The following is a 72,089-nucleotide window of genomic DNA, read 5'->3' as shown; positions in this document are numbered from 1 at the left end:
GCCTTCAGCACGCCCTGTGCATCATCTAAATTGGAACACATCTGACTGTGTCAAGCTGTATTGCCTTTAATGGTGGGAGGAAATAATGTGTGCACCATTTCTCGCCCTTTTGCATGCTCTGCTCTGTGAGAATTTCATTATAGCTAGTTCTTCTTTTAGGCACCCAGTGCTACAGAGCAGCACTGCTTGATTTTAGGCGTTAATTACAGACCTAAATGTAGACTGGGCTTTTTGCTAATCATCATCTTTGAGACTCACAGGATTTTGCACTGTGAGCCCATAGTTACTTGTTCATAAGAAATACCTGTCTTGGACAAAAAAATGTGTTTAATTCTGAATGGCGAGAAAATGGGCACAGAAAATTTGAATGATTTTGTAGAGAATGGTTGTAGTGCTACTATTGTTGCTATGTGCACAGATGTAGACAAAAATTTTGTGCAGCGTTCTGGCAACTTAGAAGCAGAGATTTGATTTCCTGTGTCTGGCATTATGTCGGCATGGTTTGTTTTTATTTTGAAATTCGTTTGCTTCTACCCAATCACCTGTCCTGCCTCTTGCATTGTAGCCATGGACTGTGCAAATCAACTCTCCTAACAAGCTGTCTTGCCTTATGCGCAGTTCTAAACAAGACAATTTATGAAAGAAAAAGAATGCCGAAGTGCTAAAATTGCTGGTGCATTGTGACAGTTTTCAAGAAAAAGCAGTGACGATGGAAAAAACCCTTTTTAAAGTACAGGAACAAGATGAATTATCGTAGTAAGGTTAAAACTAACCTGATCTAGCCTGGCTAACTTTGCACGGCCTGCTATTTAACCTGAATAAGTTCAGCTCATGTCGACAATAGCTGTTTCGCCCCACTAAACTTTTGCCCATGTGTATGCAGAAAAGTGGTACGCCAGCCTTCTTCACAGCAGTCTGCAGCCAAGGCACTGTTATTAAGAACAGAAGGAATCCGTGATGATAAATATAACGCTTGTACCATTTTCTACATATCCAACTGGAAAAAGGTTTCAATTCTCCTATCACCCAATTTAACGCTATCAAAATTTTGTTATGCTGGTTTTTTTGTAGGCACTATTAAAAGCGGAGCAGGCAAGACTAAAACATCAGCTTCATGAGCTGAATAATGGTTTCAAAAGAAGCGGAAATGCCCTGGGAAGGCCAGCATCGTGAAACACAGCGACCCAGAGAAGAGAGATTGCATGAAAAGTGGGACAGGTGGAGTGTACTCATGGTTCTAGGAAACTAACGCACAACTTAAAAATCTGGATACCACTTCTCTGCTGCTTCACGGATATGTACACCAACGTAACACATGTTGACTACGATAACACCAAAGTAAATCCGGCCGGTCCCGTCCGTGACCGAATATTACAACCATTCAAGACATTTTAGTGGTTATTGCAGGGGCAGATTCATGGGTGCAACTGGAAGGGGGGGGGCAGATTTGAAGGAGGGGGGTGGGGCACATTAGAACCATGTATTCCTTGGACATTTTTCATCTAAGAAACGAGGTTCAACATGGCTGTTATTTAATATTTTCTAGTGGGAATCCTTTACTTTTAATCAATTTCTCCTAATTTCTCCTAGGTGAGCATTACCATATATCCTAAACAAGGTTTCTCAAAGACACCTCAAAAACAACAGTCTTCAGTGGACGCTGGATATTTAACATATTAAGACAGAGTATTTTGTTTCTGCTGCAAGCTCTTTGACAGGGATTCCATGTAATCACCAGCGGCAACTGGATAAAATGACTGGAGGCACATGGCACAGATTCTTAGAAGCCTCGAATATTTGATAAATCACTTCGCACCATATCATGCTTGCACAGAGGCAAGTCTAAGAATGAAGCATAGCAAATGCATTGACAAGGAGCATGAACTCATCATGGCACAAGCGAAGAAACTCTTCAAGAATGTCTTAGAGCACCTGATCAAGATAAAAAGCATATATGGTATTTCATGGCTGTTCAGACTGGCTTTTTGCAATCTGTGAGGAACCAGGGCAAAAAAAATGACAACAGACTACACAGAAGGAGGACCACATGGACTGAAGCACTGAATGATCAACTTTTGTGCAGTTTCCTGTCAGCACACATGGCAAAAAAAGATGAAACCATATCAGGAGATACCCCGAAACAATGTGACAAGTGGTTTTTTAGTCTGAAAAAACAGGGAATAAGCCAGTAAGGATCTGCACAGCTGTTTCTAGGACACAGCAGAAAAGCAAAGTTAGTGAAGAATGGCCAACAAGGAACATGGAAGAAACCAGGGTGGAAACAAGTGCACAAGACATGGTCTTGAAAGCTAAAACCAATAAAAGAGATAAAAACGTCACAGGCCAATGAATAAAAGGGCAAAAGGCTAAAAAAGATTAAAGTCGCAAAAGTGACAATGAGGTCAAAGACCAAATGTAAAGCCAGAAGCAAGTGGTGAAGGGAAAAAATAAAAAATACGACTGAAGGCCGAGGGTGCACATGATGAGACAAGTGTCGCATATCTAAAATCTGGTAGTGCATGACAAATAGGCTGGTACTTTTTCAAATAATGAAACTGAAGGTTTCCTTATGCACTGGTCCTTCATTGCCAGTATCTTGCCTGCTTTTATGATTTCACAAGCCAGTGAGTTCTTGTTCTTCGCTATCAATTCCATTCTTTGAAATTCGGATAAACGTCCTGTTTCCAAAATTTTACAGTTCCGACAGTGAATGCCAAGATAGCAGCATTACTCATTATCAGAAAAAGAACTAGCCTACCTGCCATGCAATGCATGGTTGCAGCTACACAACACTTGTCTCATCATGTGTATCCTGGGCCTTCAGCAGTATTTTTTTATTTTTTGCCTTCACCACTTGCTTCTGGTTTTACACTTCGTCTTTTCCCTCATTGTCAACTTTTATCACTTTTATCACTTTTAACTTTTTGGCTTGTTACTTGCTGCCCTCTGAGCTCTATCTCTTCTATCACTTGTAAACTTCAAGAGCATGCCTTATTTTTTCACTTGTTTTCATCGTGGTTTTTGGCATGTTTCTTGTTGGCCATTCTTCACAACCTTTGGTTTTTTGCTGCTTCATAGATACAGCTGCGCAAATTCTTGCTGGCCCATTCCCTGTCTCTTCCGCCTAAAAAAAAAATCTGCTTGTCGAATGTTTTTGTCTTATTTTGGTGTTCCGTGATACAAGCTTTCATATCAAATGGACTTTTCCTAGCTTTTTTCGTCGTGTATCTGACAGCTGACAGCTAAGAAGGTGTACAAATATCTGTCCCCGTTTCTTCTGATATAAAAGTTGACAGTTCAGCATCCACGTTGCCGCCTTCTGTGCAGCTCTTTGCCCAACAGAAAGTGTTGCTCTAGCTTTTCACTGTAAACAACGAAAACATTCTGCGATTACATGAGCTTCTTGGTTAATAGGACAAAGTCATAAAAGAGCATTTAGGTGTTTGCCAGATGTGGTAGATCACTACCGCAGCAAAACAAATTAGAATAAAATATTTCATGTGATGGTGAAGAATGTGATCAAGCATTTCACAGAAAATGAAATGACTGAAGTGAGTGCTTTTTTGCCTCTGATGCCTCCCTTCTGGATAGCAATTTCATGAGTACTGGAAAAGGAATGTGTACTATGGTGGCAAAAATGCCTTGGTGAAAAGTGCATCATACTGCGCCATCTAATAAGTATTGTTTGTTTTTTTCCCCGTAACGCAAGTGCAAGTGCTTCTGGGGCACTGAAACAGCAACAACTGGCTCTCTTGGATAAGTCGGTAGCTCACTTTATGCGACTGTTTATTGCCAAATAAGCACTTTATCGGTCCCTTCATTACTGGGACCTTGTTGCTGCCACTTCTCTTTGAATAACTATACTACTTGTGTCACTTTGATGCCCATTCTATTTATGTCCCTTGGACTGGTTGATTTATTAAAGAAATTTTAATCAGACATATAATATCTATGCTTTGCTTATGCATGCACTTTTAGAAGAGGAGCTGAAGGTGTCAGCATTTTCAGTTCATGTAACTAAACTCAAATTTCAGTGGCAAGCCGCTTTGCTTTTCTATATTTTAAACCATACTATCTGCTTGCAAAGTCGGTGGTCCGTGACCTTCGGTGGCATTGTGGTGGCGACTTCCGGGTGCCGCTATTGGTTTGCAGTATCCCTTCAGGCTGCAGCCATTCAAGGGCACAGCTTGCGGTAATGTACTCTAAAGCACAATTTTGTTTTACAATTAGGCTTCCCTCTGAAAAATACCGAAAAAATTGCAATGTAAAAAGGTAATATAAACAAAAGGAAATAATGGGAGGCTTTGCAAGTATGGGCCTCAGCAAGGGCTCACACAAGGTGCGGTAAGGTCGTCCCTGAGGCAACGTGATACTGCCAAAATTACCTGGCAATGTTGCAATGTTGCAGGGGTTACACTTACTGAAAGGAGAAAATTAAGAAAGTACGGAGGCTGGGACACATCTTAAGGTGGTACTTGTGAATCACTGTGTATTTTGAGGGACTGTTCTGCTACCATATACGCCTGTGCACACAGACAGGAAAGCTACTGGCAAAGCGTTGTTTGGTAACTGTCATCACTGATTACTTAGTTAAATATGGGGTCCTTCACTCCATGCAAGGACACTGGCATGAAAGCTACACACTGCTGGAAATGAAAAGTTGCATGTCATTCAGAGATCTGTCCTCGGCCAATGTTTATGAAACATTGGACGCATACCTAGCACACTTCCCTCTTTTCCGCATCTCTGGAGGCATCTGTATATATCATATAGTGTAAAATAATTTTTCCCATCTTTTTCTTCTTTCGTCCTTCCCACAGCACAATGTATCCAACACAAGCCTAGCTAAACTCTCCGCTTTTCTAATTTCCGCTTTTCTTTCGCTGCAGTGTCTAAAGATACACCTCACAGACTGTTCATTCTCACTGAGCGTATGGAGGATGTAGCTGCCGGCCCATGGCTAAATCTCATCCAACATGATAGTGGATGCTGCCAGCCAGTGCACTACTGCTGCGTGCAACACTCTTCTCTGCGAAGCATTTGCAAGTTGCATGCCACATATTGTGACTTGTGAGGAGTTTCAAATGGAAGTTTTCCCCTTCTTATATCGCCGGCTGTCACTCAAATGAAGTAAAACAAGCCCAGCTCTCCCAAAAAATCCCCGATATATGTCTTCACGCCCGGTTGCACGTGCATATAGCACTACCATCGCTCGCACCAGTTCACATATATAAGCAGCAAGCTACACGGCGTGCACCAGCAGCTTGGTGCTTTCGCACTGGTCTTGTAATCTGTCACCTCCGCTCATAATTTAAGCAAGTTATCACCAGCACTGAAGCGCAGCAGAATGCTTGCTAGATCGAGCGCCTATCCGTATTACACCTATCCGTATTACATAAGAAACATAATTCTAGCTCTTTTTTATCACCAGATATAAAATTCATCTTTAAAATATTTATATTATGCCTCACAGCCATGCAACAGCAATAGTATGGGGAATTTATTTGCAGCGTTGCCCTACGTGACTCGAAGAGATACTCCACCACAATACTCAAGAACATTGTGGAGGAGCAACCACAAAGAAGGAAGCATGTACAGACCACTTCCGCGCCAACATTGACATTTCAAAGGGGAATACAAGGAAAGTGCCTAGCTCGCTGCTTGGTCTTTCAGGCGGAAATTTGCACATATTTAGTGGTTCGAGCTTAGCATGAGCCAATGGGCCCTTCTCAGCCAATGCCACACACCACACGTGTATTTGGAGCATTGGTCCTGCACACGCACCCAGCTTCGACTGAGGGACAGCAGATCGTCGCAAGTAAACAAACCTTCTAGTTCACATACTGGACTTCAGCGCACAACAGAAAAGCACACATGTGCACCATGCTGCATGGAAATAGCCAGGAATAATTTTGCAGTTCACACGCCCTAACCAAACGACATGTGGTGAACGGTGCAACTGGAGAACATTGTGTTTGTCATGCGATCAAGCAGTTCATTGCATGGAGCTCTCAGATTATGTGCGCCAAACATGAATTGGCCCATTCCGGGCAGTGAGTAAACATTCTTGAGCCCAAGGTATGACTAATCCAGATAGAATCCAAAGGAGCACTATGAGAGGAAATCGAACAGACTGCCAGGCAAGAATCAAATGGCCGGACTTTGAAAAACACTGTCAGATTTGTCCGATGCATTTGAAAAAAAAAATGCTGCGGGTCTACCCAACGTACTAAGGGGAGGAAATGCACCGGGTCCATTCGGCGTACCTTTAGCCACAGCCTCCTCTCCCAGTCAGTAGTGAGAGCAAACCATACAAAAATTTCACTGTTCTATTTAATAACCCCATTCTAAGTTATATAGAAAAAAGACTTAGCAGATGAATTGAATTTCAAAAAATACTGGAGCTAAAGAAGATTATTTTTGACAGAACTCACAAAATGACTGCTAACGTGAACAAAGAAGCCTCATTGACTTAGTGTGCTCAAAACATTGGCTGCAAAAATGAAGCACTGAGGTTGCAAAGGCTTGTACACTTACACCATGATTCCAGTCATGTTGACTGACATGATAAGTACAAACACCATGCATGACCCGCCACTAAACCAGGGTGTCAAGCAAACTACTTTCTTCCAGTTCCCTGACTTTTCCATGGTTTCCCCGACTATTTAAGTCAAAATCCTCTGAATACTGAAGAGGCGGGAAAACAGAGCGGCCAATGGTAATGCACAGTATACATGATCATCTATTCACAGCAAAAAACTATATACTGAAACTCCAAACGCTGTAATCACAATAGATTTGCTCTTATTTGAGGCAGCTGATTTCTTCTTGAAGAAAGACCAGCTTCAATGCGACTTATGAAGCTATCTTTGCTTTTTCTGATCCATTTCTCTAACACAAATGGTTAACATAACCTTTATTCTTCTGAGCATACGTTGTCTCCACTAAGTGTGTTCATATTTCAAATTTTTATTTTAAAGTGCAGAGTAATAAAAACTGGCTTAGATTACAAGACAAATGTGTTTGCACATAATACAGCAATGAAAAGCACCAGACATTGGACAAATATTTAAATCCTCATCAATTATCCTATCCGAACACCGATTAAGCACCACAAAATACAAAAACAAAATACAAAATATAGCATACCCTCCAAATAACGCCAGAACCACATCAGCTGCCAGAGCTCAAGATCAAAGAAGCTCCAGCAGCCGTAGTGTAAATGCGATGAAACCATCACAAAGTTCATCGCACAGTTACATGAACACAAGTCCTCGTACTTACTAATAGCGAAAGAATGCTGACAATTTCTGCGAAGTACCATCTACGACGTCAAATCCATCAAATCTGCATGGCGACACATTCAAATCTATCCATAAACAATGCATGGTTACATGGCCACAAAAGGGCTACTGGCATTGCATGCACATATGCACTCTTCAGTAATCCCTCTCCCCCAGGTGCTGTGCTCCTCTGGGCAAGTATCTATGACCCCTATGAGCAAGCAACGTGTATGACTTCCACCAAAATAGCCATACACTGCTACATAATCTCAGAAGCAATAGAGTGCCATGTACCCCTTCCAACCCTTTCATATAGTGACTGGGCACCATGCAATGCTGGTAGTATAGCCATAATCTGTGAAGAAGTGGTTGAAGATCAACTCCACAAAAAATAGTTTTATCTGTCTTTCCTTTCCAGATTTTTTCAGAGCGCTATTTTACCAGCTGCATTAACCAAGCAGCAGCAGCAGCAGCAAAATTTCATTCCATAGCTGATTCGTTGCCTGGGTTCAGCAAACATTTTACTTTTTTAAAAATTGCTTTTGCACTTTGTTAGCATTTTCATAAAAAGGTCTTATGATAAAGTGGTATATACCTATAACTTTTATCATCACTGCTTATTTGAGAAGTGGCAAAACCAGAACAAGAAAGGTTATCACAACTCAGTTAACAAGCGAGATAGGTACTTACTGCTGTGTGAACTCCAGGCAGAGGCTTGTTTCCTTGGGGTACACAACATCGAAAGCAAAGTGCACCAAAAACATGAGCTTGAAAGCCTGGCATGGGTTGGATGCGTGCATCACTGGCAGGGTGTCGATGTATATGGTGAAGCTCCTCGCAGTAAGGAAACTGCCTCCTGCACAAACAAGTTTTAAATCAGCAATGCTCGCCCGAGTGCGGTACCACAGAGTTATACCTTTTGCAATGATGAAAGGAGAACATGGCATGTCCCCGATGTCGTCATCACTGGCAGATCCCTGGCATAAGAGGGAGTTAAATGCGTATAACAATTGTCTACTAAAGTAGCACCATGTGAAAGCTGCAACTTTAAACCAGTTACAAATAAGCATGCAGCAGAGTACAAGCATAAATAAGTCATTTCTGCGCTTGCTCAGGCTCTTAGTTTCCCCGACAATGCGTGGTGAAATGCTTTGGAGTGATACAAATAAGCGTCAACCACATATAAAGGCCCTAAAAATCAGCATAGGCATTTACAAGTGCTGGATTATCTACAATACATAAACATTGCACCGTCTTAGTCAAATGCAGCCCAAGAACACAGTGTAAATGCCTCTCAAGAGCCCTCCATAGAGTGGTGTCAAGAGACTGTCCTAGCACTGCAGTTAATCCGGCTAACCGGTAGTGAATAACCTTGCACCTGCCAGCCCCCTCAAATGTCACTACTAGGTCACAGGGGAATTATTTAACATACGTAGAGCGCAGCTTGCGTTTTATCTCAAGCAACCGAGCAAACTGTTTGTAAATGACTATGTTTTAAGTAGCATAGTACCAGGTACTAAGGTGCGCAGTCGTCGTGATCAGCACAGCGGTGCGGAAAGTTCGAGCTCCCGTAGTGAATGCTGAATGGTGTACTGTTGTCTCGAAGCGCCCATTTAGCGAGTACACGAACTATTTACTAAAGAAGCAGCAGAAAAACGCAAGCAGCAGATATCGTTTTCAACAGCCACAGAGCCCAAGCAGACACGCGCGGCACGGTTGTGGGCGGGCGGATGTATTGATGGTAGTGGCTTAACCCTTCGTATCGGGCGGTGGCTCGCGCCTCCAGCCTAAGATTCCACCCCCCCCCCCTTTTAATTTGTATTTTAATATGTATAATTTGGCCATCTTTCATAAAGTTACTCCTCCCTTGACCTGTTCCCCGGGCTGGCCGAAGCGATGGCGATTGACATTGGAGGATACGGACTGAGCTCGCGTGTCGAAGGCGCTCAAAAATCTCGAATGTCGGCTCCAATGACATCAGTGCCATTGAAAAACTTCCCTGTGGTAGCGCAAGTACGGCATTTGAAACGCCTGTGTAGAAACTTTTCAGCCTGCGTTGACCCGTGCAACGCTATTTCGGCCCAAAGATAAGATCAGTTAAAGCTTACAAAATAACCACAGTTACTACATTACTTGTACCGGCATGAATAAACGTCAATAAAAATAAAAAGACACAACGTACACTTATATCCTTTCTTAGACAAGAATCGAATTTGAAAATTCCGCGCTCTTTGACGTCCTCCTCCGCTAACCAATCGCGTACTTCCCTGGCCTAAAATTTCCCGCGCTTACTCCTCGGTTCTGTTAGGTGCGCATATCTTCAGACAAAGCAAAATTTGTGCATTTTCCCGCAAACTATCGCACTCTTCCGTGTTTCTCGCTTGTGTTCCTCTCTCTTCCGCGCGCTGTGCACCTTTTGTGAGAGACAGTAAAGCAGCAGTGACGCATCGGCGGTAAAGCGGCTGTGGTGGGCACGCTCAATGTCCGCCGGCGATTTATCTTCACTGCCCTGTTCAACAGCAGTACAAGCCCGACACAATACTCCCAAAGACGACAAAAAGCGTATCATTCATTCCGGTAAAAATGTGCACCACTCACCTTGTGTGCGAACGGTCTGATCGGTGAAAATCACGGCCACAGCACGCCGGTATTGTCCTAGCTCCCCGCTCATCACGTCCATGCCGTCCTCCATGATGCCGTCAATCGATGAATGCAGGATCGCAGCAAAAAGTACTGCTTCTCATTAGGCGCGCTAATATTGCGCGGAGAAACTTTTTGACGCTTAAAATATGTAACGTGATTGATGAAAAGTAGCAAAGGTTTTTCGGATCACTTTTTTGTGTAACGGCGGTGCTCACGTCACCAACTTTCGGTGAAATGGGCGTGTTGCGGCTCCAAAAACAGAAAATTACTTCCTTTTTCGTGAACGTGTTTCTGTTAAGGGCGCAAAACAGATATTCTCTGTATGACAACAGAAAATTTCCATAAAAATGCTTGTCATTTCACACACATTTCTTACAGTGTAGGATGGCCCTGCCAGTAGTGGTCCCGGCTAAACGTTCTATTTGGGACGTCCTCACTGCTTCCGTAATTTCTCTAAGGGTATTATGCATGCCTAGCTCTAGGAGGTGCTGAGTGGATGTAGCGATGGGTAATCCTAGAGCTTGTTTCGTGCACCACCTGATAACTCCATTTATCTTTTCTTTTTCTGATAAGACAAAGGAAGGGGGCAGCGTACGTGATACGGCTAACTGCGAATGCTTGTACCAGCCCTAGGAGATTCTGCTCTTTCATGCGTGTGTCTCCTGTTGGCAATCCGCTGCATGAGTCGCATTGTTTGTTGAGCTCAGTTTTCCATCTTAGTTATTGCATCACCGTTATACCCGTTGCTTTGTATAATCATGCCTAAAATTCTAATTTTTCAACATGAGGAATCTCCGCCCCTTGCGTTTTTAATTTGAAGTTAGGGATGGTTCTAGTTTTGTTTTGATGCAGAGGTCGATAAAAAAAAGTTCAGACTTCTGCGGCGATCATTGCAAGCCCCTACGGCTGACATAGTTTTCGACCTCATTTACGGCCTTCTGTAGCGTACGTTCCACGTGCGCGTCGTGTCCACGGGTCATCCACATGGTGATGTCGTACGCATACATGCAGAAGTTCAAGCCATCTATCCCCTCCAGCCTCTTCGGAAGCCGTATCATGGCCACGTTGAAGAGAAGAGGGGAAAGTACCGAACCCTGCCGGGTGCCTATGCTGCACAATTGAATGTCTTGAGACTGACTTTGAGCAAAGTGGATGCGCGCTATCCTGCCCGAAAGGAAAATGGCAATGTAGTTGTATGTGCGCTCCCCGAGGTTTAAAAGAGCCAGGTTTTCTAGTATCGTCTCGTGTTTTACATTGTCGAAACCTTTAGTGAGGTCAAGTCCCACTATTACTTTCTCATCGAGCGATTTAGTGTCTAATATGTCATGTTTGATCTGTATCATGACATCTTGCGTGGACAAATGCGATCTAAAACCTATCATCGAATGGGGTATAAGTCGTTGTTTTCCATGAAATTGCTAAGCCGCGTTTCTATCACATGTTCTATCAGTTTTCCCACGCAAGATGTCAGGGATATAGGCCTTAGATTTTCTAGATTGAGCGGTTTCCCTCGCTTAGGTATTAAAATAACCTTAACGGTTTTCCACTGTTTGGGAATCTCACCCTTCTCCCATTGCATGAAACTGGTCAGCGCTGTTATAGATTTGTCATCTAGGTTTCTAAGCATTTTGTTCGTTACACCATCGGGTCCGGGGGTTGATTTGGTTTTCAGCTTTAGTATTTCTGCTCAAACCTTGAATTCGTGAATAGGGGTGTCTAGTTTGCTATTGGATTTACCCTCATAACACGGTAAGGAAGTTTTCGGGGCGTAGCCTATATATCGACAACGAATTGCATCGAGGAGTTCCTGCTCCGAACCTTCAAATGTATAACGTAATTTCTGTAAACTTTGTAGCTGTGCTAATTTACTACCTTCTGGATCGAGGAGGTGCCGATGGAGGTTCCATGTTTTGGCGAGGCGGATATTGCCCTCAAGCTGGTCAGACATTGTCTCCCAGTTCTGATCGCAAAGTCTAAGTGCATATTCGTCAATCTCTTTGTTGTGGCGCGCTAGGTGTCTTCTGAGATTGCCATTCCACTTTTGTATCTCTAATCGCTTTTCCATAGTAGCTTTCGCCTCCCACATCTGAAGAAGGCGGCTGTCTAGTACTTCAAGTTGCGCATTGTCATCGAGCGTTTTATTTAGTCGCATTCTTAGCATCCCTGCGGAGTTCCTCCGCCCATTGTTCTATGTTTGTGATTTCTGCCTTTCTCCCGTCCTGGTTACGAGCGTCGCGGAAAAAGTCCCATTCGATAATATGCGGGGAGCGCATTTGGCGCTTGGCAGGGCCAACGTCAGTTTCCATGACAAGTATGTAATGGTCACTGCCTAGGTTTAGCAAGGAGTTGGACCAATTAGCTGTACTCGCATTCTTCACCAGGGTGAGGTCTGGGGACGTGTCAGCGCACACGCTGTTACCCATTCTCGTGGGGGTGAGAGGATCCGTGAGCAGGGTGAAGCCCATTTGCTGTATGTCTAGCCATAGCTCTCTCCCCATCGTACAGGGCCGCGGGTAGCCCCACGCAGGGTGGTGGGCATTGAAGTCACCTAGAATAACCAGTGCGTGCTTGTTGCCGATACGCATCACTTTTCTGAAGAGCGAGTCAAGTTTAACTTTCTTTTGACTTGGAGTACTATAGATATTCAGAATGAAAAGACTGCGTTGGCTCTTTTTGGCCGGAATAAGTTCGACGAGGACGTACTCTGTGTGGCGGACGCCCGTGTCATGCTTAATGGCCGTTATTTTCCTTCTAACGAATATGGTAACATTAGGTGTGTCGACTGCGGCGTTAAAAGCTTGATAACCAATTAATTCTGACGTGCCTCTAGTTTCCTGGAGGGCGATAACCTCTGGGTGGACCTTCAGAGATGCAAGGAGCTGCTGGAGGATCACCCTTTCCCGCCGAAACCCCCGACAGTTCCATTACCACAGCAAGTCGTTGTTATTTTTTGTGTATACGGCCATGCTGATTTTGCTGAATGGTATTTTCCACAGTTTGCTGCCGTATATTGACGGCTAAGAGCTCATTCCAGTGTCCTTTTGTTACGTCTGTGAGTCCCTGTATTGCAGAGAGAATGGACTGAATTTGGCTTTGCATGTTGCTTTCCAATGTCTGAAATTGCGATTGCATTTTGGCATCCAGGGCCTGAATCGGAGTCTGAATGTTGGTCTCCAGTTTATGGCAGACTTCCTCTAGCATAAGTTCGGGTAGAGACGGACGCAGGCGTCGAGCAGAGTGGACGCATCCCATGCGCTCCGCAAATTTTCGATGTTTTCGTCGGTTTTCTCGTTTGTGCTCGCAAACTACTGCGCTATTTCAACGCCGGAAGTCTTCGCGACCACCGGGATACCACTTTTTTGGCAAGTGAAGCCCTCTTTTCTAATTTCTAGAGACTTTTGGGCTCACGCCACCCGGCCAGGCTGCGAAGCCTAATCGAACCGCCCGCCGAGCGGACGCACAGGCTGGCTTGTCGCGGTCTAACTCAGCTGCGCCTTGACTCGCATGGAAGTAACTGTGGAAAGAGAGTATCCAGCCTGAAGAGCTCTACTCTCCAGTAGGTTGGTTTCAGGTTAAAAATTAAGGGCGGGGTTGGGGCACTTTGTTGACCTAAAGTGCGGTGAGGCGAAAGCCTTGAGCGCTGTCTTGCTGCTTTTGTCACTGACGTGTGGTTAAGATGTTAAGCTTCGCCTCTAAGAGTGGAACGCAACAGCGGCTTGCAACGCTGCCAGGGCGTCCCCAGAACGCCATCGCCGATTCAGCTCCACGCCTTTGCTCGACGGTAAATTGTTTTTTGAGGAAAGGAAATGTATCTCGCTCGCATATCTCTGTGGACACCTGAACCGCGCCGTAAGGGAAGGAAGGAATAGAGTGAACGAAGACGCTGTATTAGGTGGTGGTGGTTGAAACATTTATTGCCAAGCAATGCAGAGCGGGCAAGCCCTGCCTCCCCTTGCGTGGCACGAGGCAACCTTTAGGGGGTTGTCCTTAAATTGCAAAGGACAGTCCTTGGAGGGCTATCCGCTTCAAGGCGTCGGTAATTATCGGGCGCTGGTCAGCAGCAGCGGAGCTGGCCAGGAGAGTCTCCCAGTATAACTCCGACGTGGTTGGGGATGGAGGGTGTGGGAAGGTGGGGCATGTGAGAAGGGTATGAATAGTCTCCCGGTTTCCCGCAGAACTTACAGGAGGAAATGAACTGATTGGAGTAGCGGGTATGAAGAAGAATAGGGTAAGGAGCAGTACGGGTCTGGAGTCGGCGCCAGTGGGAGGCCTGGGTTTAGGGTTAGAGAGGGAGCTGGTGGTGCGTAAACGCGCCGGGTATCTCGGTAGTGGGTAACGATATCTCTGAAGGTAAGCAGACGCTCCTGGGATGACGGATGGGGTCCAACTCCAGCCCGGAAAGTGAGAACTCGGGCGAGGGAGTGGACCTCCTCGTTACCCGGGAGGCCTGCGTGTGCAGGGGCCCAGATAAGGGTTACAGGGTGGGTGGGGTGCCAGAAGCGTAGAAGCCGAGCCGCCGTGCGGGATATCAAGCCTTTACCGAAATTGGACAGGGCGGATTTTGAGTCGAAGAGAATTTTGATGGCAGAGGTGGAGATGAGAGCGAGCGCAATGGCTGCTTCCTCTGCAATTTCTGATGAGTCTGTGGTGATGGAGCCTGATGCGAGTAATCGGGCATGATTGTTAGCGACGGCGAGGACCATGCGAGAGCCCGACGGGTACGTTGCCACGTCCACACAGGCTACCCCGGAACTGTCACCGTAAACCTTGTGCAGGGCTTTGGCGCGAGTTGCCCTGCGTTCTCATTCGTGCTCCGGGTGCACGTTCTTAGCGATGGGATGGATGATGAGATGGAAGCGTAGGTCTGGAGGAAGGGGGGCCTCCTCGGTAGGATGGGTGATCGGGGCGACGCCTAGCTGATAGAGCAGAGTGCGGTCTGCCGCGGTACCCGAAAGGCGAGTCAGCTGTGCTGTTACAGTGGCTTCTGCCAGCTCCTCAAACGTGTTGTGGGTACCGAGGTCGAGGAGCCGGGCTGTAGAGGTGCTGGGGGCTAGGCGGAGGGCGACCTTCGTGCAGCTCCTGAGGAGTGCGTTGATGCGGTCCCGCTCCTTCTGCTTTAGGGGGAGGTAGGGGAATGAGTACGCCGTGCGGCTTGTGATTTAGTCTTGGATGAGGCGAAGAGTGTTTCGCTGTCGCAGACCTGCGCGCTGGTTCGCCACGCGTCGGATTAGACGGGTGGCTGGCTGAGTTTGGGTCTGGAGAGCTTGGATGGTGGCACCGTGCGCGTCGTGGGAGTGAAGGACAAGGCCCAGGATGCGAATCTTTGAGACGAGGGGAATGTGATGATTCCCTAGTTTAAGTGATACGGGAGGGTTGGCGGGGTCGTGCGTCCTGGGGCGGTAAAGGAAGAGTTCTGATTTGGAAGGGGAGCAGGCTAGGCCGCGCGCGCTAATGTACGAGTCGATGATGTTGAGGGCCAATTGTAGGTTGTTCTCCATGTCGCCATCACTGCCTCGATTGGCCCAGACAGTGATGTCATCAGCATAGAAGCTGAAATGTATGTCGGGAACTGGGCGAGTTGGTGAGGGAGTTGGAGAAAGGCTATGTTGAAGAGAATAGGAGTCAGCACAGGACGCTGAGGCGTTCCCCGTGCTCCCAGTGAGACACCGGGCAGCTGGTGATTGCCCAAGGTGAGTGTGGCTGTGCGTTTGGAGAGCAAGTCGTGGATGTAATTGTACATCCACGGACCTACGCCTAGGGCGTGTAGGCCTTCTAGGACGGCTGCGTGCGTAACGCTGTCGAAAGCTTTTGTCAGGTCGACACCGAGGATAGCCTTGGTATCGCCCGCGGGGGACTCAACGATGTGGTGTTTGAGTTGTAGATGTAGAAAGACGTCCTGGATGGATAAGCCTGGGCGGAAACCAAATATGCACGAAGGCATGAGGTTGTTATTCTCCAGATATCGGCTGAGCCGGGTGTGGAGAACATGCTCCATGAGCTTGCCCACACACGAAGTAAGGGAGATGGGACGAAGCTTAACGGAGAAGGGGTTTGCCGGATTTGGGAATGAAGACTACATTGGCGTCTTTCTACTGAGGTGGGAGGGCGCCGCGCATCCAGCATTCATTGAAATAGTCCGTTAGAGCTTTGATGGAGGGGGAATCGAGGTTGAGGAGTTCCTTGTTGTGCACTCCGTCGGAGCCAGGAGCTGGGGACGTGTTGACGCTCTGAAGTTCTACCCTGACTTCCGCCTCGGTGATCGGTCGGTCGAGGAGGTAGTTGGGTGACCCTTTGTAGTCAGGGTGGTCTGCGGAGGGATATGCGGGGAAGTAGAGATCACGAAGCTTCTCGAGGAATTCCTGCGGGGAGGCCTCGGATGTGTGCATGAGCTTCATGAGGTTGTGTTGCTGGTGTGCTTTGGACTGAGTCGAATCAATGAGATGGTGAAATAGATTCCAGGTCTGAGGCAGGGTCATGTTGCCATCCAACCTGCTGCAGAGGGATTCCCAGTTTTGGCGAGATAGGGTTGCGGCATGTGTCTCAATCTCCTTGTTGAGCCGGGCCAGCTGGCGTTTGAGTGTTCGATTCCAGCGCTGACGCCGCCACCTCGGCTCAAGACCCGGATTGGCCTCCCATAGGTGCATGAGATGGGAATCCGTTGCGTCTGCAGGGCAGTCCTCTGAGAGGGGGCGAGTCACGGCGCGGACGTCACGCTGGAGTTGGTCGGTCCAAGTAGCTATGTCTGATATGGTGTTTAGAGTACGAGCTGCTCGGGAGGTGCGGAATTAGTCCCATTTCGTGATGGTAGCACCACGAGGGGGTCTGCGTGTTTGGCCTGATTGTAAGAGAATCTCGATATGTAGTGATCGCTACACAGATTCTCCTGGGTGTTACACCACGCAGCGTGGGGGAGGCGGTGGGTGAAGGTGCGGTCGGGAGTAGTGTCTGCGCAGACGCTGTTAAAGATGCCAGTAGGGGTGGTGGGGTCTGTGATAAGGGAGATGCCGGCTTGTTGAGCTGCCAGCCATACCCTCCATCCCTTTGGGGTGTCGTTTGAGTAGCCCCAGGCCGTATGTGAGGTATGTGAGGTATTGAAGTCCCCTACAATTAGGGGCGGGCCTTTGTGTGGGCGCGCTTGGCAAGCGTGAATAGTCGGTCGAAGTCGTGCCGCAGACGCTTCGGGTGGCTGCATATGTTGAGGATGAAGAGACTGCTATCCCGAGTGTGCTGCGGCACCGGTTCGATGAGGATATGATCTATTTCAGGGACGTCTAAGGTGTGGGAGATAGTTGTGAGTGCACGGCATACAGGTAATGCAACCCGAGGGGGTGTAGGAGAAATGGGGGCGATGGGAAGGTAGCTGGGTAGGGTAAGGGGATTGGAGGGCTCTTGCAGCGCGAGCACGTCGGGGCCGTCTGCCCGAGCTAGAAACTGGTGAACCAGTCCCCCCTTGGAACCAAAGCCGCGACAGTTCCACTGCCAGATGGTGAGGCTACTGCGTGGCCTCGCCATCACTGATGGTATCATTTGCCGTGGAGGAGTTAGAGAGGGTGTGGAGCTGGGCCTCCTTTTTAGGCTGCGCGGCGGCACAAGCTGTCGCGTAGCGAGCCTCTTGCTCCATAAATCTTTCGTCAATTTGGCGAGCGAATTCGTCTAGACGAGTAGTGAGCCTGGAGAATTCATTGGCGAAGGCCTGGATGGCCGTCTGCACCACAGCCTGAATTCTAGCTTCCATGAGTTCTTCGAATTTGGAGGTAAGACTGGGGTTATCTCGGCCGGGGTTGCTGTGGTCAAGGAGGTGGGGGAGTTGCAGCCCCCTTCTTCGCTGGTGGTTCGCGAGCAGGGAAGGGTGGCGGTGGAAGAGTTGGGGTAGGTGCGGCCGGGACCGGTGTGCCCTGGGTAGCGGTTTGGGCCTGCTGATGAGCACGCAGCTGGGCCTGGAAGTGGAGTTTGGTGGTTCGGAGGGAGGGGAGCTGCGCGCGGACACGCAACAGCTCTTAAAGAGGGGATTGGCGGAGTTCTGGGAGACTTCGCGTGCCCAGCTCACCTGATTCGTGGTGCAGCGACCGAGTGCTTGGGCAGACGGGGCTCGGGAGGACTGGAGGTGGTGGTGGCCTGGTTCCGGTCCAGGAGCGGGACCGGGCCTTATGCTTGCTAGTGCTAGGCAGCTATTTCGGTGCGGCAGGCTGCAGCACCGGGAAGGACTCCGGATTGATCCGCGGGGCCTGGGGCTTGCGGGTTCGTAGAACGGCTGCGGTGTTGGGATGGAGCCTTACTGGTGGAAGCATGGCTGGCGATGGCCTCGGCAGCTCGCTTGGCACCCCAATACCTCTTTTTGACGAGGTATTGAGTGCGGAAGCGCGCCTTGCACGTTCTTTCCGCCGTCAGGTGTTCTTTGCCGCATATCTTTCAATGCGGCGTGCAGGAGTGGTCCTCGGGGGGTTATATTTGGTCGCAGCCGGTGTAGCGGCGTTGCTTGGGAGCCGGGTACACATCCGTGCGGTGGCCGTGTGCGCCGCAGTTAAGACAGTCAATCTTCTTTTTAAACAGGTACCATCTGTAGAGGACAGAAGAGTAAGATAATAATGATGGACTCTCTCGAGCCCATCCGTCTAAAGTGAGGATTGGAGGGTTCCGCTCGTGACTGGGACGTTCCTTGATATCTTCGTATGAATGATCGCGAGAGACCCCATGGACCACACCGCGGGCGCAGTCCTCCGGAGCTGCTTGGTAAGAGTATATGTCGTAGAGCGTTCCTTTGATGAGCACGGACTTGATGGCGAGGTAGCGGAGTCGGAGCTGCGGGTCGGGAGTGTTGATGAGGATTCAGTTCAATTCAATTCAATTCTGTTTATTATTATTCCTTCAGCACAGTACATAACATCACTGTCTGGATCCTTAGCCAAAGGCTAGTTATGGATCCATGCAATAAAAGCAAAGAGATTAGTGAGGACAAATGCTTTCAACTGCATGCCAAAATAATACACATAATAATGGTGGAAAAAATGCAAAGCGTACAAGCAAGATGATTCAAATTACGGAAATACAAGAGGGCTCATGACAAAAAAAAATAGAAGAGTGTGCAGAAAAACAAACCTATGAGGGCAGGAACAGCATTCTTTATACAAAATAAACGCAGTAGCCTTAGAAGTGTATATTCAATGACATATGAATGGGAAACCCAACATAGACACTACAGAGAATAATAAGAGACAATCACTAAGCGATTTGCATTGTAAATCAGGTAATTATTTGTGACAGAAAAAAGGTATTCAGTGAAATATAAGGATTAGACGTTGCAAAGACTGCACAGGGGATTTTATTCCAAGTTTTTACCCCTTGATACTCGCAGCGGCGCTGGCCACAGTCATTGCGAGATATAGGAACCAGAAATCTTCCGCTCCTGCAGAGGCTCGAATACCGCGAGCAGATGCGAGAAATGTCGAGGACGGCAACGATCCCCGACGAGCTTCGCAAAACCCTCAATGTAGCTCCAATGCCAAAAAACATGGATCCCAACCTCCATCGAGGCAGAAGAGAAGCGAGGGCCGAATTCATCGAGAAAACATACGCTACTCAAGCCACGACCGTGTATGCAGACGCGTCTTGGAGAGGAGGAGATACCAAAAAGAGCGGTAGCGGCGGTGGTCGATTCGTCTTTACGCGAAATGACCAGCGCGTCTCTCCGAGGCTGCACAGTTGCAGAGTCCGAGGAAGTAGCCGTTGCTCTAGCGGTGGCGGAGGGCTATAGAACCGGGCGGTCACTAACAATACTCACGGACTCTCAAACAGCCTGCCGAAATTACATGAATGGCAGGATAGGTCGTCACGCGCTCCGTATACTCCTCGCAGCGAGCGACAGAATTAAAAACCAGGAAGAACAAAACGACAAGATCCGACACAAAATTGTGTGGGTACCGGGGTACACGGGGGTGGCAGGGAACCGAGAGACCGACAGGATAGCTCGAGGATGCATTACTTTCCGAGCATCCGACGAGACCGCGGAACTCGCGCCAGCACCCAGAGAATACTCGGCCATACAACAAAACTATAGATGAAGAAGAATGCGATATCCCCCACCGCACAAATCTCTCAGCAGAGGGGAAGCTGTCACTTGGAGACAATTACAAACAGGCTCTTTCCCAAACCTACATATACTAAACAAAATGCACCCTACGATATACACGAACAAATGTCCCTGGTGCGACGAAAAACCCACTCTATACCACATCAGATGGGCCTGCCAAAACATAGACGTGGTCCCCAAAATACAAAACCCGAGTGCGGAGCAGTGGGAGACTCTGCTGTCCAGCGACCGCTGTGAAGACCAACAAGGTCTGGTACAGCGAGCTCAACGGGCGGCAGTGGCTAGCGGAGCCCTGGACTGAGGGCAACCGACCACTGATTAGAGGCGGACGATTTCGACAGAGAAGGCTCCTGGGGGTAGAACCAAGACGTCTCTGAAGATGCCCCCAAACCGCAGAAAAAACCATTAGTGTAAATAAAGTTTTCCTTCCTGTGCTGCTGAACGGCTGTTAGTTGGGGCTCTATGGAATGTGTTCAAAGGAAAGGGGGAGGTGCCGGAGAGGACTCTTAGTACGAGTAGTGCAACGCGAAAATCTCGAAGCTGCAATGCCGGCATTATTTGGAGTCTAGAAAACAAAGGGCGAGAAGGCGTATACGGTGTTGTGCAAGTCATTATTCTCAGTGCCCGCTTCTGCAGGCGTAAAACAGGTTCAATGTAAGTGATGTAAGTGAACCCCCATGATTCTATGCAGTAAGTTAATTGGGACTGGAAGAAGCTAAAGTGTATTGTTTTTAGTGTGTGTATTTCGAAATGTCGCCGAGCTTTGGCCAGAACGAAACATGCATAAGATAATCTGCTGCGCAATTTTTCGATATGCGGTTTCCAGTTTAATGCAGCGTCTAAGGTTACACCCAAGTACTGAATAGTTTTAACTTCTTCAATTTCTTTATCTCCTATCGATATTGCGGAGCAGGTATTCTGGTATTTTTTATAAGGGGATGCAAATATAACATATTTAGTCTTGCCTATGTTCAAAGTGAGTCTATTTGTTAAAAACCATTTATTGACTCTCTGAAGTTCTGAGTTTAAATTATGCTTGACTGTTTCAACGGAATTAGCGGTCACCAATAATGAGGTATCGTTGGCGTACATAATGGCACGGGTATTTATTAGGCAATCGGCTAAGTTGTTTATGTAGAGTGTAAAAAGTATAGGCCCCAGTACTGAGCCCTGCGGAACACCTACGGAAATAGAACGCGAACTTGACGCGTGTTCCTCAATAATAACACACTGTCGTCGCCCAGTTAAATAGCTTCTAAAGAAGTCGAGTTATACACCTCTGAACCCATATTGTTCTAGTTTCTTGCATAAAATATCGAGATCCACAGTGTCAAATGCCTTCTTAATATCCAGAAATACACCAATAGAAATATTGTTATTATTGAGTGCTTCATTGATTGAGTCAGTTATAGAAAGCACAGCCGTGGTGGTCGATCTAAATTTCGGAAAACCATTTTGGGACGTTGACAGAATTGCATTTTTAGTCAGGAATTGCGTAATTCTTTTAGCCAATAGTTTTTCGAAGAGAGTGTTGATACAGCTAAGAATTGAGATCGGCCTATAGTTTCCGAGTTCATTAGGATTCCCACTTTTGTAGATAGGGACTACCTTGGCGAGCTTCAAAATATCAGGATAGATGCCGGACAGAAATGCTTTATTAAATAAAGAGGCTAAGGTGGCAGCTAGGACGCTACTGTTGTTTTTAATTATGGAAACCGGAATACCATCAAGACCTGTGGCCTGAGTGGCATCCATTGAATTAAGTGCACTCATTACTTCTTCACTGCTTATTTCTATAAAACCGAAGGTCTTTTCAAGATACTCAGGCAGAGAAGGTTCGTCTGTGAGACCCATACTTAAACGTAAATCAGCACCCACTGAGCAGAAATGATCGTTAAACTGATCTGATAGCAGGTGTTTATCTGCGGAAAGGGCCAGGTCAGGAAGTATACGGTTTGATGAAGTAGGCTGAATTATCGAGTTCACTGTAGCCCAGAGTGTCTTAGAATTGCCGGCGCATGCGTTTATTTGGTTACTAAAATATAGCTTCTTCTGTACACGCATGGTAGCAACAGCTTTATTTCTATGAATCTTATACTGAGCACTATAATATGCGTTCCCTCTGCTTTGTTTCATTTTGGTGTGCCAGTGATCGCGCGTTTTTATCATGTTTAGCACAGCTGCTGTCATCCAAGGGCACACTGGATGTGTATAGTACGTTTTTTTCTGCGTAAAACTACAATCATTTATCACAGCTTTAATTCTATCGACAAGGCTGCAGCAGTGCTCATTAGCATTCATATCGGCGAGGTCTGCAAAGCTCATTTCAAAGAGCCTGAGTGCGCATTTTCGATAGTCAATTTTCTTCCTAAGTTGATGTTCTGATGAGATGTTGGAGGGTGTTGATGATGACTGTGTCATGCTTGGCGTTTTAAGGTCCGAGACGGGGTGCTTGCAGTATGGAATCGCGAAGCACAGCGCAATTCACGGTCTGAAGGTTGAGGCCGCCACCGGGACGAAGGATGATCTTATGATCGTCGATGACTAGCTTTGCGTGGCGTAGCAAAGACAGTTGGGGCGGCCGGAGCAGGCGTCCGGCCAACGCTTGAGTCAGATTCGGAGTAATGGGGGGAGGAGAGTTGCGACTTGAGCATCGCTTGTCGTGCGGTGATTGCCAGCCGCTGGCAGAGGTCAGTTCCGAGAGTGATATGTCTTCTCCCTCTACTACAATGGGTTCCATGCCGCCTTTGAGGAACCGACGCGCCTGTGGCCCGAGCGCGAAGCTGCGTCTCCAGCGGCGTTCGGTATCGGCGGCAGCTGCGTCGCGAGGCTTAGCCTCTTAGCGCAGCGCTGTGAGGAAAAGATATGGACTTCCCTCTTGATGAGGTAGTCCAAACCGGGAAAAGTTGGTATCGGCAGGTTCCTGACGTGAAGCGGAGGCTGATGATACTAGTTTTAGTCGGCTGGGATGAGTTAACCTGGTCGTAAAGGATAAAGTTTGTGGAGCGCATGTGAAGCGCGTCCGCTCACAGGACCTCCGAACTGTGACTCCGACGGTGCATTAGCAAGACGCGCCTTTGTTCAATCCAAACCATCGAGCTGACATGGCGGACTGGTTAGCATGCTCGTCTCGCACTTCGCAGACCCTGGCTTGATTCCCCAACTCGACCAATTTCCTGCTCGGTTTTATTTATTTATGTAGCCTCACTAGAACGGTTAATTAGGCTAAATGGTCTTCACCATTGTTTTAAAGCCATGCATCATGTCCTGTCACTCACCTGTCAAGTGATGTAACTCTCTAAAATGTTCGACACAATGTCTATAAAACGTCTAGAAACATCTAACTTTTAATGATGGTAATGATAGTTAAGCATGACTTGCACATTTCGCGATACTAGTTAATGTATGGTTACAGATAGTTAACGTGTCCTTAAGTAGTACACTGTCTAATTTGTGTTAGTTACGGTTCAGGTGCAGCACACAGTCCCACATGCCACTTAACTACTACTATTTACGAATTAGTCATTTAGTCATTAAGTACAGTGATATAATCATTAAATCCCTTTATATCATGATTCGATGTCTTTCGAAGGCACCCGAATAAGTATATATTGGCTATTGACTTGCATATGCCCAATAAGTCATGCATCCGAAACGCGGACACATTTGTTAACATGTCTTGGTCACGACAGCATAAGGCATTAAAGACTTTCGCCTTAATAATTTCAAAGTCAAGGCCCTCTCGCATACAAGGGAGGGAGTGCAAGCTTGCGACCCGAGCCGAGATGGGAGGCAAGACAAAGCTTCAGCGCAAAGAGTGGCGATAAAGAGAGAGGGAAGGAAGCTGGCGAGGCAATCTGTTGACATGCAGCAGACGCGCCTCTCCCCCGAGCTCCATAAAATAATGCTCAGACCGAAAGGGTGTCTCAAACTGATCATGGACCGCACTGATGCAACAGTGGCGGACGAGGTGAAGATGGCGGCAGGTTTTAAACCGCCGGAAGTTAAGGAAGATAGCGTACTCGTCAACTACAAGCAAAACTCGATTCTCATAGGCACTGACAGCTCGGAGAGTATGCAAAAGTACCTGAAAATCGGCTCCATTCCGACGCGAAAGGGGGACGTGTTGAAGCGTTCGTCCACCTGGCTACACCGGACGTCTGTGGGAAAGGAGTTATACATGGAATTCCGGTCTAGCTCACCGTGGAATTCATTCAAGATATGTTGAAGTGCTCTCGTAACCCGGAGGTGATGGAAGTCAGGCGACTTGGCCGTGAGTCGCACACCGTGTTGCTACTCTTTGAAGATGAGACAGTGCCGCACTAGATTTATTATGGAGGCATGCCGCTACGCTGCCATCTCTACGAGAAGAAATATGAGGTCTGTGTGACATGTGGCCAATTCGGACATCAAGCTGACGTATGCCCGAACCCAGACACCATTAGGTGTCGAGGATCTGGTATGAGCAGTTCCCCCCCCCGCCCCCCAGGAACATACTTGTGACCCCAAGTGTGCCCTATGTGGGAAAGGGCACATACTCGGAAACAAGAAATGCCGGAAACTGTACAGGACCCCACACACAATTAAGAAGGGACCGTGGGAAGAACGAGCGCAAGACAGTGAGAGCAAGGCAACAACAGACAGCGAGAACAACGCATCTGGACGGCAGAGCAGACCAAGAACCAGAGCAGAGAGGGGATTTCACATGCGATAGGACTCCTTCCCGCGTCTGGAGTCGGGACAGGCTCTGCTGGTCACGCCCGGTCCACGGCACGCTCCAACTCCCGAGGTCGCTCGGGTTCCCGGGACCGCCTCAGCTGCAAGGGCCCTTCCACCTCCCGAGGTCGTTCCAGCTCCCGGGGTCGTTCCAGATCCAGGGGTCACTCCAGCTTTCGCAAGCGCTCCGCTTCCAGGGGGCGGGACAACACTGGCAACACATGGTTCATCGGAGCCCGGCCCAAAATCGAGGGACGCTCTGACTCTCATCAGCAAGGGTCAACGCCGCCCACGGACAAGACCAACGTGCCGGATGACCACAAGAGGGTGAGAATTGTAGATAAGGTCTCCCATACTCATCCACCCGGTAGGTCTGAGGGTATCTTACAACTTAAACACATGGTGGAAAAATTAACCGGGGCGGTTACGGCCCTTCAAAATGAAAACGCGGAACTTAGGAAGCAGCTGCAGCTTTATATCCAGATAGATAAGAAACGACAGTAAGCCGAAAAAGCCACAAATAATACCCAGGAGAGTACGAGAGTACAGTCTTTGTCAAAACTTTAGAGCCCAGGGGGTTCACTTCCAAGCTTTATACTGAGACTCCAGGACCATTCATGGAAGTCCTACCTATTGCAGGAGGCAGTACCAGAAACCTTCTCATGTCCAGGAAATTTGGAGCGCTAGCGATCCATTAAGAACGACACAGTGTGGCTCAAAAGAAAACCCCCTGGGCTCCAAACTTTTAACCAAGGCTGTACGTCCGGCAGAATCACCTCTTCGACGCGAACCTGCCGCGCTTCGTTCGGTCTTCCTGCTCGCACCTGTCGAAGAACGGACGGATCAGAAACTGGCCTCCCGTGTATAAGCGCCTGGCTCGCCGCACGCGAGGACTGCCTGTGTAGCATGTGGCAGCGTGCTTTCAGCAAACTGAGGTAATCGCGCATCGTGGAGGTGAGCGGCGCGCCTCGCTCCACGGCGCGTATACGGGCGAGGGTGTTGTTGATCTCGCCCGTGATGCGCTTCCTACGCTGCCTCCCTTCGCGGACCAAGAGCAATCGCCACACTGCTTTTTAAGGCGAAAGCCTTTAATGCCTCATGCTGTCGTTAGCAATCCCTGTCGGCAGCCGTGTCTGCGTCCGTGTCGGCAGCCGTGCCGCAGCCGCGTCAAGAGATGTGTCCGCGTTTTGACGGGTGCCCACCGAGATATGTGAGACAGTTACTGCGTAATTTCCTATCCTCAAATGCAATTTTCAGTTTCTTCATTACGGCCCCTCTTCTTTCACTGCCACTTCCTCGCTTCCTGTACGGTGCGGTTAAGGTGTCACCGAGATGACTGACAATTACAGCGCCATTTCCTTTCCTCAAAAAGCGTTGCTTTCAAAAGGCAAGACATCGCACCAAACGGGTGGTCGCAGTGCTACAACAAACTGTCGCGTTCCACTCCTAAAGGCGAAGGATAAGCGTCATTAATTAGAAGTTAATTAGTATTTAGTCATTGATTGGTAATTATGCATTAATTAGTAATTTGCCATTACTTAGCACTTAGTCATTAAATATGTGTGATGCCATCCAGTGTGGACGTCACCGGTGCCACAGAGGCAGTCAAAGTGGTGTGGAAAACGCTTTCGCCTTTTCAGTGGTTTGGCAGTGGTTTTGCTCTGGTTAAACCGGGTAAATTGAGTTAGCAATGGAAACCGCGCTAATCCGCTGTTTTGCGAGCCTTTGCGCGCGTTCTTCTAGGGATTCTTGGGCTCGTTGCCTTCGCCTGGTAGCATTGCGGCGTTCCTGAGCAGTCAGGTGTTGAGATTCATCGCTGACCGATGACGCGGAACCACTCTGCGAGGTAGAACGTTGTCGCCGAGACCTCAAGACCTGGGAGGACTGGGAGACCCTGCTGCACTCGGAGGACCCGGCCGTGCAGACCATCGCCACCGGCCGTGCTGCCAGTGTTATGGACCTCAGGAACATAAACACTTGAGTGCAGTGGGGTCGTGCGGGGACCCTGGGGCGTGCCCCGAATTCCTTTGTAAATAAAGTTTTCCCTCTCTCTCTCTCTTGTCGCCGAGCTGCATCCTTAGCACGACTCTTTGCAAGACGTTCTTCACGCTGTTTGGCATCTCTTGTGTACTTTGTCGCTTTCTCGCTTCTTCCTGTCGCTGCCACTTCTCCTTAGATGACTGCATAGCAAAACATTGTTGTTGTTGTTGTTGTTGTGACTGGGAGAAGGATGAAAAGGAAATTGCACGGGCCTGCCTACTGGCTCGAGCCGAGCCACCACCGCTGGCGCGTGCAGATAGAGGAGCATTGAAAGATCAGAGGAAAGAGAAAAAGAGAAGTAAAGACGCGCGTCACAGCAACAACCGCGTCCGCCGAAGCAGACGCTGCTGAAAAAACCAATCAGCTGCCGAAACCGCGATCGCTCCAGCACCTCCACGCCAAGGCAAGCGCGCATTTATAGACGGTTAACAGCACGAGAGCATGGGCGCCCCCCATATTTCGTCACGTCACCATTGCGCCACGCTGTAAGGGAGTCCATGGAACGCGATCGCCCGTTCGGCTGTACTCCTTGCTCGTCGGTAAATTGGTTTTTGAGGAAAGAAAATGTATCTGGCTCGCATATCTTGGTAGACACCTAAACCTCGCCGTAACGGGAAGGGAGGAAGATGGGAATAAAAGAAGGCACCATATTCACTAGACGCGCCTTTGTTCAGTCCTAACCATCATGCTGGAATGGCGGAGTGCTTACCGTGCTCGTCTCGCACTCCGGGGAAGGGCGCTCCTGAGAAGGTTGGGTCGGAACACGTGCGGACTGGTAGACAGATACGCGGACGTACCGGACGACCTTAGAAAGACCTTTAATGTAGGACCCCTGCCTAAAAACATGGATCCTAACCTACACGAGGACAGACGAAAAGCAAGGGCCGAGCAGATAGAAAGGAGGCTAGGCCGATCAGAGAACACAGTCTATACGGACGCCTCCATGTACGTACATGCAGGGAAGCGCTTAGCCGCTACGGTGGTAGTTAATAGCACAGGAGACATGGCCACATGCGCCTCAGTGGAGGTCGTGGGCATCACGGAGGCCGAGGAAATTGCCGTCGCGCTGGCGGTAGCAGAAGGCTATAGGAAAGGCCGATCCCTAAACATCTTAACAGACTCGAAAGACACGTGTAAAAACTATACGAAGGGCAGAATTAGCGGCATGGCCCTCAGGATAATCAGTGGGGCAGCAGCCTCTGCTGAGAAGACACCCATACAACACATAATCTGGGCCCCAGGCCACGCAGGCGTAGCGGGGAACGAAAGAGCAGACAGCCTAGCTCGAGGGCTTACATACCGAGCAGGCATGTCAGATGTTCTGGAGCTTCAGCTACTAGCATGCGAGGGGGGATACACAGAGACATTACAACTATACAGAGGGACTAGATTCAAGTACCCACCACCACACAAAGCCCTCACGAGGGAGGAAGCAGTCGGCTGGCGTATGCTACAAACAAACTCCTTCCCCAACTTGTACATCTATAACAAGATGTCACCAACACAATACAGAGCAAACTGCCCCTGGTGCGGCGACACACCCACACTATACCACATCACATGGGAGTGCGAACGAAATAAAGCATTCCACCAACACGAATTCCCGAGTGCGGAGCAATGGGAGAGCCGGCTCACCAGCAGCGAGCTCGCGGCCCAAAGGGCCTTAGTGCGGCACGCTACTGATGCAGCGCGACTCAGTGGAGCCCTGGACTAGGGGCCCAACCTTGCTGAAGAGAAGCCTGAAGTCGCCGGCGCCACGAAAGACGACGGAGGCTTCGAATCCGCGAATCTCAAAAGATCTCAATAAAAGTTTTCTACTACTACTACTACTCCGGAGACCCTGGTTCGATTCCCAAACTCGATCAATTGCCTACTCGGTGTTATTTATTTATGTGGTCTGACTAGATATTAAGTTCATTGCAGCTGGGTCGTTTGAGCCACTGGACGTTCGTACACAAGGTGCGCAAAATGCGTGTCGCACTGCGCGCCAATGCTGCTAACGCCGGCTCCGAAGGGCAGAATTGGCGGACCTGTTAGTGGCGTCATCTGTCGTAGACAGAGCAAACTGCTCTCCCCGTTGCCACGTAAAGCCCCTCGATAATTTGAAAGTAGCGACACTCTCTTCCACTCATGGAGGTTTTCCTCCTCGAATATCCTCGCCCGCCGGCTGCGCGCGCTGCACACGGCACGCTTTTTTGGGCGTCACTCGCTCGCCGTCCGGGCAGTTGGCTGGCACATGCGCGCGCTCTTTAAGTGCGCGCTTTTTCCACGCTGTTATTGAATAAAACAGGGGGGTAAAGCTGAGCTCGCAAAGCGGTCCACGCATGTTAAGTCGCCATCTTGAACGCCATCTTACAACACATTAATGTGGCCAGCACAGTTTTTTCTCACGAAGTCAAGGATGGGTGAAGTTTGAGTTTGAATTCGGAAAACTGCGGCAGATATAATAATTATATGTCACTCTTACGCGTATTTTCCATGTTTTAAACACATTTTGTAATGTTTAGCATACTGATTGTGGTCATCTCTTTAATATCGGACGATTGCGAACATGTTCACGAGTGAACTGAATAAACGCTCTCGGAGTTTCGGTTTTAAACTTCTACTTTCGAACCTGATTTCAAGGCACTTAATTCAAGGAGCTGCATACGACAAGGAGTCACTCGCGCTCTCGTTCACCGCGATGCCACCTTCGTGCGTTGATGCATGGCAAAAGCTACAAAAGGATCGGGCACTTTGCACTATTTGTGAGTAAACGTGGGAAGAGATACATCTGCACATTGCACGACAACTGTGTACTGTTAAGCGTGTGAATGAAAATCTCCCGCTCTTGGAACTCTCTTTAAAGGCGGATGACACCAAGCAAATGAACCTTGCAGCCGTTTACTTTTTCACGGCATTCGACTTTCTTAACGCCATTACCTCAATCTGCTTGACAGAGAACACGTTGGCGATACTTATAAAGGATGCAGGTGTTCTTGCTTAAATGCGTTTTATTACGATTTTCATCACTAATGCATGCGGTAATTAAGGTAGCACTGTTGAAATAAACGGCCGCGCAATGACAACGGCACAAGAAGGACATGCGCAGTCTACCAACTGTTTATTTTACGGAAAAGAGGCACACTTATGACCCTCAGCTCAAGCATCTGACAGCGCATTATTGCTCCGCACACAGCCAGTGGCAGGAACTCGGCATGTAAACAAGACAGCATACATGTAATCGCAGGACTCGTCTTATCCCGTGCGTATAAAGTACTTGCGGCACTAGTTTCTCATAAATGGGTTTTGAAACCAAACAGAGGAATAAAAAATATCTCAGCAAAAAAGCAGTGTCACACATTAGAAGCAAAAGCAGTCATAAACCTAAAAAAAACCAACACAACAACCAACCAAGCACCCACAATTTAATGCGCACAATTCTGGACATGAAACGAAGGTTTCTCGAGCGGTACACGGCGGTTCATGCATTTCTGCCTCTACCTTGTTTCACTCGTTCGTGATGAAGCTCTGAGCGTTGCTGCGTACTAAAAATCCCATTGTGAGCTCGTGTCGCGCCGGAAAAGACACGGCACCGTCTTCCTCGGCGAAGGAGAAAGATAAAAAAAAATAAAACGATAGAGGCCCGCGGTACTCTAACAAACCTTCGACATTTAATGTAACAAAACGCTGAACATTCAAAACAAACCAGGCAGAGCGGTTGCTCCATTTACCTTGGGCATTTGTTTCCTTTGCGAATTTTGTTTGCCCTTTTGGGGCCAAAGCAAATTTCCGACATGTATTTGCACTCGACAACAGAGGACATGCAAAATCCCGTGCGCTCTACAGACGAAATACACTCCAGCGCGTCACAATTGCGGTACTAGCATTCAAATAACAATTCAGAAGTCACAAGCCACCTATATGAAACAAGAGTTGGTATGCGACACTGCATACCATTGAAAACGATCCAAACAGACGATTTTGCCGTTGTTTACAGCAGTTTAGAGCAGCCGAGAGCTACTCTGCATACCGCCATCTTCCCACGGACTACGTTGCCAGGTTCCAACTCCGTTATTTGCCCAGATTTAGAAAGTGACAAAACAGCTGGCAACACACGCAAACCGTTGTGTGATGGCTGCGTTCATGCGTTGCCCACTGGAATGCATGGGCTCAATGGGCAGCTTTTCCTCTAGAGTTGGTTGTATTAACTCTATGGAATAAAAAAACGAGAAAGACATGCGACACGCGTGACTACCACGAGCCAGAGAAATTAGCGTCTCGTACGCGCAATGAAAGTGCCAGTCACGAGCGCTTGCGGCACGAACAAAACCACTTGCTGCATATATCTCACATTCTTTTTGACTTTTCAATACCGTCTGTCTCAACACGGCATAGTATATAAAGCAAAATATTTACAATATATTTGAACATTCCTGAATATTTTCAGCATCCCAACGTTTAGTTAAGTGTAGATTCACTTCGAACTAATTATCGCGGAAGTACAGTTTATGAAGTTGTTCACGAGTGGAGTTTCAGAAGTTGGATGGTTGCTGGGAACAAGCTGGGGCATTTGCTTTGATGGCCGTCCTAAAATTTTTCATTAACGTTCAGTCTGAGTTTGGCACCGCGCAGTGCACATGCAACGGCTTAATCGTTTTTGTAGTTGAGAATTTTCGCGCCGGCTTGGAAACGAATATGAACTTTTTTCTATTACGCATGAAACGACTTCAGCTCCCGCTGCCGGCGACCTTGAGGTGATGTCGAGCCGAAGCCGAGAGCCAAAGATCCGCGCACCGATTTTCCGTCATCCAAGGAAAGTGTCCGCACCCCAAAATTTGGCCCTCTCAACCACCGAAATTTCACCTTGTCCGAATTTCATCAAAATTGGTGTCAAGCCTAATTATAATATGTCCAATTCAATGGTGACCTCCAAAATTAGGTGGGCTATCCCCAAAATTTGTCTCTCTGGAACCCATAAATTTCACGTCGTCCATATTTGACCAACATTGGGGTCCAACCTAATTTGACTATGGAAAACTCCGTGCTGGTTTCCAAATTTACGAAGACCACCCCCGAAGTTTGGCACACTTGGGCATTTTCCGCCCACATTCTATTCCTTTTTAAATCCGCTTAAAGAGATGTTACGTTAGGAAAGAAAAAAACTGATAGCAACGACCGTGACAAAACCCAAGAGAAGGTTATAGGGTCTTAGCAGTTTGGTCAGCCACAGTCAAGGCTATCCTAAAGCAAGTGCCTGACTAATATAAGTCTTGAGTATAAATACAGTCACAATATGACACAGTTTTTCAGATGCAATGTTTATTACAGATGAGTCGATCGTGTAGTTTTAAGCCGAAAATATACATAAAAACACAAAAACATAAAAACCACGTATAAGCCAGCTGCGGACATCTGTCACCCGTTGGGTGCAGTCCTCGAAACAGCACACAGAATACAAAAACATACTTAGGGAAATGAAACAGCTCAGATGTAGGCCTATACTTTTTGAGCCGATGATGTATTCAAAAAACGGCCACGCGACCATGTTCAACTAAAGCAAATAATCACTAACTGTTGCAATGAATATACAAAAATGGCATGCATTGGATATTTACAATACTTGAGTACATTCAGGCAACAATGGAAAGCACTGAAGTGATTAGAAAATGAATTATATATGTGAACGCAATACGAGGTCTTTTCCGAGAATGTGGCATTGATAATCTCACCTGGTAGAAGCGTAACGGTTCAGCAAAACAACCAATAAGCGTTGATCGTTAGACAAGTTGCATTCATTAAAAAAAATATAGGTTAAATCTCGCTCGGGACATGCGCCGCCTTACTGCGATGTGCACCATTACCAGAGGTTCGAAAAATTTACCGCACCGCGGATACCGCTGCACGCATACCAACACTTTTGCTTCCACACTTGCTAACACATGCACACACATTGTATGCATCAGCCGCCGCTATTATAGCACGTTGAGTGGAACCATGAAGTGACAACAATAACACGCATAACGACTCAAAATGATCATGAATTAAGTGAGGTTGTCGGCTTTGTGATGCGCTTGCATGCAGTTTCAGTATACACAGTCGCTTGGAAGAAATGCACAGTTGCTCGCAGAGGTGGGCAGTCTACGTCGGGGTAAAGTTCTTGCGGCCGATGTTGTGCAGCCGCTTTTTTCTTCTAATGCCGTCTTTCTTGCCGCTCGGAATCGCGAAAAGAGCAAAGCCTTTTTCACGCCGGCTTGTGCACTGAAATTCGCAGCCATTCGGCATAGTGCTGCACTAAAAGAGCGCGAATAACGCGAAGTGCAAGCGCGCTATGCTAAAGCCCCTCAATGAAACAAAAGTAGCGAAAAGCTTTGAACTTTCCGACACTCCTCCTCTCCTGGCGCGCCGCCGGAGAATCGAGCCTCCCATTGGCCGAGGCGCCGTAGTCACGTGTTAGAGCGCGCTTTTTGGGTCCGCAGCAGACGCCAGCGCCATTGCCGGGGCTGGGAGTCGCGCTTCATTTTATTTCTGTGCAACAGTTTTGGCGGGAAGCGTTTTTTTTTTTTTCATCTTTGACGGCGTCTACGTGTTGCGGCGATGCCGAGCTTCTGTTGCGCGTATAGATGCAACAACCGAGGTGGCAATGGCAAAAGATTTTTTGTAATTCCTTCCAGAAAAAGCAACGCGGCTCGCCGAAAAGGTTTGGCAGCACAGGATCGGGCCGGGCAAACTTCGATAATGTTGTGGATCCGCGTCTTTGTGAGATAAGTGGTCGTTTTTAAGTTGTCAGTCGTGTTTTTTCGGATGATTTGGTGTGAAGCGCCAGCGGCTGCAGTCTTTCTTCGCACTAAATGCCATTTGGCATGATTTTAAATAGACTCGTTCGCTAGCGGGTACGAAAGCCGTGCTGAAGAACAGGTTTAATGTTGCTCGCTTTGCGCAGCGTGTCGGCTTGGTTTCAGTCGGGCTCGTTCGCATGTTGTTCGAGCCCCGCCGTTTACGTTGCTCGCTATGCAGGTCCAGGCTTGATGTTGCACGCATTGCTTGCCGTATTTGTGTTGCTGCAGCTGGACTCTTGGGCTCACGAACTCGATACTAAAGGGGCGGTACTCGCCTTTCGAGCCTACTCTGCTCATGCTGCTCGCGGTGCAGGTCTAGCTTTCATGTTGAACGCATCGCTAGACGTATTTGTTTTGTTACAGTTGCACACCTTCGCTCACGAACTCGACACCAAAGGTGTGGTACTTGCTGTTGAAGCTCCTGCTGCTCATGCTGCTTGCGATTAAGGTGTAGCTTTCATGTTGCGCGCATTGCTGAACGTATTTTTCAAGCAGGGTTCTAAACCGAAATCGGGCGTTACTGTGCCTAGGCACATTAGCGCACCTGTCGCTTGAATCGATATCTGCGTGGATAATACTTGATAATGCAAGCAAGTACCTCTGTAAAACATAGTTTCAGACATTTTGGGTTGAGGCCGTCGTCGCTGCCGCGAATTCCTGCGAAAATCACGCTGTGTCGAGCTATGTAACGTGGATAGGTGGTGTCAAATGAATCACTAACTCACGGGCGCGCGCAGTGATCCAGACCATTTCCAAAGCTCGACATTGGAAAATCTCCTCATGGCTTTTAATGGGGAGTGGTGACGTGTTAACACTTGTGCATTTTTTTTCAGTTATGAAAGGTCACGCTCTATATTTATTTTTTTTGTGCCTTGTATCTCCCACGCCACAGTCTCAATGCGGCCGAATAGGAGGCAGAAAGTGCAACAAAAATCATGCGGGCGCGCGGTCCGCTGCGCGCCAAAGCGCGAGCGACGAGAAAACCACTCTAGTGCCGCGAAGTCGCTCGCGCGCGCCACTTCCAACGTGTGCTCCGCAGTCAAAGCGATCGAAGAACAAGAATTTTCTATAAAGCAATACAACGTTGGTCGAGGCAGTTATTACAGTAACTGATTTTTCAATCTCTCATTTCATGATGTCATTTTGACCGAAGCCAAGTCACAAAACGAAACACATAGTTCATTTGGGCGCGCGGTCTGCCGGGCGCCAAAAGGCGACGGTTGGAAGCGTCTGCTAGCTGCTGCCGGCCTAGGTGCCGCCACCGTCGGCGCCCGGGAGAAGCCGAGAGAAGGAGCGCCGGCATAGGAGGAGGAAAAAGGAGATGTCGCTACTTTTAGTTTATTTAGGGGCTTTACGCTATGCCAGGGAGCTCGGTCGTAGCAGCGGCGGCTGGCTAAAAAATGGCGCCGACGAAAAATGAAAACACAAAAAGAGCGAACTTTCCGCGCGCTTTTCCCGGAGACCGCCCGCGGAGCCAATCACCGTTGAGAAAAGCGGCGTTGGGAGAGGGCAGAGAGGAGGATAGGCGAGGGTGCGCGGCGCGGCGGCATAGTTCACAGAAAGACGCTACTTTCAAATTATCGAGGGGCTTTATTGCCGCGCCGATGGCGCTGCCATCTGGCGGAGCGCGGCTGCAGCAACGGCGCGCCACCTGATCGGCGCAGCGGATGTTCAAGGTCATCCGGCTACGCGACGAGGCGAAACCGATGGGCACGAGAGGCACTCCAAGGGGCAGTACTATCCCCACTTCTCTTTAACATTGCACTCCTCAATCTCCTACCTCTTCTCAATCAGGTACAGGGCATACGCCACGCCCTGTACGCTGATGATATAACCATCTGGACAACCACGAGAAGTATGCAAATGATTGAAGAACAACTACAAACAGCGACGACAACAGTTCAGAATTATGCATGGGCGTGTGGACTAACGTGCTCACCCGAAAAATCAGAACTCTGTCTTCCGTCAACGCAAGAATCAGGACACCATCGGCATCTGCGTTGACAACTCACCCATCAAGGAAGTTCAGACCCTAAAGATACTGGGTCTGTACATAAGTAACAACGACAACAACCTTCACACCCTCAAGAAACTACGGCTCGTGAGCGAGCAAGTCGCCAGAATAATCGCCAGGATAACGACGCGGAAATCAGGGATGCGCGAAGAAGATACTCTGCGACTGGTGGAGACTTTCGTTGTAAGCCGCGTCGTCTACGCAGAGCCCTACCTCCGCCTCAAGAAACGTGGCATCACAAACCCCGACATCATAGTCAGAACAGCCTACAAGAAGGCCCTGGGACTCCCTCTTGCGACATCGACGGACCGGCTCTTGCGACTGTTGTGCACAACACGATAGATGAGCTGAAGATGCACACCTTACGGCGCAGGTACTACAGCTCTCCACTACTCTGACTGGGCGACAAGTCCTGAGCAATTTAAACATCAATTGCCCTCGACATCTAGACAACAAAACTGACATCCCAGCCTCATGGAGAGGACAACCAAAGGACGCTGCGCTACCCAGGAATATGCACCCCGGTTTTCACCAGTCAACACGACAAGCATGAGCCATAGCTAAGAAAAGGAACTACGGCCGGCGCGAGAGTGTGTTCTATGTCAATGCTGCGGCAGGGAAGGACGGCAGTCGCGGTAGTGCACGAAAATAAAACAGTGGACGGACTAGTACTGGCTAGCCAGGACATACTGGCTGCGGAAGAAGTGGCGATTGCTCTAGCTGCAATGATCCATAACTACAGCGCAAACGACAGGATAGAGATGAAGAAGGGACACGACACAGCGCTGACTCACAACTGAAGTTTTTATTGGATGCCAGAAGGTATAAATACCTCCCTAGCGGCCAGAAAAGAATGCAGTCCACACTTACATACTAGTATACCAGTCACGTGCCACCAAGCGAATCACATGCGCGAGAATACAATATAATCAGTGAGCATGCACTTGTCAGTATTCGCAATCAAGGTATCGTCTTTCTTTTTCTGACAACGCCAGAGGTGAAGCACTGATGCATTCTTCCGAGAGCCTACCTATTAAGTGAGCTTCTATGATCTCTCTTGTTAACGAGTCACGGTTCTTTCCTAACACTGCACTCACCTGATAGTTTGGCGCACAGACGTAGGTATCATCGTCATCTTCATTGCCTTTGCAGAACCTGCAATGTTTCGCCACTTGGCCAGAGATAGCGACAAGGGAGACATTATACTAATGCTCTTTGAGTCTTTCGTTTAAACATCGGCCGGCTTGGCCGATGTATCGCTTACCGCAAGATAGTGGCAGCGAATATACCACCCCTTCCTGGCAAGGCACAAATTGTTTTGCGTGCTTTATAGGGCACTTGCGCGATTCTTTAATCTCTGAATTTACATTCTTAATCAGGCTGGACAGTCGTTTGGGCGCCGAAAAGACGACATCAACGCCTGCATGTTTTCCTATTCTTTTTAGATTGTGCGACAATTTGTGAAGATATGGCAACACAACAATCTTCCTTTTCTTCGTCTCTTTCGTACAATAACTTTTTCCCTTTGATTTTAACTTTTCCTGTAGTTTTCCTGCCACCGAAACTAATAATTCAGACAGGTAGCCTGTCTTTGCCAGGCGCTCTACTTGGTTGCTGAAGCTATGCTCCAACCTGTGTTCAGAGGGTTTGTTCACTGTGTTGCTGAAAACGGTATGTATAATTGCTCTCTTCACCAGCTTGGAGTGAGCTGATGAAAACGGCAAGATGGGGTTAACAGCACGGGGTTCATATGCCCAACAAACATGAGATGGAGTGAACTGAAGCGAAAGATCTAAAAACCTAATAAAATCATTCAATGGTACTTCGTGTGTTAAAACCAATGGTGTGAGGCATTCTGAGAACACCGAAAGGACGTCAGGGAATTGCTGCTCGAAACCAAGGTTGTCACAATCCAAAAACACAAAGTAGTCATCAACAAATCCAAAAATGCTACAAACTCTGGAACCTTCAAATCGCTCTTTCATCCTTCTGTCTCGTGCTGCTAGGAACACGTCACTAAGGAAAGGCGCTAGACATGAACCAATACAGATCCCCTCTTTCTGAATAAAAACTTCGCCATTCCATTCCGCAAAAGTTGAGCCAAGATAGAGTGACAACAATTCAAGGAACCCAGTAGTGAAAATTCTGCTCCCATTCTGAAATGCAATAGCACCATATTCATCAATCAGGTCGTTGACGAAGACAAAATTTCTGCTTGAGGAACGGCGTAATAAAGATCCTTTACATCGACTGAAAATCCACAAAGCTTCTTATTGTAGTTACTTTCTAGGAACGCGATAACATCTTTCGAACTTTTTACTGTAAAAGGGTCGTCAATTGATAAAAGATTAAGTTTTTTCTGCAGGAACTTAGCTACATGCTGCTGCCATGTTCCAATTTCCGAGACAATTACACGAAACGGCCACTCTAGTTTATGTGTTTTCACAGTGAGAAACATTTGCAACCACTTCCCTGAGCTGCTGTCGATCTTACTTGATAGCCTATTTAATTTCAGCCTATTAGCAAGTTTCTTCTCCTTGCTGTTAACTTTTGAGGCAGACACATCACTGCGTTTTTCAAACATCGCAAGAACAGCTTCCGATGCTTTCGACAAATACACGTTCCTATCCAAGACAACAAAACCTCCGTCCTTATCAGCAAGTAGCATAGAGAACGAGTTCTCTTTCAGCCAACTAACCGTCTTATGCAGAGGTAGCTTCGTCCCCGATGCCCTGTACCTCGTTAACGTGTCCACACCCTCCGAAATGCAACGGTCCACCTCAGTTCTGTCGGCCTGCGTGGAAACTTGCTTTACCATGGCTAAAAGTTCCGGTCTGGATTTCTTGGGCTCCACAGCAAACTTCGGTCCCAGCCCCAGGACTTGCCTGAGGTATCCAGGAAAGGGGATGCTTTCAGTGGTGTGGATCTGTTGTCTTGTTGATACACTCTTCGGCAGGAGCGCACGGAGGCCGGGAAGCGTTTTCTGCCATAGGAACTCGGTGGTACGGTCTATGCTCCATGACAGCTGACGCCATTGGTTCTTTGAGTGGGCAGGTTCCTCCAAGAGCTGCACCCGAAGCTTGAGATGTTCCTTGTGTTGCCATATCTTCACAAAGTGTCGCACAATCTAAAAAGAATCGGAAAAACATGCAGGCGTTGATGTCGTCTTTTCGGCGCCCAAACGACTGTCCAGGCTGATTAAGAATGCAAATTCAGAGATTAAAGAATCGCGCAAGTGCCCGATAAAGCACGCAAAACAACTTGTGCCTTGCCAGGAAGGGGTGGTATATTCGCTGCCACTATCTTACGGTAAGCGATACATCGGCCAAACCGGCCGATGTTTAAACGAAAGACTCAAACAGCATGAGTATAATGTCTCCCGTGTCGCTATCTCTGGCCACGTGGCGAAACATTGCAGGCACTGCAAAGTCAATGAAGATGACGATGATACCTACGTCTGTGCGCCAAACTATCAGGAAAGTGCAGTGTTAGGAGAGAACCGTGACTCGTTAGCAAGGGAGATCATAGAAGCTCACTTAATAGGTAGGCTCTCGGAAGAATTCATCAGTGCTTCATCTGTCGCGTTGTCAAAAAAGAAAGACGATAACTTGATTGCGAATATTGACAAGTGCATGCTCACTGATTATATTGTATTCTCGCGCATGTGATTTGCTTGGTGGCACGTGACTGGTATACTAGTATGTAAGTGTGGACTGCATTCTTTTCTGGCCGCCAGGGAGGTATTTATACCTGCTGGCATCCAATAAAAACTTTAGTTGTGAGTCAGCGCTGTGTGGTGTCCCTTCTTCATCTCTGTCCTGTCGTTTGCGCTGTAGTTATGGATCATCGAAAACACCAACTCGCCCAACAAATGCTTTTGTCGAACTTCATTTCTCGTACAAAGGGCCTTTCTGTATGTGATATTGACCCTCTTCGTTGTGTACCAGTCGTTGCTGCCGCATCGTGCATCGCAAGAACGCTCGGTTTTTGTATTCGCAAGAAAGTGCTGCCGCCCGAAGTGTTGGTTCTACTGGGTGGCGTTCAGCCCACTGCCGGTCATGGAAGAAGATTTTGCAAACTACTCAGAGCGGAATGGCAGCAACGGGTGCGAATGTACAAGGAACATCTCAAGCTTCGGGTGCAGCTCTTGGAGGAACCTGGCCACTCAAAGAACCAATGGCGTCAGCTGGCACGGAGCATAGGCCGTACCAACGAGTTCCTATGGCAGCAAACGCTTCCCGGCCTTCGTGCGCTGCTGCCGAAGAAGAGTGTATCAACAAGACAACAGATCCACACCACTGAAAGCATCCCCTTTCCTGGATACCTCAGGCAAGTCCTGGGGCTGGGACCGAAGTTTGCTGTGGAGCCCAAGAAATCCAGACCGGAACTTTTAGCCATGGTAAAGCAAGTTTCCAAGCAGGCCGACAGAACTGAGGTGGACCGTTGCATTTCGGAGGGTGTGGACACGTTAACGAGGTACAGGGCATCGGGTACGAAGCTACCTCTGCATAAGACGGTTAGTTGGCTGAAAGAGAACTCGTTCTCTATGCTACTTGCTGATAAGGACGGAGGTTTTGTTGTCTTGGATAGGAACGTGTATTTGCCGAAAGCATCGGAAGCTGTTCTTGTGACGTTTGAAAAACGCAGTGATGTGTCTGCCTCAAAAGTTAAGAGCAAGGCGAAGAAACTTGCTAATAGGCTGGAATTAAATAGGCTATCAAGTAAGATCGACAGCAGCTCAGGGAAGTGGTTGCAAATGTTTTTCACTCAAAAACACAAAAAGTAGTGTGGCCGTTTCGTGTACTTGTCTCGGAAATTGGAACATGGCAGCGACGTGTAGCTAAGTTCCTGCAGAAAAAACTGAATCTTTTATCAATTGACGACAATTTTAGAGTTAAAAGTTAGAAAGATGTTATCGCTTTCCTAGAAAGTAACTGCAATAAGAAGGTTTGTGGGTTTTCAGTCGACATAAAGGATCGTTATTACACCATTCCTCAAGCAGAAATTTTGTCTTCTGTCAACGACCTGATTGATGAATATGGTGCTGTTGCATTTCAGAATGAGAGCGGAATTTCCATTACTGGGTTCCTTGAATTGTTGTCACTCTCTTTGCTCAACTTTTGCGGAATGGAATGGCGAAGTTTTTATTCAGAAAGAGGGAATATGTATTGGTTCATGTCTAGCGCCTTTCCTTGGTGACGTGTTCCTAGCAGCACGAGACAGAAGGATGAAAGAGCGATTTGAAGGTTCCAGAGTTTGTAGCATTTTTAGATTTGTTGATGACTACTTTGTGCTTTTAGATTGTGACAACCTTGGTTTCGAGCAGCAATTCCCTGACGTCCTTTCGGTGTTCTCAGAATGCCTCACACCATTGGTTTTAACACACGAAGTACGATTGAATGATTTTATTAGGTTTTTAGATCTTTCGCTTCAGTTCGCTCCATCTCATGTTTGTTGGGCTTATGAACCCCGTACTGTTAAGAAAATCTTGCCGTTTTCATCAGCTCACTCCAAGCTGGTGAAGAGAGCAATTATACATACCGTTTTCAGCAACACAGTGAACAAATCTTGTGAACACAGGTTGGAGCATAGCTTCAGCAACCAAGTAGACCACCTGGCAAAGGCAGGCTACCCGTCTGAATTATTAGTTTCCGTGGCTGGAAAACTACAGGAAAAGTTAAAATCAAAGGGAGAAAGTGATTGTACGAAAGAGACGAAGAAAAGGAAGATTGTTGTGTTGCCATATCTTCACAAAGTGTCGCACAATCTAAAAAGAATAGGAAAACATGCAGGCGTTGATGTCGTCTTTTCGGCGCCCAAACGACTGTCCAGCCTGATTAAGAATGTAAATTCAGAGATTAAAGAATCGCGCAAGTGCCCGATAAAGCACGCAAAACAATTTGTGCCTTGGCAGGAAGGGGTGGTATATTCGCTGCCACTATCTTGTGGTAAGCGATACATCGGCCGATTTAAACGAAAGACTCAAAGAGCATGAGTATAATGTCTCCTGTGTCGCTATCTCTGGCCACGTGGCGAAACATTGCAGGCACTGCAAAGTCAATGAAGATGACGATGATACCTACGTCTGTGCGCCAAACTATCAGGAAAGTGCAGTGTTAGGAAAGAACTGTGACTCGTTAGCAAGGGAGATCATAGAAGCTCAATTAATAGGTAGCCTCTCGGAAGAATGCATCAGTGCTTCATCTGTCGCGTTGTCAGAAAAAGAAAGGCGATAACTTGATTGCGAATATTGACAAGTGCATGCTCACTGATTATATTGTCACGAATATTACACGGTACACCGTTAGATACACAAGAACTGTTCCAGTCTGCCGAGCGGTCACTAGCAAGCAGGCGAAGCACTTCTTCCTCGTCACAAGCGAGATGGCGGAGCACTTCTTCTTCGTCCACTTCTAAGCTGTATCATTGCCACCTCCTCTGCAGCATCGCCTCGATTCGGGCCGCTTTCATAGAGGGCAAAATGGGTTGGACACGGAAAGTTAAACACAGCTATCACGACACAGCACCGGCGGCACTCGGCGTCTAGTACACTCAGCAGGGCGGTCATGGTACGGCATCATACGAACGACGTGCACAACATCCGGATGCGGTGGTCTGCGCGATGGGCGGCCTGGGGTTGCCGGTGAAACTTCGTACGTCACGTCGCTAATGCGGCGGAGAACTCGGTAACGTACGAAGTATCGGCGCAGCAATTTTTCGGACAACCGACGGCGACGAACTGGTGTCCAAACCCACACATTGTCGCCTGGTTCGTACGTAACAAATCGCCGTCCGAGATTGTAGCGGTCAGCGTCGACGTGCTGTTGACGGTGTATTCGCTGAATGGCCAGTTGACGTGCTTCTTCAGCCCGCTGAACGAAAGTGGCGACGTCAAGATCTGGCTCAAGGTCACACTGAGGGTCGTCGGGCAACATGGCATCCAAAGAAGCAATAACTGGACGACCGAAGACAAGCTGGAAGGGCGTGAGCCGCGTTGTCTCCTGCAGGACCGTATTGTAAGCGAACGTTACGTATGGGAGAATAATGTCCCACATTTTATGCTCCACATCGACATACATGGAGAGCATGTCGGCCAGGGTTCTGTTAAGGCGCTCCACCAAACCATTTGTCTGTGGGTGGTACGCTGTTGTACGCGTATGGCTGGTGTGGGTCAGATCTAGGACTGTCTGAGTCAAGCGGGCCGGGAAAGCAGCTCCACGGTCAGTAATGATAACCGCCGGAGCCCCATGACGCAGCACTATGTTGTGTACAAAAAACGTAGCTACTTCGACAGCAGTTCCGCTTGCAAGCGCCGTTGTCTCAGCGTACCGCGTCAAATAATCCGTCGCGACAGCAATCCAACGTTTTCCAGTGGATGACTTCGGGAAAGGGCCGAGTAGGTCCATTCCCACTTGTTGGGAAGGCTTCTTCGGAGGCGCTATGGGATGAAGAAATCCTGCGGGTTTGAAGGGAGGAGACTTACGGCGCTGGCAGTCGCGACTGGTTTTGACGTATGTCCGCACTGATAGAAGTAATCTGGGCCAGTAGTACCGCTGCCGAATCCTCGCTAACGTACGACTGACCCCCAGGTGGCCGGCAGATGGTTCGTCGTGGCAAGCGCTCAAGATATCAGGTCGCAACTGGGACGGGACTACGAGGAGAAATGTTGCGGTGTTGATCTCAAAGTTGCGCTTGTAGAGGACGCCGTTCTGCAGAGTGAAATATTTGAGCCCACGAAGAAAAACACGAGGAACGCGGGGACCATCGCAGCCTTCCAGGTACGCGATAAGCGGCGCTAACTCTGGGTCCTCCCTTTGAAGCTGCGCCATATCGGTTGCGCTAACAGCACCAAGGAAAGAGAAGCCTTCAGTGATTTCCGGGGAAGCCAGGTCCATTGGCGCGCGTGATAAACATTCCGCATCTTGGTGCTTCCGCCCCGACTTGTACACGACCGTTACGTCGTACTCCTGCAAACGGAGGCTCCACCTCGCCAACCGCCCAGATGGATCTTTTAGGCTGGCCAGCCAGCATAACGAGTGGTGATCGCTGACAACGCGAAAGGGTCTTCCGTATAGGTATGGGCGTAACTTACTGATGGCCCAGACTACCGCAAGCCATTCTTTCTCAGTCGTTGAATAGTTGCATTCCGAGCGCGAAAGTGTACGGCTTGCGTAAGCGATGACTCGTTCGGCGCCATCCTGCCACTGTACCAGAACCGCCCCAAGGCCCTACGTTGCTAGCATCAGTGTGTATGTCGGTTGCTGCGGCGTCATCGAAATGGGCGAGTATCGGTGGACGTTGCAGGAGGTGGCGGAGCTCCACGAAAGCATCCTCTTGGTCAACACTTGTTGTTGGGCTAGTTGGTAATACATACTTCTGAAGAAACCAGCGCACAAAACACAACGGACAAGAAAAAGGCGGAACACGACGGACAGGAGCGCTGAACTTACAACTTTATTTCGGAAGTACAGATGCAACGTATATATATAGCCATGTCAGGGGGGCGTGCCACACAAGGAAAGAAAGAACAAGTGGAATCTACAAGGTCATGAAGAGACAAGCGACACAAGCAAACCAAAGGTCTGGCGTTTTTCCTTGTTTTTTCCCTGTTGTTTTTTCTTGCCTCACCTTCGCTTGTCTCTTCATGACCTTGTAGATTCCACTTGTTCTTTCTTTCCTTGTGTGGCACGCCCCCCTGACATGGCTATATATATAAGTTGCATCTGTACTTCCGAAATAAAGTTGTAAGTTCAGCGCTCCTGTCCGTCGTGTTCCGCCTTTTTCTTGTCCGTTGTGTTTTGTGCGCTGGTTCCTCCTGAAGTATCCTCTTGGTCTCTTCCCCACAAGAAGGGTGTGTCGTCTCTGGTCAGTGCTGTTAAGGGTTCAGCTATTCTGGAGAAATCTTGTACGAATCGTCGATAGTAAGAGCACAGTGCCAAAAAACGTCGAAGAGTCTTTCTGTCAGTGGGACGCGGGAAACTGGAGACAGCAGGGGTCTTGTCGAGATCTGGGAGAACACCGCGCGCGCTGACAACATGGCCGAGGAAAGGAAGCTCCTCAAAAGAAAAAAAAACATTTCTCAGGCTTGATCGTAAGTTGCGCACATTGGAGCGCCCGGAGCACTGTGCGCAGCCGTTCCAAGTGTTGCTCGAAGCTGGGCGAGAAAATGACGACATCGTTCAGGTATACGAGGCACATCTGCCACTTGAGCCCAGATAAGACAGTGTCCATCATGCGCTGGAAAGTCAACCGGCGCTGAGCACAGTCCAAACGGGAGCACCTTAAATTGGTATAGACCATTAGGCGTCACAAAAGCAGTTTTCTCGCGGTCTCGCTCGTCCACCTCTATCTGCCAGCAGCCGCTTTTGAGATGTAAGGAGGAAAAGAACCTGGCATGACGTAGTGTGTCGAGTGCATCATCAATCCTGGGGAGCGGGTAAACATCCTTTTTGGTCACGTTGTTCAGTTTGCGGTAATCGACACAAAATCTCAAGGTGTTGTCTTTCTTTTTCACGAGGACCACCGGTGATGCCCATGGGCTTGTCGACGGTTGAATGACATCGTCGGCGAGCATTTCGTCCACTTGCCTTTCAATGGCTTCCCGTTTGGTCGAAGAAACGCGGTATGGGCGCTGGCATACGGGCGGTGTAGTGTCGTCGGTGATGATGCGATGCTTTGCGACAGGCGTACGACCGACCCTGGAGCTTGTGGCAGAACAATCCGCGAAGTCGGTTATAAGCGTCGAGAGGAGAGCCTTCTGCTCAGGCGCCAAATCCGGATTGATTCTGACGGACGGAGGGACAGGACATGGTGGAGCCTGGTCTTCAGGGCTTGTCTCCAGGGCGCACACTTGAAGCACCACGGCGAAGCCATGCAGGAAGGCGACAGCCGTGCCCTTGGTGAGGTACTGCAACTCGTTGGCAAAATTTGTAAGCAGCACACTAGCACAACCGTCTTGTAGTTGAACGAGCCCGCGAGCGACGGCTACTCCCTTCTCGAGCAGCAGGGGTACGTGGCTATCAGCGACACCTTCGTAGTCGTGGAATAAATCGTTCCTTACGAGAACTAGCACACTGGACGTGGGTGGCACCATTACGTCGTCGTCAACAAGTCGCAGAGCAGTGAAGCGTGAGTCGTCTGTGTCAGTGCGCGCCACAGCCCGTTTAGTCGAGAACGTGACCAGTGCTTCGTGCAGGTCAATGACAGCACCGTTCGTGTGGAGAAAGTCGAGACCGAGGATCAAGTCCCTCCAACACTCACGGAGGACTACAAATTAGCCGACGAACACAAACCCACGGATATCGACACGAGCTGTGCACCTGCCGGCGGGGATAATCAGGTGACCCACAGCAGTGCGAATACTAGGCCCCGACCACCCCGTCAATACTTTCTTCAGTTGTAAGGCAAGGGCCGGGCACATGACAGAATAGTCGGCACCAGTATCCAGCAAAGCGGTTACGTCGATTCCGTCAATTTTGACGCACAAATCGGAGGTAGCGCGTCGGATGCTGTCGCTACTCGCTCCCGGAGAAACATCGTCGCGTGGTAGTGGCGCAGGAGGATCTTCACAAGTCCCGGCATCAGCGGCCTTGCCTACAGAGGCCGCTGGAATCAGTTTTCCCGGCGTGCACTGGGAGAACGGTGTCCGGAGTAGCCTGCGGCTTGACGGGGGCTTGGAGAAAAGTAGCGTCTCGGCGACTGTGATCGAGCCTCCTGGTGGCCTGACGTGATGTGATTCTGGCGCGACGACAGATCGAATGCTATCTCCTGTGTCGTTCCCCGTTCTGAGGGCACGGGTCGTCCGGCGCGAAACCACGCAGGCCCACGCGGCGGTATGGGCACGCCCTGTAGAGGTGACCCGCCTCGCCACAGTGATAGCAGAGGGGCCGACGATCCGGGGCACGCCACACTTCACTCTTTCGCGGTCGCTGATAGGCTGGCGGAGCGTCACCACGAGGGGAGCTCGACGAGAGCACTGCTGGAGTCGCGGCAGTGACGTCGTACCCAGGGGCCTGGCGCAGGACGGACGCATACGTGGACCTTGCATCAGGCTAGCGAGGAACCTCGGAAATCTGGTGCTGTTGTGTTGCCAGGCGCACCTCGTCCCGGACGACTTCGCTCAGTGGCGTGAAAGATGGCGTCTCGGACGGCGTACGGAAGGCCTGCAGTTCCTCTCTGACGACAGATCGGACCAGCTCGCGTAGAAAGGCCGCGTCGATACCGGGAGGCATGGAGATGGGATCAGGCCCGAAGGTGTTGACGTCGCGATTGTACTGGCGGGCTCGCTGTTCCAGCGTCTTCTCCATAGTTTCCGCCTCGGTGAGGAACTCTGCCACAGTGCTTGGTGGGCTGCGCACGAGTCCTGCAAAAAGCTCTTGCTTGACACCCCACATGAGGCCGGCGAAGCTTCTTGTCTTCTGTCATGTTGGGATCCGCGCGCTTAAAAAGGCGGGTCATGTCCTCGTAGTACATGCCTACACTCTCGTTGTGGCGCTGGTTGCGCGAGTGTAACGCAGCTTCTGCTCGCTCTCAACGGTCTGCATTCGGAAAAGTGGCTTTAAGATTGCGGCAGAAAGCTGCCCAGGACGTAAACGAAGCTTCATGGTTTTCGAACCATGTCCGAGCCGACTCTTCAAGTGCAAAATAGACATTGTGGAGCTTAGGGTTGTCACTCCAGCCGTTGTAACGGGCAACATGTTCGAAGATCTCGAGCCAATCCTCGGCGTCCTCGAACACGTCGCCATGAAACGACGGGGGTGTTCGTGGCTGTTGACAGAGGATGTGCGCCGGGAGCGTGGTCTCAGTTGCCATGGCAGCTGGTGCCTCCGAAGATCGGAGTTGCGTCACCCTGGTTGCAGCCGGAAGGAGTCCAAATTCAGGGGACGCTCCACGGAGGCGGCGGCCGCGGCGCTAGTGAACTGGGGTGAGATCCGTATTGGTCGGTAGCCTACGCGGGTCTGGAAGCGTACCCAGAAACTCCACCAGATTTGTTACGAATATTACACGGCACACCGTTAGATACAAAAGAACTGTTCCAGTCTGCCGAGCGGTCACCAGCAAGCAGGCGAAGCACTTCTTCCTCGTCACAAGCGAGATGGCGGAGCACTTCTTCTTCGTCCAGTTCTAAGCTGTATCAATATAAACGCTAAAAATTCTTGTAGTTTCACCTATATTTTCCGTGAGCAAGCGAAGTCAGCCTTTGTCATTTTTGTTGCTCGGCTATGATCACGTTTTAAGGAATGTGTAAGTCCGCTTCTCTTTTTTGCTCTGTAATGCATTGAATGTTTGTTTGGTTTGGTTTTTACCTTTCAGGTAAAACCGTTGCATTCAATTCACCCGCTTTGCCGCAGGCTATTGTTCACTGGAATGGTCTACCGGAACACATCGTTAATATTCGTGATCCAGCTTCTTTTAGGACCGAAATAACAGCCATTTTTTCCAATTACTGACGCGTCAATAACTATTGTATAATGATGTTCTTATTGTTTGATGGTGAGTACTAACAGTCAGTTGGCATTGTGTAATGATGTTCTTACTGTTTAATGAGTACTAACAGTCAATCAGCATTATATAATCATGTCATTCATGCTCATGTTATTACCCCTATTTATGTAATCCCCCCTCACACAATACTCCATGCTTGGAGCCTGTGAGGCAACGTGAATAAATAAATAAATAAATAAATAAATAAATAACGTGTTCATTTTTTTTTCTCCCGTTGCACTGTACTGCGAACTGTACATGGAAGCTGAGGCCTCGTCAGGCACTACAGCCTTTTGCCTCAGCTCCCTCTTTCTTGAAAGGGAAGAAAAAAAGGAAATATTAACTTGCGTGAAAGTGCTGTTCTAGTGAATGTGAAATTCTAAGAAGTAATCGGGCTTCACCAAGACTACCATTTGTGAAGTTGATCAGCGAAACACCCACCCTTTGGATGGATGGCGTCATCTGTTGTAAAGAGCGGAAGTCACAAAAGCTGTGTCTTCGAAACTAAAGGTCGTCATGAAATCATACATTCGAGATTAAAAGAAATTTAAGGGAATATCTGCACGTGGGTAAAAACAAAAAAAAATGGCAGTGGCTCAGCTCTGGTTAAGCCTGGATATACAAGTTATTAGCCTCAGTTACGCTAGATTTGAGAGGCGTTGCGCCCGGTTTTCTGGCGTTTCGACCATGCGTTTAGCTTTGCGCTTTTCATTTCTTCGCTGCTTTTCGGCCAGGTCCCAAGCTAGGACTTCTGGATCGTTAGATTTTCTACAACCGCATCTGGGTGCTTCTCCTTCCATAGCCAGTGCGAGCGCCTATTCTCTGACAACCGCATTTATAGCCCAGTAGCGCCCGGCTGCATCTAAAGATCAAACGGTGGCGAGGACGACTAGCGCGCGCAGCGCTAGCGGCGACGCACATGCGCAGTAGCGCGCGGCTGCGGCGAAAGGCCAGGCGACGGAGTCGCCGGCGACAGCTGGGGCCACCTGCGCCGCGTGTGACGGCACTCGGCTTCGCGCATGCGCAGAACTGGCATATCTGTGCACCGGCGCACGCGAAGCTCGGCTCCGACCCCTGTAGTGAAGCTTTTCGCTTCAAAAATTCGGCAGCGACACTAAGGACTGCCTACGCGTTGAAATGCGAAAGCATTACTGTCCCTGAGCGAATTTTTACCGCATAAGGTTTGTACAGTCGCGCTCAATATGAAAAGGAACACGCGAACGCGTGGCCTGCGCTCTGCGCACCGACGCTGGCGCCGACAACCGACGGCCACGGAAAGCTCGCGCTCATGCGCGTTGAGGGGAAAGGGCGTGGCCTATCCGAGTCGTCTGCTATTCTTGCCGCGGCGCGCTTGCACCCCGACTATACCCCGATCAAGGGTTTCTCGCCGCGTCTATTTCGCGCTGCGTGACGCCTCGTGAATGCCCCGCAGTAAAAAAATTCCACCTAGTTAAGCACGAAAAAGGAAACAGAGCAACAGCGGTACACAATTGGGCCTTAGTCTAGAGACCTGAACATTGATACAAGATAACGAACAGTGCTTTAACTCCTTCGTAAACCATTGCACGCTGACCTGCCGTGCAGCATGGCTGCTATTTTCTCGGCGTGCGTCGTCTGGTATGCTTGAAGGGAGCAGGAATGTGATGCCAGTAAGCGATGCTGTACTGCTTGCACTAGAACGTCTCCCGCTATGCTCGTCTCGCTCAAATTCCAGTGCACCACGACGCGACGTCTGCAATTAGCACACCGGGTCACAAATTGTTCTGACAGCGCCTGCATCCACACGGAAAACGTTTCAGCATTTGACTTCTTGACTCCCTGCCTCTGTCAGCCGGCCTTAGCCGGTAGCCACAGTTCGCCGATGGGCAGGCCGCGAAGCGAGTGGCGTGCCAAAGCCGGTGTCTTGTACTAGCGGCGCACGTTCTCGACGACGCTAAGGTGAAGCGACTGAGGCGGCTACTGAAGGACGATGATTCAGCACTCCCTAAGGAGACATTATGAAGAAAACGCTGAGTCAGCGTACTCGGCCAATGGTTAAGCTGTTTGTTTTATCAGGAACTGGGCGCTTATCGGGCCATTGAAAACCAGTATTGCAGTGTTTCACCCTTCCTACTAGGCACAAAAAAGTGCGGGCCGAAAGAAATTTGTGTTTGTTGTGTAAGTGGCCGAACCAGATTAAAAATGGCTAGGGTGCCGACCGAAGAAAGGCAGAAGATTATTCAACTGCGCTTTAAACAGTACAGGCAGCGGGCCATCGCTAAAATGAGACAGGACGGCCGTTGAAAACGGTTAATATAATAATCCAGGCGTTCAAAAAAGAAGGACGAATAAAAGATGCGCCGCATAAGCGACGACCTCGAGCCACATATTGAAGAAGACAGAGATATCGTAGCGGTAGCAGCAGTATACCCCGGAACGAGCTCCAAGGAAATTCGTGACAGCATCGGGCTCAACATTTCTACTGCGACAGTAAAGAGGCGCGTTTCAGAAGCTGGCCTTAGAAACCGGGTGACTTGCAAGAAGCCACTTCTGCGAGAAGCAAACAAGGTTAAACACCTGCAATTTGCGCGAGAGCATCACACGTGGACCAGTGACCACTGGAAACGCGTCGTGTTTTCTGACGAGAGCACATTTACGACGAAGTGGGACCAGAGAAGGCGGATATGGCGACCTGACAATTGCTGGTAGGACGTTTTTACATTGCCCTGCATGTTGCATTGCATGATGGCTAACTCTCCTTTGTCGCATTGCGCAGGTTTCCTAAATCTTTTTTGAAACGCTTTGAAAAAATAGTATAACGTTAAATATTGTTAAGTGCACTCGAAAACCTAGTTACCATCATCTTTCTGTTTGTTGTAAGCAGCATTTCAGTTCAATTCGTAGTTTGTCACGAAAACATACCCGTAACATAGCTATTGACATATTTGGAGCTTTGAAAATGGTACTGTCGAAAGCGTGATGCCAGAACACGTTTATTTTGTTTGTTTCAGTTACGGGCCAGAATTTATTCAGCATGTAGTAGCCACAGGCCGCTCAGCAGTGAGCGTGTGGGGTCTTGTTTCAAAGGGCGGCCTTGGACCCCTCGTCCGTATAAAGGGCACCCTCACAGCGAGCAGGTATTGTGCCATCGTGGATGACGTGATGATACCGTATCTCCTTGACGGCTGGTTTCCTGAGGGAGGCTATATTTTCCAGCAGGACAATTCACTATACATACGACACGGAAAGCGAAAAATCTGCTCGAAGATTTGAAGAATATAGCGCCAGAGCATGCAAACCACGAAAAGACAAGGACGAGACACAAAGCGCTTTGTGTCTCGTCCTTGCTTTTTCGTGGTTTGCATGCTCTGGCGCTATTTTCTTCAAATCAAGTATGCACCAACTCGCCCAAGAAGAAGTGTTACTGCTCGAAGAGCGCGGAATGGAGGTCCTGAGCTGGGGTCCGCAGTCGCCGGATCTGAATATCATAGGAAACGTGTGGGGCTGCATGAAACGTTCATTGTCAACCCGTTCCCTTCACGGTCTGTCCAGCGAAAATCTGTGGTTGGCGGTGAAGGCCGAGTGGGAGCGATTGAGAGAAGACACTTTTATTTACTGAGGCACTATTTCAGTCAATGCCAGACAGGGTTAGCGCTGTCATTGCCACAGGTGGCGACGTGACTCGCTACTGATAAGGAACGAAAGCTTTGAGTAGCACCAAAGGAGCGCGGCGCAAGCACAGGCAAGACGCTAGGAGAAGACCACGCAATGCACCAGCTGGATCACAATCCTACATTTTGCAAGCATCGCACGGGTACCCACCGAAGAGAGTGTTGCAGATTGCGTCGGAATGGAGAGTGAAACTGGAATGGAACACAAAAACCGCTACACCTGAAGTTGAACATATTGCTACATTGTTTTTTGTTGTATCGAGATGAAGTGGTCTCGCTCATGCGCCATTAGCGTGTTACTCATGCTTTTTGTATAATACTGGGGCCAACTGAAATGAACACATCATTTCTTTTCTCTGTGGTAGCTTTTGGCCGTTTTATTCGCGTGTGGCAATCCTGTAATTTTTTTAAGCTCTGTTCCGTGCTGTCAAATGTTGGTGCTTTCACACAGCGTCGCGCCGGACGGAGTACACGCGGCGACGAGGCACTCATGGTGGGAATTCCCTCATCTGCTGGCCGCGCATGCCTAGGCAGAAGTAGCAGGCGGCGCGCCGTGTGAGCGCTAGCAGACGACACTGCGGAGACCACGCCCTCCCCCCTCAGCGCGCATGCGCGCGAGCTTTCCCTGGCCGACGGTTGTCGGCGCCAGCGTCGGTGCGCGGAGTGCAGGCCACGCGCTCGCGTGTTCCCTTTCATATTGAGCGCGGCTGAACATGCACTTGTGACGGCTTGAACTAAGTATTCTATATGTCTAAACGCAAGCGAACTTCGTTTGAAATTCCTTTGAGACGAACGCAAACCACGATGCCGGCGACGCGTAGAACACCACCCGCAACGCAATGCAAGCACCAAATGCACGGAACTACGTGATGTCAGCCAACGATCAGGACACTCCAAGAGATCGGACCGAGTGACATGGGGCGACCAGCTGAAGACACCCAAGCGCCACATCCAGCCTGCCCCGGATCCCCGCGATGAGGAGCTCCGGGCCCTGTGTGTGGAGATAAGCCACCTCACGACACCTTTAACACACCCCGAACACCCTCATCCTCCCATCTCCAATCTCCCTTCCCAGAACCCATTTTCCCACAATCTCTCTTCCCAGAACCCATTTTCCCACCCACAAAAATTACTGCTATGCCACTCTATCTGGGGTCAGGTGTGCAAACCCTTAGCCGGCAACCTCTCTACGAATAACGTGGCAACTCCCCCGGCACCTCATAGACCCCACACACCCCGCACAGCATCACACCATCATATTACACGTCTCATGCATAACTCCACGCTTTCACCGGACACCCTTCAGAACCAATTCTGGACTACACACACTGTATCCACACGTCTTCTCCTCTCCCGCCTTACACAGAAGCCCCGAATGAGATTCTGGACGCCAACATCACGGAACAAGAGCTCGGTACGGCCCTCCAAAACCTCGGCGCAAATTCTGCACCAGGAGAGTTCAGAGTCACCAACCGTAAGCTCCGTAACCTCGATGATCAATCGATCACACGGATTACAGATTCCATTAACTAATGCTGCAGAGATGGCACTCTCCCACAGTCCTGGCGCCACGCCAAAATTATCTTCATCTCCAAACCAAGCCGACCCGTCACCATATCAAACCTCCGCCCCATATTACTCACAGTGTACCTCGGGAAACTTCTCAGCATGTTGCCTTAAACAGAATCGCTTGACATATGCAAAACCACACTACCTGGTCACAGCACCTCATCTGCCAGCTCAAAGATACCGAGCAGCACGTTAAGCTCTCAGAGCCGAACCCAGCGATGGACAACTTTCTTCACCTCTTCGAGGCCCGGCACAGCCTCGTCCGCCGATGGTGCCGGCAGAAGCGTAATCGGCAACTCAAAATCCGCATCGCGGAACTCAGCCAACAAGCGGCAGAGTATGCGGCCCAACTCGCCGACTCGAACTGGTAGACCGATGCAACAGCGCTGCTCGACAAATGTCGAACTGGAGCTCGTGGCGCCTTCTTCGTGTCCTCATTGATCGGACCCAAACCCGCACCGAAACGCAAAAACATCTCCAACGAGCAATTCACAACTTCAACGGGAACACCGGCAAACTGGCTGACGAGCTCCGGCATAAATATCTGTACACAGAACAGGATTCGCGTCCTCCGGCGCACTCGTATGCAGGTTCTGAGAACGCAGAGCTGGCTGGAACGTTCCAGCTTCATGACCTCGAAGCGGCCCTGGCCACAATGAAACGGGGAAGAGCCCCGGGACAAGGTGACGGTGAAACTTCTCGCTAACGTCCCCGAACCGGCCTACGAGCAGCTGCTCGAATATTTGGTTGCCATCTGGATGAGAGGCATGCCTCTGCTGGTGGATTGAAAGACGGCCCTCGTCACACTCATACCCAAACCAGCAAAATCTCTCAAAACCGACAACCTCCGCCCATCTCCCTCACTTCTTGTGTTGGGACGATGATGGAGACCATGGTCCGTAAGACTGCGAACCTACCTAGAAATTCACAACATCTCTGCAGACACCATGTATGGGCTCCGCCCACACCGGTCCGCAGAAGATGTGCTGCTGCAACTTCATAACGAGATTCTTGATCCTGTCGAGCCCCCTAGCGACGACAAGGTGGTCCTCACACTGGACTAGCAGGGTGCTTTCGAAAATGTTACGTCTTATATCATCCTCTCCCACCTATCCCCAGTGGAATGCGGGTACAATACATTCCAATACATTAAGCAATTCCTCGCAGATCGACAGTGATATACCCGACTCCAAGACAGTGAACGTGGCCCGTACCAACTTGGTACGCTAGGGGCTCCACAGGGAGCAGTCCCCTCGCCTCTTCTCTTAAATCTAGCCATGATGAGGCTCCCTACCCTACAGAGTGAGGTCCCCGGTGTGCAGCATGCTCTGTACGTGGACGACACCAGCCTCTGGGCAACACACGGATCGTTTGGAGAAATTGAGGCTAACTTGCAGCACGAGGCGGCTATTGTGGACGGTTATGCACGCCGCTGCGGCCTTCAGTGCTCCCCGAGCAAATCAGAATTCGTGCACATACGTTCGAATCCAAAGTGCACAACCAAACATGACCTCTCCCTTCTTAGTGGCCCGATACCTGAACACGATGAAATAAGAGTATAGGGACTATACATAAAAAGGAACCGCAAGATTGACACCACGCTGAAGAAGCTGGACGACGTGGGAGATCAGGTGGGCCGTATTGTCCGCCAGGTATCAAAGAAACGTGGCACATTGCGATGCAAAGACGCCCTGCGGCTGGCCAAAGCTTTTGTAATGAGTCGAATTCTGTATTCGGCACCGTACCTCCACATGCGCAAATGCGCTGAGAACGCTCTCGAAGTGATTCTCCGAAAAGTCTATAAGAGCAGTCTCGACATTCCGATAGCAACATCCAGCCAACGTCTCCTCGGCCTAGGGATGATGAACACCTTGGGGAGCTGCGCAAGGCTCATCTGAGCAATCAATACTTGCGGTTAAGCAAAACACGTGCGTGCCTCCTGCCTCGCATCCACATCACTTACACAACCCAAAAGAAGAGGGTATCCCTGCCCGAGTCCTGGCGCTTCGTCCAGCAGATTCGTCCCCCCCCCCCTTCCTCCCCCAATAACATGAGAAAGGATGCCCATAATGGCCGCCGCCTCGCGCGAGCGGAGGCCATTTCCGAGCAGTATGGTCCTCGACCAGGGGTATTTTACACGGACGCGGACGGTGCACACCGTGGGGGTTGGTACACGGCGGCCGTCCTCCCCCAAAACACCCCAGTTCAGGGCCCCACCTTTCGTGCCCCCAACATTACATTCGTGGAGGAAGTTGCTATCGCACTTGCAGCCGTGGATCCAGCGTCCCGAGTCATTATCACCGACTCAAGGGGAGCTTGCCGAATTTTGAACGGAGCCAAATTCCTGATCATGCCTTCCAGATTTTACATATATGTCAGTACCGGGTTTCCAACACGGCACACCATCATCTGGGCCTCAACACATGCGGGGATAGAGGGCAATAAGGTAGCGCACGCTACCGCCCGCACGCTGAACCACCGGGCATAGTCTCTCCCACTGCCTGATCCGGCTCCTGGTTTCAATCCGCCTATTACTTTCTGAAAAATCTCTCTCCTGCATCAAACTGCTCACGGCCGATACCCATCCCCCTGTAAAGGCCTCAAGAAGGCGGAGGAGCGTTGGCTTCTTCGCCTCTACACCAACACGGTACTGTGCCCGGCAGTGCTTAGACATTTCAATGGACCTTTTTCATGGTGGCACTGTGCGCATGCGCGCGCAATGCATTGCGGGAAGCGCGCGACCGCCATGTTTTTTGGTGGTTCGTCAGCCAGTTGAGCGGCTAGAGCGGTGCGGCCGCTTGCTTCGCTCTGTCGACACTTCGCTGAAGCCTCGTTGTCAACTATGCGCTTTGCGTTCCAGCTGAAGTCGCTGGCGAGATGCCTCAGCCATGCGCCGCCATGGGATGCTTTAGTTTTAGCAAGAAACCAGGAAACGCAAGATTTTTTAAGTTCCCAGAGGCATCATTGAATGCAGCAAAAGGGCTAAATGGGTGCAGGCAATGTTAATGTTGATGATGCTGTGGGGCAGCAAACTCGCGTGTCTGCAGCGACCACTTTGTGACAGGCGCAAGCTCGATTTCTTCTTTCTTACACTCTGTTTTCTAAGGAGCTGTAGCGTGAAACATGGGGTGCGACGCCTCTGTTGTCCATTTGCTACTGTAGCTGAAGTGGCTGCACAAAATAATAAGCGGAAACTGCTCGGGTCTTTTAACTACTCCCCGTGGATTCTAATAACTTCAGTAGAACATGTCGAGCTAGTTGGTTCATATAGACGCTAAGAACCGCTCGAACGAGACGCGGATGGCGAAGAGGCGATCACTGAGTGTTTGTGTGCGTCTTTGCCTTTTCGCTGTCCCTGACTCGTTCGCGCAGCTCTTACTTTGCCGCATGCGGATAGAAGGGAGCCTAAGGATAGGGTGAAAGGTAAAAGGAATGTAGTACGCCTGCGGGAATGGGCGCGCACCGTGGCACGGCCGGTCTCGAGGGGAGCGCACTGCCGCGGCCACAGGGTTCGCCGAAACGACGACGATGCCTCCAGAACGCCGGGTACCTTCCGCTTAGGATCAACTTCCCTGCGGCATTGGCCGCTAGGAGGCCGTGTAGTACAGACGCACCCCACATCGGCTCCGCACAAAGACAGCGGAATTCGCCAATCGCCAGCCTCATGGGCCCAAATTTCACCACCCACTGATCTGCGAATCTGAGCGCTGCACGCCATCAATTTTTGGCCAGACTACGTCACTTTTTGGGCACCCACGGCCCTTTCTTCTCTCTGTGACCTCTTCGCCTGCGCTAGGCCTACTCAGACGGACGTTTCCGCCACCAACGCCATCATGGAGGTGCAGGTGCAGGGAGAGGTTCTTAACCCCCCCGACTAGGACCCTATGAACTGGACGCACATTTTTAGTGTGCTTGCCCGCTCCAAGGACGTCCTTTCAACAACCCGACGCCAGGAGGCCCCAGCGTCGGCTACCGGTGCCCTCAAGTCTGCATGCCTTGACAAGTCCGCGCAACTGCATGCAACGCGCACAGCTGCGCATCCTTCGCGGCAGCCGCCGCCGATTCCTGCTGCAGACTACAAGATCGGTTTTAGATCACAAGGCGGGCTGCAGCTGGACATGCTTACGCCCCGACAACTACGGGAGGCCATCCTCCAAGCGGCGTCTCAGCTTCAGAAACCAACGCGTGCCCAAATCAGGGTACACCCAGTCAACAATACGTGCACCGTAAGCACGCCCCTAAGAGCTGACGCGCCCGCCTTGGTTTGCGTAACAAAAATCAAAAACCAAGGCAAGGACTTCGCCGCCGCAGCTTACATAGCCCCTTTTATTGTAAAACTCTCATGAAATGAACTAAAATAAAAAAAAAATCGCGAGGAAGCCCGCACCCAACCAAAGGTTATCGCAGGCGAACCAATTAAAAAATAAAAGAAAAGGGGCCAACGCCCAAGAGAAAATTTAAGAAAAAGCAATTACAAGAGAGAGAAAAAAGCAGAGGCACAAATGATGGGCGGGAAAAAAGTGATTTTTAGACGCAAGACGCCCCTGAAGGATTAAGAATTAGAAAGAACGACGTGAAAATAAAACAGGGATGGGTCCAGCGTGCCCAAATTCTTCAGACAGACTCGCAGGCGGCCAGGAGGAGGGAAGGTGCGGGGATCTGTAGGAAGGAAGAAGAGACAAGAAAAGAAAGCAAGGAGAAAAAAAACGAACAAACAGAAGATAATGGGCTTAAGAAAGCAGAAATAGTACATAAAAGAGAGGGGAAATCGAAAAGAGAATCAAGGATATGACAAGAGGGCATTTCCCCGCCGGATGGAGCGGTACGCGGAGTCATCTCCAATCCGTATTGGAACGAGACCCCGACAGCGCTCCTGCAAGACCTCATAACCGGCAACCCAGACGCCCTCATCGTGGACGCCGCCGAATGGGCACCACGCGTTCTATTTTAATTACATTCCGCACTGGGCCTGTCCCATGCACCGTTCTTAATGGAGGAGCCCTGCACAGATGCACACCGTACCGAGGGCATATAGACGCCTCATTGCCCTTGAACTGAATAGTGGTCCGGTATCTGAGGTCGGCACCCTCCGTGTATTGGGCCTGCACATCCAGAACCATCACCCTCAATAAACTGAAGAAGGTTGTAGGCGCCATATCGCACCTCATCCGCAAAGTTTCGGGACATCATAGAGGCATGATGGAGCGCGACCTATGTCGCCTCATTCATGGCTTTGTCCTCAGCCGTGTGCTCTACACTACCCCATGCTAAAAACTATCAAAACATGACATAAACGCTTTGGATGCTTTGATTCCAAGGCATTCAATGTAGCACTTCATCTTCCTCTCAACACACCCAGAGACAGATTGCTAGGCCTGGGCCTCCGCAACACGATCGGGCAGCTAGTGGAGGCCCACCGACACGCCCAATACATCAGGCTTACACGAACATCCACAGGTCGGTATATCCTGGACACCCTCGGAATCAAAATGCCGGCCAATGATCCAACCTTCCTCGCCATCCCACGATCCCTTCACCGAGAGCTCCTCATCAGGCCGCTCCCGAGGAATATGCACCTGTCCCACCATGAGCAGCGCCGCAGAGCCCGTTCGAAGGCACTCCATCGAGCGTACGGCCCCGAGCCGGACGCCGTATGGGTGGACGCTGCCTGCACGGGTGATGAAGCGACAGCAGCTGTGGTGGACTCCTATTTATCCGCCCTCCTCACACTACCTCTCCCTCCAGACACCTCCCCAGAGGCTGCAGAGCCCATATCTCCCATATCTCCACAGTCCCATATCTCCGACTCCGACAAGTAGAACTCGCCACCCTTGATACTATGCTCCGTATAGCTTACAAGGTCGCCCTACACCTTCCCCCTAGCACCCACAACACTACACAGGACCTCGTAGAGGCCCACAGAGAAGTACATTCCACTAGCCTAGCTCAATCTTTCACAGAACGTCACATACTTGGCTCCCGCCAAAATGTCACACCAGCAGCTGACCCCACACTGCTGCCAGTCCTCCGATTCATACACGCACAGCTCCTAGTAAAACAACTCCCTCGAAAGACCCACGCCACCTATCACTCGGACCGCCGCATAGCCCGTGCAAAAACTCTCCACAAATACTACGCTTTGGAAGCCGATGCCGTGTGGGCGAATGCAGCCTGCATGGACGAATACGCGGCAATTGCAGCCGTTCACCACACACTCCAACCCATTGCCATTCTCCACCTTCCTGCCACATCCATCTCAGACTCCTCGGAAGAGGCAGAAATCGAGCTTCCTTTTACACACAGTAATGCCCGGTACATCATTACAGACTCAAAAACTGCACTGTTAAATTTTCGACAAGGGCGCGTCCTTGAGACCGCTTTCCGCATCCTCAGCAGGAGGCAAGTGGCAAGAGAGAGACTTTCCCATGCTTCCTCACTAGGAGGAACCGGTTGCTCACAAGCTCAGTCATGCAACCATTCCCAAAGAGGTCAGTGCGCTGTTGTGACGTGACGTCATTGATAGGAACGCGGAGAGTAGCCGGAATGCCTCCTCTCCACATTCCTGGCGGCAAGCGTTCTCGTCTCATGACTCCGGAGCGTTCGCCTTTGGCGCGGGGGCGAGGACAGATACCAGAGTATCCCCAAAGTACGGCCAAATTTAAGTGGAATTGGCCAAACGTACAGTAGCCAGGAGTATAAACGAGCTTATTCTTAATATAATTTCTCAAGAAAGCCAAGAAGCAAAAGTATGCTTTGAAATTAATTTCTGAGCTTATACCATGGTTGAAATCCGAATTCATGATGTCGTTCATTTTCGTGGACAATGTACACTAATGGTGTCGCGGTCTGAACTGGGCCTTTAATTTTCCAGTTTAGAACGATACAATGAAACATTTTATTCTTGATTTGCAGTTACTAGGTACAAAATGCCTCTCGGACATATTTTAAATAAAATCGGTGGCGATGGCTTTTTAGATCTGGCGAAGTTTGAAATTTTTACAACTTATCAATTTCAGAAAGATTCAACTCGCAAGTGAAAAAAAATTGCCTCTGCACATAGGGGAATTTCTCTGAACATGCGAGTAGTACGACGGGCAAATTATGCTGAGAAAAATTAACACCCTTAAATTTTTACTTTTCTTTGATATACTATTCTCCTGAAAAGCGGCACTCTTTGAACGCATCATATTTCATAATGTTTGGGATATTTGGCCTGATTTTCGAAGACACAAAAAAGCTTTTGTACTGCTTGAAGCTGGAAAGCTTCAATGTAATGTCTAGAAATTAAAGGAGAGAGTTCCCCAAAAAAACTTAATTTTTGCTCTGCGAAGGTCCAAGCTTGCGATTTTGTGAAGTTTTGGTTTTGTGAGATCTGGTTTTTTTCCAAGAAAAGCGCAATGTTTCTTGAGATACTAAATTAAATTCATTTGTGCTGACACATTTGGTCGTCACGAATAAAAATTTAATAGAAAACAACAAAATGTTGATGGAACCTGACTTACCGTACTGTAACCGGCTTTGATCGCGCAAACTAGACCAAAAGCAGATTCATTTGTTGTGCTACAATTCTGACGTCGCATCCTTCCCTTCGTCACGATCGGCGACTGCCCTGCGCAGCTGCACACCTCATCGCCCGCTCCTTGTCACGTGGTGGTTAATTGACTTTCGGCGTAGCCTGTCACGAGGATTCTGTCACACGTCGTCCTAAAAGTGCACGAACACTGCCACTTAAAGCGCAACTGCACCACTTTTTGAGAATTCCGGGATATACGAGGATTCAAATCTACACAGGCTGCATATGCAAAGCATGCCAAGTGTGTTCGCGCTACCATTTTCAATGATGATGTAGTCAAAAATTGAATTTTGCGTTTCTCTTCAAAGCAACAGAGCAGTGCGAGAAATTTTGGTATGACGTCACGGAAGATATGGTTTCTAATCACCGCTGCCACCAGCCACACCCTGCCGTGCCTCGCTGGATGCCGCCAAACAACGCTCGGCGAGCTTTGAATTCAGTGGAATGGGCAGTTTTCCTTCCAAGAAAGTGTTTATGCCTTTGGAAATGTACCGGTAGCTTCGATGACGTCATCATGCGCACCCCAATTGGCGCTGTGCGCCGCGGAGAAGCTTAGAGGCAGTCGCGATCTTAACCGGCGGTTACGTCGCCATTTGGAATGCTAACCTAAAAAGACTTAGGCGTGTCTTTACCTGCTAGTTTGACACATTCGATCCCTTTAAGCTCATCGATTTTTAAAACCTATGCAGTTTTCCTTTAACGCTAGTGTGAGGAGGGGGGGTGGTGTTCCGCTCTGCCTGTAAGCTGCTATAGCGGCGGTTTTTACTTATTCCTGCTTATAAATAATCCTGAGAGATATTGTTCTCGTTTTTTCTCTTCCATAGAATATACAAGTTTCCGCTACACTAAGAATGGTAATCGTGACACCCGGCCTGGGTAGTACTAAGAAATTGAAACCGAATCCAATATTTTTCGCTTATTTCTTCCCTCTTGTTTAAGAGCTGGGAATGCGGAACGTCGGACTGCGTTACGATCTAAACACATGTGCTCCTTACAGCGAATGAGTTTAGTAGGTATTCGGATCGCTGTCTAAGGGTCAATAATATTCTCACAATCGTACAGTACAAACCATCCTGGTTGCTCGGTCTAAATGCTATTGCAGGCGGGCGACATTGCAAGAAAAAAACATTTTTCCACGAAGATACAAATCTGCCCCCATAGTCCCTCATCCACCCCTTCCAATATCAGCAATAAATCCTCCCCTCTGATCGTGATCATGATCTATTCATGATCATAGAGGTCAGTATTAGCAGTTTACTAATATCCTTGAAGATAAAAGTATACAACAGCTGTACCTTTCCGGCATTCGCTTATGAGGCAGAAACATGGAGGCTAACGAAAAGGGCCCAGATTAGGTTGCAAATAACGCAGCCAGATACGGAAAGAAAAGTGATAGGTGTAAGGTTAAAAGGCCGGAAGCGGGCAGAGTGGGTGAGGAAACAGACTCGGGTTAATGATATCCTACTCGAAACCAAGAAAAAATGGGCTTTGGCAGGGCATATAGTGCGAAGGCAAGATAACCGCTGGTCCTTAAGGGCAACGTGGATTCCAAGAGAAGGCAAGCGCAGCAGGGGGCGGGCGGAAAGTTAGGTGGGCGGATGAGATTAAGAAGTTTGCGGGGATACGGTGGCCGCAGCTGGCAAAGGACATAGGAGGGGCCTTTGCCCTGCAGTGGGTGTAGTCTGGCTGATGATGATGATCGCAGCCGAACGCCGTGGTCACTAAGCCATCGCAGAGGGGACTTAGTTTTGAACAGAGAACTCATTATTCAATTAAACCAATTGTTTGTCCTAATTCAGCTCATGCTGGGTTGGTTGTGAGCCCGTTTTCGACAAGTGGGGCCACATTTTGAGGAAGCCAAAAAGCAAAAAAATATTTGCTGTGGCTTAGGTAAGGATAAGCCTGGATATCTCCAAGCGAACAGCTGCGGCGATGCGGAGGAGGAGCCGCGCGTCTAGTGAATACGGTGCCGCTGTCTCTGACGTCTCGTCTCCACTCTCCGTTCTCTCTGTGTCCCGTGCGCGCGGCCTGCGCGGCCGCCGAAACCGAGAGGGGCGGGAAAGGAGGCATGCCCGCACACCTAATGACGCCCCTTCCCCCCCCCCCTCCCCCGTTCCGCCATCGTGGTCGCTCCGGGGTAATCCAAGGTAGCAGGATGGAAGGCCAGCGCGGCTCCGACCACCTGAGCCTCTCCTGTGACGTCATGTGGCTTGCGCATGCGCAGCTGTAGCTTTTTGTAACGACGGAGCACACGCGAGACTCGGAATTGACGAGCCTAGTGATGCTTTTCGCTTCAAAACGCTATGTCGCTCGATGGAGCGGCACAACGGAATGCATGAGTGGTCGCCGTTATGAAATACTCGCATTGACCACTCGCGATTTCTTCTTAATCTGTTTTATGTTTGGTCCTAAGCATCACAGATAAATAACATTCATAGAAAAATGGGCGTTCTCATGCCACTAGAGGCGCAGTGGTGCAGTGGTTAAGCGATGTGCCACCGCCCTGCGATAGCAGGTGCTGCCACTGGTGGGGCTTGTGCAGCCCAGGTTGCTCTCCCCGAGCCACGAATCATGGAATGAACTGCCACCTGCTACGGTCGACAGTCTGCTCACAATTCAGTGGGCAGGGCTTCACCTAGGGCTTCACTATTTTCCCTGACTGTCCCCTCTTATGATCACGCATTCAAACAAAAATGTATGTACTGAGTTAATGTTGAAAAACCTGTCTGGTTCTTTGCCTTCCGCAACGACATGTGTCTAAGCCGCAGTATTGTATTATATCTCTGGCTCAACGCGCCTGAACTTAGTAAGGACAGTGAATTATCTGTTAAGGTAAGCACATGAAGGTAAGCACAGGTCACACGCTTTTCTTTAGCGAACGGGGCGTCAGTCGGTCTCCGGCAGTTGCGAGAGTGCCGGCGGCTCCGCATACGCAGCGGTGGCGATGCGCAGCGAGTCACGTGATTCGATAGTTGCGAGGCGAGCTCCGTCGGCTCAACGCGCGCAGCTGTGGCGAGGCGTGGCGTGGAGTCACGTGGCATGACTTCAGAGCCAAGCCTCCGCTCGTCCTGGTTTGAAGGTCAAATTGTACGGGAGAAGTAGAGCTTTAGATCGAAAAATGAATCATTAATTACTGTATTTATAAGGCAATGGAGCTGATGCTGCTGCAAAACGCATCTACTCATTATTCACCAAAGTTCAACGCCAAACACTAGGCTACTGGTTGGCTCAGGCTAAAATATGTACACATGTTAAAATCAACACCGGGTATATAGGGCCTAAGAGAAGTGAGTATGTGTATGATTGAGTGTGTCAGGAGGGCCTATAAGTGAAGTAGAAAGGTTTGATGTGCTGTACAGCGCCTAAATATTGTGTTAAGAATTGTAACATACAGAAGACGAAGCCACGTAGCCCCAACCACAGCTACGGCCAGATGACTCGCCCTGCTCAGCCTTCTCCTCTGCAATGAGGAGGGGCTGAGGTTACTTTGGAGTGAGAGACAACTTATAAAAAGCCTCCATGAGGTCAAAATTTAAAAACCCTATCCAATGAAAACATGAGGTCATCACCTAAAAGTAAAGAAGGGTGCAGTGGTATTTTAAATGTGTATAGCTCAGGGAAGTGCTGTCGTCTTTCTGTTTCCAATCTCAGGCACATGATTAATGTGTGGACAACTGAGATGTGGGCTCCACATGTCGCGCATTGTGGTGCCGGTGTATCCTTTAAAAGATGAGAGTGCGTGATTATGTATGTCCTGTCCTCAGTATGTAGAGAGCAACTTTTGCATCTGTTTTGCTTTTCTGTGGCATATCTTCAAATCCTTGGCTTTACTGTGTGCAGTTTGTTCTTTGTTCGTCCCAGTTCTCCTGCTACTCTTTGCGGAGTGCTGCCCTTTTATGTGGCCTGAGGTCCTCGTATGGGAGTTCGTTTAAATCCATCCGACTCAGTTCGGAAGCTGACGCAGCAAGCCTATCAGCTCCATTTCCATCTATGCTACAGTGACCTGATGCCCAGCATATTGTAATTTTAAGCTCCAATGCGCGTACAGATATCAGACATTTAGGAGGGAATTAATTACGGTTTTTGTAGGGTTTGCCAGAGGACAGGGCCATAACCACACTTAAGGATTCTGAGTAATTACAGAGGCTGGGATTTTGTTTTGCAGGTTGAATCTAACAGCCAACACGATCCTATGGCATTCTGCAGAAAATATGCATGTGTGTCTACTCATTTTGTTTTGTTTCAGACAATTGACAGCTCTGAATTGCACATAAAACTGAAGACTTGGAGGCATCAGTGTAAAGGTTTGTGTGCTGTTACTTTGCTTGTGGGTACTATCGGGGACAAAAGTGGTATTGTAACGCCCAGTGGTTTATTAAGACCGGGACGGAGGATCAAAAAACAGCTGGTTCCGCTTGCCGAGCACGAGACGCCACCAACTTCGTTCTCCTCATCTTCGGCTTATCCAGCAACGCCGACCACGCAGAATGGGTATTGCCTTTTCATGGGCGTTACACTTCCCCCTACGCAGCCGAAGCCCGCTGGGCGAGTTAAGAAGCGCCGCGCGAATGGTAGGGCTTATGCCGGGCAACGTGAGTGACTTCGGTTCGCGCAGAACGACGGCCTCTTGCCGTGAGACGAGCTATGCGGTAATTCGGTTCGCTAATTTGGTCAATAATGACGTAGGGTCCATCGTAGTGGCACAGCAGCTTCTGAGACAACCCTCGCTTTCTGACAGGCCGCCACAACAACACTAAATCACCGGCGCTGTAAGTAACGCGACGGCGGTGGGCATCGTAGCGCGCTTTTGACCGATCTTGGGAGGCGAGAACACGAAGGCGAGCAAGGCGCCGGGCTTCTTCGGCGAGACAGAGTGTCTCAGCGATAGAGAGATCTTCATGAAGCTCGTCAGAAAATGGTAGTATGGTGTCCAGGGTGTAGCGTGGGGGGCGTGCATAGAGTAAAAAGAAGGGGCTGTAGCCAGTAGTCTCATGGCGCGCGGTATTGAACGCATACGTGATGAACGGAAGGACGCTATCCCAGTTCTTGTGCCTTGAATCAACGTACATTGACAGCATGTTAGCAAGCGTGCGGTTCGTGCACTCAGTGAGCCCATTCGTCTGGGGATGGTAAGGCGAGGAATTACGGAAATGTGATGCGCAGGAACGGAGAAGCTGCTCCACGACGTCAGCGGTGAACTGCCGACCACGGTCACTGATGATAACTTTTGGAGGTCCATGACGGGGAACTATGAATCGGAGCAGAAAAGAGGACACATGATACGCTGTAGCCGAGGGTAGAGCTGCCGTTTCACAATACCGGGTAAGGTAATCGACGCAAACCACTATCCAGCGGTTCCCATGATAGGACTTTGGAAACGGGCCCAGCAGATCTATGCCCACTTGCTCAAACGATGTGCTGCAGACTGTGTCACAGGGTGAAGCTGACCAGATGCAAGGCTATAGTAGGTCGCTTGTATCGTTGACACTGAGTGCAGCTGGCGACGTACCGCTCAGTCGTGGCCCACATTTTCGGCCAATAGAAGCGCGCCTGGGTACGGTGCAGCGTTCGTGCCGAACCAAGATGTCCAGATGTAGGGTCATCGTGCATGGCCTGCAAGACAGAAGAGTACAGGCTCTTTGGAACCACCAGCAGAAAGCGCTGGCCCGTAGAAGAATAGTTTTTCTTCCACAAAAGACCATCTCGCACACAAAAGTGGCTGACACTGACACGACGCAGTGGTCCAACGTATCGATGTTAGACGTATCGATGTTAGAGGAACAACGTATCGATGTTAGAGGAAGGGGCAGCCTCGAAAGACAGTCCGCGTCAGCGTGACGGCGACCACTCTTGTAGACAACTGTGTAGTCGAACTCTTGTAACGTGAGAGCCCACCGTGCAAGGCGTCCGCACGGGTCACGAAGGTTAACGAGCCAGCAGAGGGCATGATGGTCGGTGACGATGGTGAACGGGCATCCGTACAGATAGGAACGGAAACGCTGCGTGGCGAAGACGACAGCTAAGCATTCTTGCTGAGTGACTGTATAATTGCGCTCCGGCTTGCTGAGCGAGCGACTCGCATACGCAACAACGTGCTCTTTGTTGTCGCATCGCTGGACGAGAAGAGCGCCGAGGCCAACACCGCTGGCGTCGGTGTGAATCTCTGTGGGAGCGGAGGGATCGAAGTGGCGAAGTACAGGGTGAGACGTCAAAAGGAATTTTAGTTGGCGATAGGCGGAGTCGCACTCAGGTGGCCACTCGAAAGCCACATCTTTCTGAAGAAGACCTGTCAGAGGGTGAGCTACATCCACAAAGCGATGAATAAAGCGGCGAAAGTAAGAGCATAAGCCCAAGAAACTCCGCAGCTCTTTAACAGACTGTGGTGGCTTGAACGACTCGACAGCTGCAGTCTTGGCTGGATCAGGACTGACGCCGTCTTCATCAACGAGGTGTCCAAGCACTAACGCTTGACGCGCACCAAAGTGGCACTTTTTAGAGTTAAGCACAAGGCCAGCTTGGCGCATACAGTCGAGGACGAGAGCTAAACGGTCGTTGTGCTCACTGAACGTCATTCCGAAAATGACAACGTCGTCGAGGTAACACATGTAGATTTCCCATTTCAAACCGCGTAGTATAGTGTCCACAAATCTCTCGAAGGGGGCGGGTGCATTGCAAAGACCAAATGGTATCACATTAAACGGATAAAGGCCATCAGGCGTAATAAAAGCTGTTTTGTCTTTGTCCGCGGGATGCATGGGGATTTGCCGATACCCCGACCGAAGATCAATAGAAGAGAAGTAGGACGCTGTAAAAAGACAGTCGATGGCATCGTCGATTCGAGGTAGGGGGTATACATCTTTTCTCGTGACAGCATTCAGACGACGGTAATCCACGCAAAAACGCCATGATCTATCTTTCTTCCGAACAAGAATTACTGGAGCAGCCCAGGGACTTGTGGACTCTTGTATACCGCCTTTGGTTAGCATCTCCTGCACTTGGTCATTGACAACCTTGCGTTCAGACGGTGGCACTCGGTAGGGCTTTTGGCGGATCAGGTGTGACATACCAGGGTCAACCCTGTGCAGGATTCGAGACGAGGGGATTGAAGATGGGCCGCCGGGCTGCAAAAAGTCAAGCACAGTGGAATATCGCTGGAGGATGGTAAACAGTGCACGGCGCTCATGCGTGGGAAGCGAGTTGTGGATCATTCGGAGCAACTGCGACTCGTCGTAAAACTCTGGTGCTGCTGCGACCAAGGCGTCGGTAACCAAGGAAACGGATACCGGCGTGTATTGGCTGCATGACGCAAGCTTCAGGCCTTCAGGCAGAACAACAGATTCCGTCGAACTGTTCGCTGTCCACAGTTCAGTTCTTCCCTTGACGACGGAAACCATGGCATGAGGAACCAAGATGTTCTTCTTCATGCAGTTCAAGTGGTTCTGTTCCACAGCCGCATCAAACACGTCGAGAGCGGTATCGGGGCAGGAAACCGGTACGCACACAGCCGAAGAAGTAGGCACGACTGTATCTCGGGCAACACAGAACACTCTCTCTCCACTGCACGAGCCTTCTAGAAGATCAGTGGTGGAAAATTTGCTGACGTTGAGCTCACCTGTGTGACAGTCGACGTTAGCGCCACACATCTGCAAAAAGTCAAGGCCAAGAATAACGTTTTGCATCGACCGGCTGAGCACCACCGTTTCCGTGCTGAAGTCTTCACCACCGAAAGAAACCTTAACACTACACACTCCAACTGCTGGCAACGGTTCACCACACACGCCACAAAACAGGACATTTTTGTCCCATCGAAACAAAACTTTTCTCCCGAGGAGGCACTTAAACGCAGCACTCATAACCGAAACAGTAGCACCGGTATCCACTAAAGCCATCACAGGTATCCCATCCACTAGCACATGTACTTTGTTCTGTAACATAACTACCGGCAGGGGTATCACTTCCGGCGGCAGACTTCCAGCGACCTCACCCCCATCGGTCGCGGCGACTAGTTTTCCGGCGGAGGCGAGGAGGAGCGGCGTCGGGGTGAGGGAGATGGAAGAGTTCGGAAAACGCGGCGGGAGCCGGAACAACGGAAAACTACGGCATTTTGGTGAGCTAAAGCCCGAAACATCGAAATGAGCAAAGCGACATGCCTGCTGATAATAAAGGTCACGCATTGGCTGTCTGGATCCCAGATGCCGCCTGTAGATGGCGTTACAGCGCAGTTTTCCGTTGCTCCGTTTCACGCCGCGTGGAGTATATCACTTTTGTCCCCGACAGTACAAGAAGTGCTGCCTTATAGCAGATGGCTACCTGCGCTTGCCAGCCTCACATAATCCGGAGTAAATTGGAGGAAGAGAAGAATACAGAGTAGAGTAGATCATCAGGATGAAAAGGATCAAATAGGTCTCAGACTATTTTCCCAACCATTTCACTACAGAAAGTCTTGTACTCATTACAAAACCGGTGGGCACAGTGCGCCATTGCCTTTCTTAAAAAAAAACCAACCAATCAACCCGGCAGCTCTTGGGATCGAACCCAGAACGTGCCGAATGCGAGGTAGGAACACTACGACAAGGCCACCGTTTCCGTAAAAAAGGGCCATAAGTTGGGTTTGGTGCATGATCGGATTTAAGTTATTTGATTGCGGCACGAATCACTGATCCATCAACACAACAATTTGGCTCAGGACATTTTTCCTACGCATTTCATCCTAGCAAAGCCTTAGTCCGGAGGTAATCTGGTCCCTATTAGAAAACCGGTGTGCAACTGGCGGCCCTGATTCTCGAACCCAACACCTCCCAAATGTAAGAGGGATGCTCTACCACAAGGCTGCCAATTCGGTGAAAAGGAAAGAGCAGCTAGTAATAAACAAAAATGTGTTACGTCACTTCTTCGGCGTTCTCCCGATTCGTCTCTAATATCACCCCTGGCAGACGAGCAGGTTTGTCACTTTCAACGAGTGGCATTCGCCTTTAGTGTCATTGTTCTCACACGATACATTTATGCACATTCGTTGTAGAGTGCAACGTGCGCAAAAGCCGCCGCGGTGGCTCAGTAGCTATGGTGCTCGGCTGCTGGCCCAAAAGACGCGGGTTCGATCCCGGCCGCGGCGGCTAGAATTTCTTTGGAGGAGAAATTCTAGAGGCCCGTGTGCTGTGCGATGTCAGTGCACGTTAAAGAACCCCAGGTGGTCGAAATTTCCGGAGCCCTTCACTACGGCGTCTCTCATAGCCTTAGTCGCTTTGGGACGTTAAACCCCACAAAACCAAAACCAAACCAACGTGCGCAAAGCGAACTCCACGAACTTACTACGCTCCGCTTAAACACGCCTCATGTCTCCCATAGTCAGCTTCCCTGTGCTATAGGTAGATACCTGAGCTCTGAAAATTCATTTGCAATGGCGCTCGAGGATCCTTTCGGAAAATAGCTCGGAGAAGCTCCAGTGTCGTATAGCGCAAAAAAGTATGCACTCGCCGTCTGTGAGGACACCTTCTGAGGATGCCGGCGTTCCTGACTGCGTGTTCTCTGTTCATTCAGCTCTATGCAGAGTCTAGTGCTTGCCATGCAGTAGTGTTTATAATGCAACGTTTGCCGCGGGATATGCGCGATCGACCGGAGCTGTCAAACCGGTTTCCTGATGAAATATCACATTTGCAAGCCTGTGCAATAGCCAACGATGCGACAACTCAACGGTTTGCGCTTAAACACGGCAGTCTTAGCAAACTGAGAACGCACCAGGAGCCGTCGCCGCGATGGGATTGCAAAAGTTTGAGCTTGAGCAGCGGCAAGCTTATCTTGCCGTAGGTGCGCTCCTCGCTGCGAGTGGCGCTCCCGTCGGCGGCGGAGTAACGTTCGACAGTTGCCTATTTGACATGAAAGGTCCAGTTTTGGCAGGTTCCATAGCAACCACTTTAGGCGTATCGCTTGCGATGCTGGTGGCAATGTCGCTGCTCGGAATGCATCAGAAGCACTTACTGCTTACACGGTAAGAAAGCGTATATAACGCTCTATGCGCGAAATGCGGGCTGCCGCGTAAAGCGAGCCGTGGTGACATATTTTCTTCCCGCTCGTTCTTTTTGCCAACCATACAAAAAAAAATAACAGATTTATTCTTCAGGGGAACTTCCGGTTCCTGTTTTCCTCAAGGACGGCCTTGCCGGCGCTGAGCCGTGGGAAGTCTCGGGCGACTGCGTCCTTGACCAGGCACACGCTCTTGTTGTAAACTTCGAAGGCGAGGTCGAAGAATGCCCACCCAACGCGCCTGTACACCTTGTCGTCCAGGGCCATGACGAAGCGGCGCATCTGGGGATACAAAAACAGATGGCGTTAACAGGCCTGCACCTTCGCATCATGCACGCACTGTAATACTGAACATTACCAAGAGTTTGCCGGCTTGGTGAAGACTTTGACCAATTTCCGCCGTGAAGAGGCTAACCAGTGACATAATAATAACAGTGGGACAGAAAAAAAACTGTGCTGGATGAAGTGTTGGTGTGTTGATGCACTACTCCGCTCAACGTCACGCCACAAGTGTAACTTAACCCCTTCCAACTGTTGCTGGGCCACTGTAACATCCGAACGTAAGACTAGAGAACTTTGCGAGCACAGTCCATCATCGGCTGAGACAAACTGCTGCGCGGACGCCAGCTCATGACGTACTGCATGCCATGTCGCCTGAGATAACGTTACGAGGGTACCATCGTTACTTCGAGACATCGGAGTGCTGTCGGCGCGTTCGGTACAGTGATTATTTTTTTCTTTACCCGCAGCTGCTCCGGTTTGTTCTCGTTCAAATCTGGCGAGTCGTCCCCTTTTTGCGCAACCCTACCATCATCTTCAATTGAAAAATATACTGAAAGGATTCTCGCCCGTATAATAGAAATGACTCTCTTCTTTAGTTAGTAGCGACTTTAGTTAGTAGCGATACTCTGCGTTAAAACTGTCGAACACACACACAAAAAGTTGTACTTTGCACCTCAGAGACGCAGTCACTGGCCGAAAATAACAGTGTCTCAAGGTTGCTAGATTGTGCTTGCAATCAAAACCAGTGTAATACTTGTGAGAAGCTTGTTGAGCAGTATTCAGTGAAAACGCAGAGCGGCATAAAGGGATGCAGACTAGAAAGGACGACATGTCAGACTCGAGCTGTTGTACGCCAATGAAATTTTTTACATGATATTTGTAAAAACTCTGACTGGTGTCAAAACTGTTCG

At 49.4% G+C, this 72,089-nt stretch overlaps 1 protein-coding gene across 1 annotated transcript in view; it reads right to left on the bottom strand.

Annotated features, from left to right (window-relative positions):
- Positions 1 to 70,989: 70,989 nt before the first annotated feature.
- LOC149337682 (uncharacterized) overlaps positions 70,990 to 72,089 on the bottom strand; it is an 83,309-nt gene continuing 82,209 nt past the window's right edge. The window contains exon 10 of the mRNA XM_089554488.1: positions 70,990 to 71,178. Coding sequence (XP_089410614.1) covers positions 70,990 to 71,178 — 189 coding nt within the window. The remainder of the gene's footprint in view (positions 71,179 to 72,089) is intronic.

This window comes from Amblyomma mixtum, chromosome 7, assembly GCF_055824585.1.
Source record: "Amblyomma mixtum isolate Tamu chromosome 7, ASM5582458v1, whole genome shotgun sequence".
NCBI lineage: Eukaryota > Metazoa > Arthropoda > Arachnida > Ixodida > Ixodidae > Amblyomma > Amblyomma mixtum.
Note: the sequence above shows the minus strand (reverse complement) of the source record. Positions and strands in the feature narration are given on the sequence as shown.